This window comes from Ostrea edulis, chromosome 2, assembly GCF_947568905.1.
Source record: "Ostrea edulis chromosome 2, xbOstEdul1.1, whole genome shotgun sequence".
Taxonomy (NCBI): Eukaryota; Metazoa; Mollusca; class Bivalvia; order Ostreida; family Ostreidae; genus Ostrea; species Ostrea edulis.
Window position 1 is genome coordinate 59,447,204 of NC_079165.1, and position 59,669 is coordinate 59,506,872.

The 59,669-nt window shown below is 34.6% G+C and overlaps 2 protein-coding genes, 1 long non-coding RNA gene and 1 pseudogene across 3 annotated transcripts; 3 read left to right on the plus strand and 1 right to left on the minus strand.

Moving 5' to 3' along the window:
* Nucleotides 1-4,484: 4,484 nt before the first annotated feature.
* On the plus strand, nucleotides 4,485-7,393 carry LOC125679988 (uncharacterized; annotated as a pseudogene).
* Nucleotides 7,394-16,094: 8,701 nt separating this feature from the next.
* LOC125680961 (uncharacterized) lies at nucleotides 16,095-19,610 on the plus strand. The gene is made up of 7 exons (XM_056154596.1): nucleotides 16,095-16,445; nucleotides 16,537-16,807; nucleotides 16,897-17,457; nucleotides 17,550-17,641; nucleotides 18,344-18,584; nucleotides 18,702-18,755; nucleotides 18,837-19,610. The coding sequence occupies exons 1-7, from the start codon at nucleotides 16,203-16,205 to the stop codon at nucleotides 19,541-19,543; spliced, it is 2,169 nt and encodes a 722-aa protein (XP_056010571.1). The 5' UTR covers nucleotides 16,095-16,202; the 3' UTR covers nucleotides 19,544-19,610.
* An 8,627-nt stretch (nucleotides 19,611-28,237) lies between these two features.
* LOC125678219 (uncharacterized) lies at nucleotides 28,238-29,507 on the minus strand. The gene is made up of 3 exons (XR_007371446.2): nucleotides 29,379-29,507; nucleotides 29,104-29,163; nucleotides 28,238-28,452 (listed from the first exon to the last, which is right to left on the minus strand). It is a non-coding gene; the product is annotated as an uncharacterized LOC125678219 (long non-coding RNA).
* A 769-nt stretch (nucleotides 29,508-30,276) lies between these two features.
* On the plus strand, nucleotides 30,277-58,679 carry LOC125679989 (uncharacterized). The gene is made up of 6 exons (XM_048919438.2): nucleotides 30,277-30,396; nucleotides 30,693-30,835; nucleotides 32,945-33,628; nucleotides 36,062-37,069; nucleotides 54,960-54,976; nucleotides 55,611-58,679. Exons 2-6 carry the CDS (start codon nucleotides 30,703-30,705, stop codon nucleotides 58,677-58,679), a joined length of 4,911 nt encoding a protein of 1,636 aa, XP_048775395.2. The 5' UTR covers nucleotides 30,277-30,396; nucleotides 30,693-30,702.
* Nucleotides 58,680-59,669: the final 990 nt, after the last annotated feature.

Sequence of the window (59,669 nt, forward strand, 5' to 3'; positions counted from 1 at the left end):
CTCCGGGACCGGTGGGACCGAGAAATAAAAACATTATGCTAAAAGCCGGTCCCGGTCTCGACATTTTTCCTCAATAGCCGCTTTAATCTACCTTTTCATAAAAAATATAAGGAAGTGATACTCAATGGTATCCCTTTGTATACATATATTTCTGATTTATTGTGTGTATAGGTTTCTCTATACATGTATTTATGTCAGAATCGAACTCAACTACATGTACGTGGCATTTTCTCCCAAATGATCGCGTTACACTACCTTTTCATTAGAAGATAAGGATGTAGAAGGTAAATAATATATATGTACTTATCCTGGTGTATTTGTTTGTAATTTACAGTTAGTTTATTTGTTCATTTATTTTATTTCTTCTATTCCTGTCAAAATCAGTTTTTCAAAGATTCATGTTTGCTATTCCGAACCCGATCTATTTATATGGGTATAGTTGTATATAACCAATAAATAATAATTATAAAATATTTCTTCCTTTCGTATTTCATACTTAGTTTTCTTCTTTTCTTTTTTTCAGTTGTGGTTCTTTTAGATACAATTTTTTAAAAAAAAGTCCACCTAATATATTTATAGTATCTATAAAAGTGTGTCATACATAGAGCACATGCTCACCAAAAATTCTCAGATTATGTATACTTATACAGAAGATACCCTTTGAGTTTAGATGATCTTCAAATAACCTATGGTATGTTTTACTGTAATATCATGTTGTAACTATATTTATTGTGAATAGTTATATACGTATATGTGCAAACACATAATTATGTATTAATCATGCTGCACAAAAACTGTTGGTTTCCTATTTTCAAAATATCTTATATTTCAAAGTGCATAAATTTGACATAAACTGATAAATGTACAAACAATGAAATCTACATTTATAAATATGCAAGACATACATGCAAATTTATTTAAGAAATAAATTTCAGTTTTGAAAATACAAATGGGCCTACGGTACTGTTAGCGCTTCATGAAAAGTATGCCTGCGTGAAGCATTTTATACCCTCGTGTATTTTTACTAACCATTCAAGAGTTATGGCTAAAGTTAAAGATTTTCAAAAGTAGGTCAAATTTGAAAGGTGAAGAACTGCATGTAAAGAAAGGTCTTGTCACAAGGAGTACACATGTGAAATATGAAAACCCTATCAACATGCATTCAAAAGTTATGCCGAAGGTTCAAGTTTTTGCTGACAAACAGACGGATGGACCAAAAACTATATAAAGGCGCCCCGAATATCCGATTACGGGGGTATAACATTTGCTTTTCAAAAGCATCATTCTTGTATTCAGAATCTTTCTGGAAAGGGGCGGGGGAGGGGTTGTTGACTAGAGTGCACATTAATTTTGTTTCGCTATCAACAACAATTATTCATCATGTTTTAATAATCATAATAAAATCTAAGGACAATATTTGTTTTGTTTTTTTCCATTTCACTAATGAACATAATTTTTTAAAGTACTTCATACATCGTACATTCTGGACTCATATCTTGCACGTATTATTCTAATATTTACATAAAGGTTTTTCTTCCCTGATTAAAACAACTAATATAACATCATAATTTAACAAATTAATGCGATTCTCACGATACACTCGTAAATGAGAGAGAGAGAGAGAGAGAGAGAGAGAGAGAGAGAGAGAGAGAGAGAGAGAGAGAACAGTAACCCACGTATACATGTACATATACAGAGACCCGGTTCGGAATACACCAACATTGAATTTGAAAATTTTATCAATCGTGTGGTCAGGTGTTTGACCTAAATGAAATATAAAAAAGACTTAATTTTGTAAATACTACATCCAACAGTAAATTACAAACAAATACACCAGGATAAGTACATATATATTATTTCTCTTCTACATCCTTATCTTTTTATGAAAATGTACTGTAACGCGTTCATTTGGGAGAAAAAAATCACGTAGTTGAGTTCGATTTTGACATTAAAAAGGAAAATTGGAATAAAACACAAACATACAATAAATCAGAAACATACATGTGCATACAAAGGAATGTCATTGAATATAACACTCTTATCTTTTTCTCATAAAAAAGTAGATTAAAGCGGCTATTTAGAAAAATAAAAAACATCGAGACCGGGACCGGCTTTTAGCACTGTTTTTACTTCTCGGTCCCACCGGTCCCGGAGTTTTCACATATTATTTTACAAAAGAAGAAAATAACATGATCAATTTACTATCAGAATGCAGGCATGAGATGTCATACCCAAGTTATTGAGAAATGGGGATCAAATATCCTGATATATTCTATTTTTATTGAATAAAAGTATATGGGACCGGGACCGAAGACCGGGTTTTAGTCACGGGACCGAGACCGAAGACCGGGACCGAGACCGGGTTTTAGTCAGTACCATGAAATAGACATGGGCTACACAAATTTTCAGAAAACATTTCTTGATAGGTTTGTTTTGCACAGTAAATAAAGGGGATCAAAGGGGCCGGGGACCAAACGTCATGTGTATGAGCATACACTCGTAGAAACATAATCGAATACATCTTACTCGTATGTGATTGAGTGTATGCGTATCCCTCTATTTCAATTTAATCAATATCTTGCTCAAAAGAATGAAATTGGGCAACAGGTAATGCCTAGATATACATGTACCTTCTCCATACCAAGGTTGAGCTTTAGCAATAGATTGATTGATTGATTGAATATTGTTTAACGTCCAACTCGAGAATATTTCACTCATATGGAGACGTCACCACTGCCGGTAAAGGGCTGCAAAATTTAGGTCTATGCTCGGCGCCCATGGCCATTGAGCAGGGAGGGATTTTTATCGTGCCACACCTGCTGCGACACGGGACCTCGGTTTTTGCGGTCTCATCCGAAGGACCGCCCCATTTAGTCGCCTCTTACGACAAGCAAGGGGGTACTGAGGACCTATTCTGACCCGGATCCCCTTTAGCAATAGAATTTTGATAGCAACATGTATATATAATGCAGAGTATTTTGAAAACAGTGTTTATATCGAGGTATGATAAAAAATAGCAATTACTAATCACCATCATAAGATCATAATGAAAGAGGGAGAAAGCAACGACTAGGAAGACTAGGACTAAATCCTGTGTTCATATATACATACATGTAATGTAATACAATTATATGTAAGAGTCACAAGTTCAGAAACGTTTTGTAGATTTATATATTCCAGTACAACAATTTTAGCATAATCCTACAAATGACACTCTTTGAATAGTATTCATTGATATTCTGTATAGTATTACATTTAAGTTCAAAAGGTGTTTCCAAGTTGTAGAAAATGCCTTCTGTTGAAATATGGAGTACTCTTCAATATGAATATCATTGATGACATATTGCATCAGCCAAATAAAAAGGATGCTTTAACTGACAATTAAGAAATAAGATATGATTTTCTAGTGTTGGAATAAATTTGATCACGCACCAACTTCATGTCATATCCCAATAACACCTAAAAATTATATCTTCTTTCTTATATTTCTATTTTGATTTGTGTTCTTATCGAGCTTCCATACTTATGTAAAAGATGACCGATATAACGATCGGACAACACAACATATAGTTCGTTATATTTTTATCGAATCAATTAGGAACAATATCTAAGAGACTATAAATATTTAATTCAGAAGGTTAAAAAAGGACAAAGCAGGTGTAAAATAAAGGTAATTTAGAACGTCATGCCAATTCAGTTGTAGACAAGAAGAGCAGAATAAACTACATCAGTATTGTGATTTGGTCTGTCAGCGATGCAGAAACAGTGACGTTCGCCTACGTGAAGTTGAAAACGCAATTTTTGAACACAGATTTTGACAGAAATTCAGAGGATCTTAGAGATTTGACGGAGGGTAGATGGATCAAGTTCTTGGTCATGTTTTTGGAAGGGAACAACGGCATGATCTTCATCGTTAGGACTCCTGGTTGTAGGACAGAGTTAGACAAAGCGCAGATAGGTTGCTTTTGTTTACCTCCAGGTGTGTAAGAGAAAATAAACACGAACTGACAGAGATTTTGTTCACATAAGAGATTTTTGTTGTAGATTCGCAGCGGTGCCCTGACATGAACATAATTTTTCGAGCCTCGAAACCATCCTCTTTCATGGCTGTTGCCCGGAAACAACAGGTTATCAACATAAAATAAATAGGCCTATATTTGCTTCCAATATCAGTCATCGTATGGATTCGCCATATAGCAGAAGTTGCAGTTTTAGGCCTAGTTGCAGACGGTGTTAGAATTTAATGAAACTATTTCAACGTTATGTTTACTGTTTCTGTGAAATGCTTTCTTTGTTGTTTTATCAGGTGATAAAGGTAGCTAGTATCGCAGAAAAAATGCATAATCCGCGTAGTTATATTTTTATGTATCTTTTAAAATATAAACTAGAATTAAGTTCTGAAATATCATATGATTGACCCATTTGTTACGTTAAACGGAACAGCCAATGTACCCTTTGACCTTGATGACGCTTCATATTTGGTAATGATTATGCAGACAGGTGGGACTAGAAAACCGGATCGAACCAGTGTATTCAATGTATGATGAAAACAATGTCAATTTCAAAAGAAATATAAGAGAAAAAATTCTGTGAATGTAAATATTAATTGATGAAATTTTGTCTGTTTACAAAGTAAACCCTGTGTAATTTTTGTTTTTGTTTTGGTGTCATTGCAGTGGCGAATCCAGGGTTTCCGAAAAGGGGGACTTGAAAGTCAAGTATTATAGCCAAAATACTCAGCCATTTTGGGTGCCAATCTGGAATTTTACTCACACTATTTCTATTTTCTAAATTTGTGGCGAAAAGGGGGGCTTTAAATCCACCACTGCATTGCGTAAGCAAGAAAGTCAGGTGAAAGTACCTGACTATTGAAGTGGTGATTGTATTCATTTCATACGCAAGATAGACTGATCACGTGACCGACTTCATGTTGAATGTCATTTGCATTAGTATTGTTATATAAGGTAATACAAATGGGATTATTATATTTTCATGCTACACCTCAGTTGATAATGGTTTTCTCCGAGTGAAAATTTTCAATGTTACCCTCAACTACATGCAATATTTATATTTATTATACCTCCATCTATAATCCTTGAATTTGATTGACCGAAAGGAAAACATTCTCCATCAGCATACGTCAGTATCGAGATCACGTGAGATTGCAAGGCAAATCCCAGAATTCAATGCAAAGTTTCACCCAGATTCCATCGGTTGTGAAATTTTAACGCTCTATATATATTTGGAATTAACCTCGTTTTATGACCTTTAATAGTACATTTTTAGCGATTTCAGTTGGATAGTGAAATAGTGCGCAAGATTTGCGGGAAATTCGAAGAATTTATTATCTGTACCAATTTACTATTACGGTGTTGTATAATGGATGACGAGCGTCCCTCGGGTGCGGACGCCATTTTGGGTGATTTTTTTTAACCCAAGTGACTTCTGCAGAGCAAACAGACAAACCTGCTGAAAAAGATGTTCTTACAAGTGCACTTTAATCTCGTAAGCAAGATGCACTTATTGAACATTCGTCGCTAGATGCCCATAAGTGGGTAGAGGATTTTTCTGTGTCAGCAAACACAAAAAATATACAGTATGTGGAACAAGACAGTGCTCACAATACTGAATTTGTAACTGAATCAATGTTCAAAAAATTCATGCATGATCAAAACTCAGCCATGATGGCCATGAAGAAATCGCTGGACACATTAAATAACATGATTTATGTAGATGCAGAATCGACTGAAGAAAGTGATTCGGAATTAAGCCCAGCTAAAATTACGGGTAAAAGAAAGCCCGACACTGAATCAGAATGTGCGGCAAAAAAGGCCAAGATATGCTCCGAGTAGGAATTGACCGTGCGTGGAAAATTACCCACTGTCAGACATAAAGAATCAGGGCCTTCAGACTTATGCGGACATGACGTCGATGTAAACAAATATGGCAGCGCGGAACTAAGCGATGATCTTTTCGCAGTTTCCAACTACATCGCCCAAGAGAAAACATTAGCTGTGACAACTAAATTGACAGACTTAGTTAATAAGTTGTTAGTCAACAAACTTGAGGATTCTAAGAAAAATGACTTATTTGATAAGCATTAGCGACCAGAAAATTGTAAGTTGGAATTTTCTCGAGTGAATCATGATTTCGTTTGGAATTACTGTATGAACGAAACTACGAGATCGACGGATGTTAAAGTACTTAAAATTCAGAAAAATTTACTGAAAGGACTTGGTCCGGTGATCAAAGTGGTGGACACTTTGCTAAAACCTAACAATGAATTTGACAGAAACAAAGCGGCCAAAGATCTGCTTGATGGAGTGGCCATGCTGGCCTCAGCTAACACAGAGCTTTCTCTGCACAGAAAAGCATGTATTAAGAATAACATGAAACAAGAGTATAAGAAAGTATGCACAAGTCAGACGGAAATAATCGCATACTTGTTTGGTGATGATGTGGTGGATAAAATGAAAAACATTACTGAACATAACAAAAATAGCTAACAAGGTAGATTATGAAGTTCATAATCTAACAGAAGTTCAATCCTCGCCTTAAGTTCAGAGAAAGAGGTAAAGCCATTTTTTAGGGAGAGGACCCCAGCACTACCAATTGGAGATTTACAACGGAACCACCATCACGAGTCAAAGAAAAGCTACACAAAGAAAACTGTCACACCAGAAGTAGAGAGGGTAGGTGACACCAAACATGCTGAGCGGATTAGTTTCTGCCTGTATGGAAAACTATCACAAAGGATAGCTATATTCTTAGTGCTGTAAAAGGATATTCACTAGAAAGGATGGTAACTATCGAGTCATTTTGAATTTAAAAAAAATAAATGAGAACATTGAATATGTCCATTTCAAAATGGAAAGATTGTGTACAACTCTAAGATTGATTCAACCTGGATGTTATATGGGTTCTGTAGACCTTGGTGATGCATTTACACGGTGAATGTAGCTTGTTCTGACCGGAAATATTTAAGATTCATCTGGAAAGGAACCCTTTATCAATACACTTGTTTACCAAATCGCCTTTCTAGTGCTCCCAGGCTTTTTACAAAATTTCTGAAGCCTGTATATGCTTCACTTAGATCTAAAGGATATGTTTCGGTTGCATATATTGATGATTCCTATTTACAAGGGTAAACATACGAAGAATGCCCTTAGGATTTATTTTGAATTCTATATCCATGACAATCAGCCTTACTCCAGAGAAGATTAAGAAATTTAATAATCTTTATCATACTTTTTGTTCAAACAAAACACATTCAATCAGACAAGTAGCAGAATTAATTGAAGTTCTTATTTCTTCTTCAGTAGCTATTCCTTTCGGAATGTTGTACACCAAAATACTGGAAAGAGAAAAAGCGGAAGCCCTTAAATGTAATAAGGGAAATTTTGATTCTAAAATGACATTATCTGGGGAGGCACTTCAAAATTTAAAATGGTGGTCCATACAAATTAATAGTGGTGTCAAAGCTCCCATTCAACACAGAAGTATTAGTGCTATTCTTACTACTGCGATGCATCAGGAATATGGGGGGGGGGGATACAATGGTATTTCTACAGGAGGGAAGTGGTCCATTGAAGAAAAGGAGTACTTGCCTAATATAAACTATTTGGAATTACATGCAGTTTTACTAGGCCTACAAAGTTTTCATATTGAATTGTGTAACCAACATGTGAATTTTTTGTGATAATTTCACCACAGTAGCTTACATCAACAATATGGGTGGTACAAAATCAACTGCTTGCAACTATAAAACTCGGGAAATATTATCTTCGCTAGCCAAGGGTGACGATACACGGTGTATCGTCACCCTTGGCTAGCGTAGATGGGGAAATATGGACTTTTGTGCAAAGAAATAATATGAGGCTAACAGCTGTTCATTTACCAGGTGTTGAAAATGTAGCGGCAGAGAGAGAGAGAGAGAATAACAATTTGAGATGAAACAGAGTGGACGTTGAACAAAAAACTTTTCAAAACAATAACTTGTGTATATTTTAAACCACATATTGATTTATTTGCATCTCGACTTAAACAAACAATTAGAATATTTTGTAAGTTGGAGAAATGAACCCGGTGCATCTTTTGTTGATGCCTTCACAATTTCTTGGACTAATTTGTCTGTGTATGCATTTCCTCCATGTAGCATTATCGACCGAGTTTGCCCAAAGATCTTGATGGACAAAGCCGAGGGCCTGCTAGTTACACCTCTATGGAACACACAGAACTGGTATCCCATCATCTTGAGAATGTGTGTGAAACCACCACTTGTTCTGAAGCCATCCAAGACAATGCTGCAGCCGAGAAGCAATCCCACTCAAGTGCACCCTCTTGCCAGAAAACTTCAATTGATGGTGTGCCATGTTTCAGGGAAAATTTCCAGAAACTCGATTTATCAGAAAGATCAATTTCAGTACTTATGAAATCATGGAGAGACTCCACATGTAAACAATACAATTCGTATTTAAAAAAGTGATTTCAGTATTCCAGTCAAGTACAGTGTAATAGTTGTATACCAAACATTTCTAATTAGATTTTTTTATCCTCCCTGATGACAAAGGGTTGTGGTTACAGTACAATTAACACAGCTCGTTCAGCTTTGCCAGGATTCATAATTGTAGATAACATGCTTGTAGGTCAGCATCCATTAGTGAAAAGAATTTTGAGAGGTGTATTTAATATCAAACCTTGTTTACCTAAATATGGTATTACGTGGGATGTAAATATAGTGTTAAACTACCTTAAATTGTTAGATAATGAGAGCTTGTCTTTACAATATATGGCATGTAAGCTAACTGTGTTAATAGTGTTAGTATCAGGAAAATGTTGCCAGTCCGTAGCCTGTTTAGACTTAGATGATATGTACATGAATGAAGATTATATAGTATTTATGTTCAATGTGTTACTCAAGCAAACAATACCATCTTTTCAAGTTGAGCCTCTGTTATTATAAAGTTTTCAGAAAGTCTAGCTGTATGTGTATACTCTCTATTGAAACTTTACCTAAAGAGAACAGCTGATATCAGAGGGAATACAACAAAATTATTATTAATGATTAGAAAACCCCATAATGCGGTCACTAGTCAAACCATTGCCCGCTGGATCAAAAAAGTGTTTACAGAAGCTGGCATTGACACGAACATATTTAGTGCACACAGTACACGTTCTGCTGCAAAGTCTATGGGACTATCGCTCACAAGCATCATGAATGCTGCCGGATGGTCCAATTCCAGAACATTTCAGAAATTTTATAAAAGAACTGTGAATAGTGATAACTTTGGAGTGTCTGTCTTATCAATATATGCCACAATAAGTGACAATACTACTAGATAGCGATATACTATTATTTGTTGACACTGGTTGATGCAATAGATTTAGTAACCTTTATGATTTATTTTTTTATTTTCATAGTGAAATTAAGATATACATGTACATGTATTGGTTTGATTTCATTTATTTCTCATTGAAGTGCTTTGGCCACGCTTTAAATCTAACTGACGTATGCTGATGGAGAAATTTAAGATTAAGCGATACTTACCAAGTAGAAATTTGATTGTAATTCTCCGAGGTATAGAGATCAGGTGCCACACCGCACCCATCCATTATTGAATGTTTGGTATTGTGGCCACATCACCTTTAAAGATTGAATTCTGGGATTTGCTTTGCAATCTCTCACCTGATCTCTAATACTGACGTATACTTCCGAGAATTACAATCAAACATCTTCTTGGTAAGTATCGTTTAATTCTAAAAATTATACCTCAATATAAACCGAATAGCGAGTAAGTGATGTAGAAGTGCTGCACACGCTCAATTTTGTCTGGCTGACGGAGTCCTTATAAATAATGACCTCAGAAATAATGACCTGCTATTGATGAATAAGATTTTCTATGATTTTTAGACCTATTTTGTAAGATAAAATTTAATGTAATAAGAATATCCGTATTTCTTGTTACTAATTTTAAAACGTGCGTAGGTGTGAAATACATCATCAGTCTGGATGTGCACAATTTTATCATTGGTCGTCTGTTGATCTGTAGACAACTATGGTTGCTACCAAAGAAAGCGACTGTCGGTGGGAGATTTACTGAGCTGAATCAAAGAGAATTACCGAGCAATTTTAAAAACAGAGGCAGTGCAAATACCAAAAACGTAACCCAAGCTTCCATTAGGATTCTTCGAGAGTACTCTGCGTCCAAGGAAGTAGAGGAAGATGACGTTTTGCAGAAAACAATGGACGAACTGGCAGAGTTCCTCATAATTTTTTATGCAGAGTGTAGGAAGAAGAATGGGGATTTTTATTCGAGAGCATCCATGATCAGCATTCGGTTTGGATTAAAAAGGCACTTTCTTTCACTGACAAAATTAGATATTGTAGAAGACCCTGCATTCCCGTTGTCCAATGGAATGTCTAAAGCTGTTTTACTAACACAAATAAAACGGTCGGGTAAAGAAAGTATACAACACAAAGAGGTTATAAGAGTTGCTGACATTGACAAACTTTATTCATCGACCACTCATGATACCAAACATCCCCAAGGATTGCAGTACAAGGTCTTTTTGGACGTCATGTTTTACACGTGCAGAAGGGGACGAGAAAATCTGAGATGCACGAGGAAAGATGATTTTGTCTTAAAGAATGATGCCATGGGGAGACCTTTTTACATAAACACTGCTAAATATGAAACTAAAAGTCACAGGGGCGCTGATGTTATAGATGATGATTCTTCAGGGGGCAGGATTTATGAAATACTTGTATATCGTTAATTTTTTATATGAATATTAATTTATACCATTTGAATCATTTTTGAAAAGTGTTTTTTTAAAATCAGGCATGTAAATATAATAATTCCTCATTTTTTCCAGGAAGTACCAGATGCCCAGTTTCAAGTCTTGCAAAATACATCTCCAAATCAAATCCTAGGTGTGACTGGTTCTGACAGAGGCCCCGCAGAAAGTTTGAAGAACTTGATAGTGCTTGGTATGACAATGTACCTGTAGGACACAATTCCCTTGGTAACTTCATGAAAACAATATAATTGAAGGCCCAGTCATCAACTACATATGCTAACCACTGCATAAGGGCAACGTGCATCACTGCCCTGGGTCAGAAAGGAATTGAATTTATGTTTCCTCATGCTGCACAAACTCACCGCAGCTCCGTTTTTGCTGAGTTTAGATCAATAACATCAACACCACTGTAGAGATGAAATATGTCATTTATTCAAATGACGCAAATAAGGAAAAATATATACATAATATAATAAGGGGATCAGACCAAAAACTATTCACACAATACATAATGACATATCAATCTGCTGATCCCCTAAATTTACGGAAGAACAATCTATGCAAAAATTATAAAATTGATTAGGTCTACAGCAAAAAGATGGCACATCAAAAATACAAAGAACAATATATGCAAAAATTATGAAATTGATTAGGTCTACAGCAAAAAGATGGCACATCAAAAATACAAAGAACAATATATGCAAAAATTATAAAATTGATTAGGTCTACAGCAAAAAGATGGCACATCAAAAATACAAAGGCCATATCAATGCAAGTAAGGTAGGAAAAGATGGGGTGGTGGTGGGTGTGCCAAATTTTTTGATGCTATCAATAGCTTCGATGAAGCGAGAATGACCCAAGGCTGACTGGTCAGTTACCGACAGCATCAGAACACGTGACAACGATAATAAATTTTGATTGGCTGTTATCAGACAAGGGGGTAAGATTTGGCCATGGAAAATTTCGGAATTGCGTAACAAGTCTGCCGCAACTGCAGAACTGGGAAAATTACATAATATGGCACCTGACACCTGCAAGGCCTGGGAGAAGACCAGTAACATTACATATAAAGAAAAATCAAAGCCACAGAGTTACAAACAATACAAAAAGTATATTAACTTACTAACATTTACATGCAAAAAAACAGCATTCAACACATAAATGCAATTATTTACATAATTGTTGTTTCCGTCACATTATGTCTATAAGTGGTCACAAGAGTGAAAACTCCATCAAAAGTTATTCGAGAAATGTTAGTGAAAAAAAAATGAAATGTGTTGTGTTTTGCAAAATATAATGAATTCTACTTGTTCTAATGATCCAGTTGATCAACAAGAACCAACTGAATATGTTTCTGAATCACCTTTCCATGAATAAGAAGTTCAGCAACTTGATAATCCTCAGTTCCTAGCCGAGATACTTGAAGATTTTCCTGAGTCGGGGAAAGAAAATGCTGCTATACCTGCTTCAACATCATTTTTACCTGTTCGGGGAACATAGACTGTTCTTAAATTTAAAAGATGTTACATTTAATATGTCCTTGTTGTACACCGAATATTGAAGTTTTCTGTAATTTTTAAAATGTAGATTAAACAAGAAGTGCAAAACTTTTAAATCTTATTTCATATCGGTATGATAAAACAAACAATTACCCTTTATGAGATCAACAAGGTGAAATAAGGACACTCATCCTAGCCCACTCGCTGACCTCCGCCGCTACTTGGGTTGTTAGCATCAAATTGTGATGTTTTCTCTACTAGATCTTTTATTAAAACGTTTATCAATTGTCACAGGGATTGTTTTCTTGATTTGAATATAGTCCATGTTGGAGAGTTTCTTTCACTAACATTGTTACACAATTTAGACAGTTGAAAGGAAAAAATATCATGACAGAAAATTGTCCTACCACATGGGGCACAAAAATCAGAAAGAGACGAATATACACTGTAAGCTACAAGCGTATTGAATTAGAAAACAGTTGTTGTTGTTTATTAGTCCAAAGCAAACACAGCTTATAGACATAGTATACAATGTAAACAATCTAAAATCATATAAAGGTCAAGAAAGAATAAAAATTGTGCTTATACATTGGTATTTCTAATTTCAGAGGAATTCTTAATAAATTTACCCAAGTTACACAATTCCTTTACATTCTGTGTCGATAAAAGTTGAATTAATTTAAAGACAGAGGGTCTGATATAATAATACTTTTTGAAAAATTTGATTCTTAAATGACTGTAATAGGTACACTTAAAGAAAAAAATGAAACTCATCTTCTACATCTAAGGTACATAAAGGACATAAACGTCTTTCTAAAGGAACATCTTTTTATCTACCAATTTCAATAACTAACCAGTGAGACGATAATCTTAACTTACATATAAACTTTTTATACTGCATAGGAATTCTTTTAGTTAAGTAGGATTGCAAAGTAAAATGGTCAATCGAATGTTTATAAATTCTACATTTTGAGGAAGAGTTGATTTCAGAAAAGTATTGTTTGTTTACAATTATCAAAAATACGTTGTTTAGCAACTGCAAACATGTATTGTGGCTTCAAAGTACATTGATTTAACCATAGGTTCATCAATCCAACATTTGACAAAATACCTTTAACATTTACTACCCAATTTGTACAGTTTTGTTTACTACTCATTTCATCACACATATAGTCATAACATGATTTCAAGATACATTTTTGTTGATAAAAGCTTTAACTAATTTTTTAAAATTCGTAATTTTCTCACACATTGCAATGGTAATCTATCCAATTCACAATAAATCATTACATTAGGAGTAGCACTTTTCACACCCAGTATGCTTTTACAAAAATCCATGTGAACTTTTTCGATATCAGGAGCTGAATGAGCACCCCACACTTCACATCCATAATGTGCAATGCTTCCTACATATGTGTCAAATAAGAATATAAGTGTTGTGAAATTCAAACTCATTTTAGAACATTTTCTTTTTAGTGAAAATAAAGCTTTTTTACATTGTAATGATAACTATTTTTGTGTGACATAAAATTTTCCATTAAAATTCAACAATAATCCAAGATAACAAAATTTATTTACTATTTCAATTTGTTCATTATCATAGAGCCATTTATCGTCTGATCGTAAAATACCTCCGTTTCTAAAAACCAATACTTTTGGGTTTTTTTTTCAACATTAACCGTTAAAGAGCATTTTCAATGTAAATTTCCAATGAATTCAACATAAGTTGCAAGTCAGAGGCCGATTCAGCTAGTATAACCATATCATCTGCATACATTAATAGAAATAAAGATAATTCTTGTAGCTCGATGGGAGTATTGCCCTTAAGCAAAAATTCCTTCTCACAGTCGTTTATGTACAAAGAAAAAAATAAGGGGGAATTATCTCCCCTTGTAAAACGCCAATATTATTTACAAAGAAATCTGATAAATGTAATAAGGGGCTGTTCTATTAACAATTTTATAGATCAGCATAAGTTAATATGTTGGAGCTCCCATCACAGTTCCGTGTAAAAACAGGACACTAATGAGCTTATTCTGCAACCTACTCCTTTACATTCAACATTTTTCTAGGTACAATTATCTCCATCGTCGGTTACCCACGGGTGCTTCTCGTTGATTCTCTTCATCATCACGGGAGCATGTGTACCAAAAACCGTGTTTTGCGACGATGAATTATCCCATGCAATACGTGCGTATTTCAGAGTGGGTCTATTAAAAGCAAAACACACTTTGAGGAGTGAATATCTTGAAAAATCCAATCTTTTGCGTGTTTTGTTGTTTAATGTAGGAAATATGACATATCAAACGACCATCTGACTCAAAATAAAGTCCTAAGTAGTCCTACATGACTACCATGCTGTTTTTTTAAAAAAACACCATTGATTCTCTTAGTCTTTGTAATATTGTAACATTTACATAAACTACATGTATCTTATCAGAATTACAGTGAACTGTGAATTACAGTGAACTGTGAATTAACTGGACCAGACTCTATATTTTTTCAAGGTCTCATGATCATGAAGTAGTTGCATAATCATATCTCTGTCGACTAGAGCAAGCAAAGAAGAATCATCAGCAAATAGCAGAATATTGTTAGCAATATTGTTAATAATATCATTTTAAACAGAAAAAACAGAAAGTGACCTAAAACAACCCCGAGGAACCCAGCCTCCAAATGCATGTATTTGTATTATGATGAAAACCTTTCTTGAAACAAAAATAATTTAAAATCTTCTTTTTTTGTTGTTGTTGTTGATATTGTCGGCTTTGTACAATATTTGAGATACCGCTAAATTAAGTCTTTGAATGAGAAGGTGAAAATAACAAACATTGATCAATCCCATAAATCCTATATGGAATACAAGTTGGGCAAACATGGACCCCTTGATATGTTGTTTACTATATGCTAGCATATTGACATTAAAGTGGCCAACAAAAAAATGGATATTTTAATATCTAAAACTCTCTTAAATACGTGTCCAGGTGTCAAAGACCTAAATTATTGATATACATTTATTTTCATGCGAGGTGACACACTATAAACATTGCTTTAAAGTATCCGTCAATGAAATGTTGTAAAGTTTATTTGCTTCCACCCTTTCATTCTAGATCACTCATATGCATTAAATTCATCACTAATGTTAATCTCTCAGTTAAGCTAAGTTGCCTATGCGTATTCCATATGACTTTTTCTGAATTAAAAAATTAGTTAAATTTTCCTTTAGAATGGATCCCAAATATTTCCATGAATACTTTCAGTCCTTTGATGATTTTCCTTAGTGGCTACTAGTTTAGGGTTTATTGACTGCTAATTAGTGTCTGCGACCTTCATCCTGGTTTTCTGTTCAAGTCATACACAAAGGGGGGGGGGGGTCCATAACCTAACCTAGACGTTACACAAGCATCTTCAATTATGACCTTCTTTATCCTATTTGTGTCTTAGTTTAAAAAATCACTATCTAGAGCACAGAAGTACTGAGAATACTATCAAACCGTTTTTGATGTACGTAGAATAGACATGTGGTTTAACACACCACATTAAGAATATAAGTATACAACTCGACGCTGTTCTTTAAGTGATTTTTGTCATTTTTAAAACTATCTAATATGGTACAAAACTTTCCAGGAATAGTGGACAGTCAGTATACTGATTTTCGTCAACCCGGAACAATGATCTCTTTATCAATGTACGATAAGCGCTGTATCATATCAAGAAAGACAACGGGACGCAAGATAAATTAGAGTGTTTCCTGTCAAAATTAGAAAATAAATGTTCCGAAAATGTCTGTGCCTCACAATCAAGGTAACAACAGAACAATCCAACGAGTCCATATCTATTACCCATAAAAAGGGTGACCAGGATGATACCCGTTAGCAGATAATAAGATCTAGCAGCTGCAAAATGTCGGCTATACTGAAGTCTCTCTGTCTTTTTGCAGCGATCGCCAATTGTTTGAGCTTGGATCAAACTCGACAGCCGGGAGCAGTGGGTGCGTCTGTTGTCGAATCAGTCGTCAGCCTCATCAGAGAATCATGTCTTTTTGCAGAAGATAAACGCTTTTTACGCCGTTTGGCTTACGTACAGTCACGAGATGGAACGGACCCTAAAACCTACAGAAGAAACTATCATGGCGGAATATGGCAGGTAAGTACACGAAGCGACCGTGAAATCAAACGAAACAATTGTACTCTTTTTTTCAAAACTGGCTAGAAATTAATGATATAACTTTCTCTAGGTGGATGAAAACAAATTTCGGGAAACACAAAGTAGTTTAAGACTACAATCTCAAAAGAACATCATTAGAAACACGTTTGGGATCGACTGGGATTACGTCACATGGCAGGATCTCCGGAAGCCCTTGTATTCTGGCATCGCTGCCTCACTTTACACTATCTTGCATGGTGGAGTCGGTTGGAGGATTGAAGACCAAGCAAACACATTTGAAAACTTTTTTCAGAGTTCTGGAGGATACAATTTCACTACGCAGGCGCAACTTCTCGACCAAGGTAGGATGTTAACAATTTAGTAGATATTTTTCTTAACTGATATACCTTTTGAAATGAAAATTAAAATAACTGAGGTTTTTTTTTTGTAGGTTGCCATGGAAACGAAGCTCTTGAATTGGTGTTTGTGGTGGATAGTTCAAATTCTTTATCATCGGATGACTTTACAAGGGCAAAATTTTTTATGGAGAATGTTGTCGATGCTTTTAACATTGCCTCCGATAAAACACGCGTCTCGGTTATCACGTATTCCAATACCCCTACTGTCGAATTTCATCTGAATTCATACACAGTAAAATCAACTTTGAAGAACGCTATCCAAAACTTGCCTTTTCGTACTGGATCTACAAACACGGCATCTGCATTACAATCAGCAGTAAATAATGTATTTTCAAGCAGTCGGTCAAGTGCAGCAAAGGTTATCATCGTGATCACTGATGGACAGTCAAACGATAGACTGTATACACAACATGCAGCCGACAATGCCAGAAATGACGGAATTATTTTATTTTCTGTCGGAGTAGGACATGCCATTGATAATGGTGAACTTAACTATATGGCGTCCAAGCCTTCATGCACACACGTGTTCACCGTATCTGGGTATGACGAAATTAAAGCACTAAAAGAGGAACTCATACAAAGTTCCTGTAGAGGTAATTCACCTTTTGAATCAGATATGATATTTAGCCATTTACAACATATTTCTGTAGGAATGTGAATACAACACATGCCTCTCTAACTTCAGCCCCGGTTTACATCAACAGCACGTTTAGCTGCGTTATCGAAAAATGTCCGCCACTTGCAGTCTTGACTTCCACATCCGGTGTGACTATAGAGGTACGTACTTCTCAGGAAAAGAACTTGACCTTTAAAGCGACGTGAATGGAGATTTATAATTAGATATAAAATCAACACACCTCATTCATACATTCTATAATAATCAAACGATCATAATAACGATATACCCCATTTAGCCACCAGCAGACAATTCGCCATTGTTTGGTTTTGTTCCATACACATACCCAGTATAAGTCACCGAACACGTACGCAAAATCAAGCTTTCAATTTCTATTGGATGATATACGATTTAAAGAAATTGGGAGCTACATGTGGAAATCAATATCGCTTACGGTCTCCTTAATTTTGAAGTTCTGATTTGAAAAAATAAATTACCGGTATCAAAACTACGCACCACAAGGGAATATATTATCTTTCACAAGCAAGAGGTTAAGCACAGCATAACTGTTCACAAAATGAAGAACATGATTTAGCGTACGTGTCTGGTCATGTTGCTGTATCAAAATGCTAACAATATAATTTGGAACCAATCTCTAACAGATCGAGTTGAGTGTGGATACGGTAATATTTTCACTGGTGCTTCGCACTCCGAAAAATTATTAAAAATCAAGTCCCACTCGTGAAATAAATCTCATACCCAACTACATTATGTGCAATATCATTTACTTAAACGTGATTAAATTTTTCGCTGTACATAATACTATGCTTGGTTCTGAAAATCCAACTATATATCACTTTTAGACAAACAGTACGTGCGGCATGGAAAGCATCTACACGGCCTTCAGCAATGCTTACCCTGGCGAGGGTTTCTATGAGACGTTACACTCTGTTTCCCCGAACAATCCTACATCAGTGTACCACAACTCTTCCCGGGACCAGACGCTGTTTATCAATCTTGTTGACGCCCTGAAAAATCAAGCCAGCAGTAGCGCTGGGTGCGTCGTTACCATAACGCCTTACCATGGAGATCACACGGATCACAGTACGTGCAATAAATCCGTGTCTACACGCTAGATATGTTCACGATGTACTTACAGACAATGCATACATATCAATATCGCGCAATGCTTCTGTAGTAATCATTTCTTCTTTTTTATAGCCATGAAATGCTACCTCGATGGATTAAATATCAAGTGTCCAGATACATGTGAAGGTATTTTTGTTTCAAAATCATTATTCCGTTTCGAGATAACATGAGTACGTGAAATCGGGAACATATTATTGTTTATTTCAGAAAAATGGAACTTCCTAAACCCTTGTACCAAGGCAAACATTGAGAAAGAACTTACAATGTTTCCACACCCAACAGATAGTACAAAATACCTGATGTGTGACCTTTCCGGAAAACTTTATATCGTGCAATGTCCACAGTACGAATCTTATTATCAGTCTTGTAAACAATGTGTAGGTAATAACACTTCCTGCGTCAGTGGTGGTAGCAACCAAGTCGATTCATCCCCATGTACCCTGGCAAATCTACAAGCTGGTCATTTCTTCTTCGTCTATCCGTCCGACAACACAAAGTTTATTCACTGTGATGTCTGGGGAAAAGCTTGGGCCCTGGATTGTCCCACAGGAGAAATTTGGGATCAGAACATACTAACCTGTATTATTCCCAATTCCGGTAGTCAGACCGCGCCGTCATCGCCGTCGATTGTCCGTCCACCCGTTTCCTCTAACTATGGAGGTGACGAGGTAAATGGTTTCCTCTGTTGTCCGACATGTCCTCGCTTTTCCCCTCCTTGTTCGCATTCCAAGATAAATTCTGGAAAGCTGTTCCACGCCATTGCTGGGGATCGTCACCACTACATCCAGTGCGACCTCACCGGAAGAATGTATTGCCCGATGAGCTGCAGTCCTGAAGCAGATGGCTCACTCGACTTCTTCAACTACTTGTCGCAGACATGCGTAGATGGTTCTCTTTCGGGTATTGTCGGTTGAATAGAACTTTCATAATGCACCATGTTTACGTTTTTGAAGTTAATAAATAAAACGCTATGCAACTAAACAGTGGGTTTCTTGTTAACGAGATGTACATAACATATACCCCGTTTTGTCTGATCATATTGGTACACCATCGTTTACCTGATCAAGATATAGGGTACATGGCGGGTGTGACCGGTCGACAGGGGATGCTTACTCATAGACACCTGATCCCACCTCCGGTATATCCAGGGGTCCGTGTTTGCCCAACTCTATATTTTGTATTGCTATATGGCGGATTTAGAGAGGCGTGGGGGACGCACGCCCCCCTAAAATTTTCAAAGTTTAGGTTACAAATCAGTGCGTACTATAAGAAAAAAAGGGAAAATCAAATCATATCTATAATAATTGATTCTAAAAGTGAATATCAAAATACATAAAGTCCCTAACTCCGTATTTTACATAAGTAGGAGAAATAAGCATTATATGTTGCTCTAATATTGTACACACATAAATGAATAACAGTATATAGATTCCAAGTTGATTATAGTTTTAGCCGAGTTGCGTAGCAAATCTCGGCTTTTAAATTGCATGGCGAAGGATGGGCGTCGTCCACAATTACCTTGTCCGGTCTCTAACTTTCATACTTTTTGGTGCATCTTTGTGAGACTTACATAACATGATCACATTCAAAAGAGGAAGGTTCCTATTTATTTTGAGGTCAAGGTCACTTTGTCACAAAATGCCAGAGGTTTGAGCTTGTCCGGTCTCTAACTTTCATACTACTTAGTGCGTCTTTGTCAGATTTGCATATTTTGATCACATCCAAAAGAGGAAGGTTCCTATTTATTTTTAGGTCAAAAGGTCAAAGGTCAAGGTCTCTTTTTCACTATATACTGTAGATTTAAGCTTGCCTCTAACTTTTATACATGTACTTGCTGGTGCATGTTTATCAGACTTAAAATCCTGATGACATTCAAGATTCAGGTTGCTTTTGAAATCCAAAGGCCAAAGGTCAGTAACACACTAAATACATGTACCTATTGCGGCCATTCGAAGCTTCATACTTATAAACTATATTAACTACGTGCATGTTTTTACTTCATGAATGCAAGCGTGCATACTTTTCCAAACTGCAACTCGGCCATACGCATCTTTGATGCGTTTTAGCGATTTTATATTTTTTTCAATAGAAATACTAGTATGCGTTTCTTGAAAATTGTTTATATACTCCTTGGTTTAATTTTTTGCAGCCCCTCCCTCCCCAAAATCATGAATTAATTTTTTATTGGCTATTATAATTTTTTTTTTAAATCTACTTCTTATTTCAAAAACGAGAAATATCTTTTGAGGCAAGAGTCGTAATGTGTGATGAAAAGGTGCAAGGGCGAATCCAGAGTGGGGTGGGTGGTTCCGGACGCCCCCCCCCCCCCCCCCCCTTGCGGACCAAAAAAAAAAATTAAGTTATCCAATTCTAACGAGACTTTGCGTCAAAATGATATGAAAGGTGCATACTTGAATGTAATAGCATCATTCAAATTTATCAACACCAGTATATCATTTAATTCCACGATGAATAAGACGAAACGAATATATATTTTCGTCAGATACAAGTACCACTTAAAATATTTAAAACGTATAATATGTAAAATAAAAGTTTTGTTTAAGAAAAAGACAATTTAAAAGTTAAAAGGAAGGACCAGGAAATGCTCAGAATGCAGGATTTCGCACTATTTACCGCTGCTTGAGACCAATCGGCGCACGAGACTGACTTTGGACGGTAACCTACAGTAGACATCCGGATTACCACTGTGCTTGAACCTCCTTCATATCGTTAGCTTGGATTTTCAAATAACACAAAAGGAGTAGAGAACAAACAAATAAAAATAGAGACTTGGAGTCGCAATTAAATTACTTGTACGATAAAAAAACCCAAAAGGTTAAATGTTTATCTGAGAGTGCGAGAAATAATTGTGACCAATTTCCAACTTTAGATGAATGTCGAGAAACTGTTATGAGTATGAAACACGATAAATCGCCAGGTCTAGACGGTTTACCAACTGAATTTAATCAATGCTTTTGGGATCAGTTATCGGAACTTTTTTTTTTTTTTTTTTTGGAATGCTTAAAGAATTTTTTTTATCAAATGAAATGTCTTTTTCCCCAACGACTTGCTGTCATATCATTAATTCACAAAAAAGGAGAGAAATTCCTATTAAAAAATTACAGACCCATTAGCCTCACAAATACAGACTACAAGATAATGGCATTCATATTTGCTCGTCGTTTACAAATATCGATGAGCGAACGAATAAACGAGTTATTAACAGTGTCTACGACTTTTTGGGACAACCCTCGTATATAACTATTTTCTTTCTTTTATTGCATTTAGAATTTATAAATGTAAGATGTATTGTAGAGTTGTACAGGTTGATGAGACAAGTGATTTTGTTATTCGTTCCATCAAGGAATATTTGAGATCGCACTGTCAAGTTCTCAGGGTTTTTTTTAATATAAAACCAAAGAACAGATCAAAATTTTGTTTCCAATCTATAGTTAAGCTATGAAAGTCTTTATATAAAAACTTTTAACATATAAAATTTAAACATTGTTACTACTGCTATTATATGTATACATGCATCTGTGCATATGTATGTATGCATGTGTATATCTGTGTATTATATGTACTTGTGTCATATCTAAAGCCACTATTCAGAGGGTCCAGTCCTCTAGTAGAACTGCCCAATGAGTCGGATATGAACTATCGTGATATGTGTGGACTCATTGTGGCAGCGTGGCGTTTTTGAAAAAAAAAAAAAAAACTTATCTTCATTATACACATACTGTGCCAAATATGTTTCATACGCAGTATAATTCCTTTTCTTGAAATTATGCTGATGTAAATTAATCACTACAATTTTTTGACATATTATATACTGTATCTATATTGATTTTATGGTAAAATAATAACCATATCTTATGCACATTGCATCTTATACATGTATTTCATTTGTTTTGTATATTTGTATATGTTTTGTCTTGTTTCATAAATAAAAATCTTGAAACTTCAAAAAAAAAAATTGTTTTTAAAGTTGTGATTTTACTGGATGATATTAATCAATATGGGAATCTTTGATATCTTTTCACCTTGGTAACGCTACATCTTCCATCTTTTCACCCTGCGTTATTTTCATTTTCAAGCATTTTGTCAAAATAAAGACTATTATGAACCCCAATATTTAGGAAGAAATTGAGTGTATTTTTATATCCTTGTGATACATTATCATGGTTCTTTCTCAAATTATTTCAAAGCTTGAATTCAGCTCATGAAGCAAACATCCGTGCGAATTGCCTTAGGTACTCGATATTAAACACAAGTGTTTGAGAAAAGTAACTACATGTACTTTCATTCAAAGTGTGGGGCATATTCTGTTTCTTATTACATCTGTGCGTTCCGTGCGATATGTTTTAGACAAAGAAAACTCTCATTTATGTTGTTTTTGAGAAAAATAAATAGATCGATCGCTTCAACAATTTGGAACCCCTGCATTACTGAATCTTTTCACCATGGTCACGATGGTCCACGGTGTAATTTGCATAACTTACTGTAGAATCGTTTAAATTCGTGGGGGCCAATTTTCGTGGATTACTGAATTTTAACGGGTTCGTGGGGACGTAATTTGTGGGTTTATATATTTGTAAGAAAGATAACTCTGGAATGTAATTATGATTCTTTATTCGTTGAGGATGTAAATTCGTGGATGAGGGATACCCACGAATTCCACATAAATTGAGTCACCACGAATTTTAATGATTCCACAGTATTTGACTCCTGGACAATACAACTAAGTAGATAGTAATCCTACATTAAAAGTCTTAAATTCATGGGTACGGTACCTAGGGTTTTGGTATATAGGTAAGAAGATTCTTTGACTCTTTCAATGAAGTGTATATTTATTTCTTCGCGTTGACTAAATCAGTCCTTTGAACAGCATAACAAGGGATGGGTTCTAGCGCCCAGTGTGCGACTATATTAATCATATAGTCAAAGAGCATTAAATCTTTAAAGACATCTCCTTTAAATTTCTGAACATGAAAGGTGAAGATAACGAACAGTGATCAATCTCTTAACTCCTAAAAGTAATACAAAACAGATAGTTGGGCAAACACGGACCCCCTGGACACACCAGAGGTGGGATCGGCTGCCTAGGAAGAGTAAGCATCGCCTGTCAACCGGTCACACCCGCCATGAGCCCTATATTTTGATCAGGTAAACGGAGTTATCCGAAGTCAAAATCTGTGTGCCAAGTACGGCCTAACAATCGGTATGAAACACGTCAGACAGCATTTGACCCAATGATAGGTTGTATTGGCAAACTAGATCGTTATAACGACCACAAAATTTGCGAAATGCGACTTTAAACGAGACTGTACCATCAACTTGTTTTTCAATAGCTTGTTTCGATTTAACTACAGACTACAGTGTATATGTAGAACAAACTCTTGCGTATCAATATTTATAAATTAATAAATTTTGCTAATATTTTTTTGGCTAAAAAAAAAAAAAAGATTTAAGAAAAATAAATTTTGCTAATAAACTCCGAAACGCTTGTTCCAGAGTTACTGCTTGCACCTTTAATTAATATTGTTCCATGTGTGAGGTGAAGTTCGTATGCTATAATAGAATCTTACTTGATTAGTAAATGTCGTAATATTGATTAAAACCTACTTTCGTTATCGATAAACTACCATGAAATAGCAAATATGAGAATACAGTGGCGGACACACTTTGTCGGATCTAAGCTAGTTTTATTTTTAATTTTTAATGACAATCTTAAGATAATGCGATTTGAAGTAAATCCGTTGTTTATCAATGCTTCATTTTGATCTTACAGAAGAAATAAGTTTTGATAATTTTTGAATGAATGAAATATGCCTGGGGGGTTTTTCAATCCGTGATTTAAGTCTGGAATCAGCCTTATGGAAATTTCCAGAACGAAGCACCATGAACGAGGCATTGCAACACTATAGGCGCTTGGGTCTACAACCAATCACACATTCTTGAGCCTATCCGGCAAGCCAAGAAGTTGCGATTGGTTTAAGACATGATCTGCATAAAATTGTGTAGGTGTTCAGTGTTAGTTATGCTTAAAATAGTTTTGACTAGGCCCACACTTATAATTTCATGAAGATTTATTTTATATTACTTCAACGAAGGACTACCCTCCAAAAACCAACGATCTGATACATCGATATATTTTTTAATACGATATTTATCTGATATTTTAGATGTTCTTAATTTTTTCTTAATTCTTTAATTTTTCCCCGTGATTATAGAAGTCACTGTTACGACTTTATAAACATAAAAACGGTTTTATTTCGTTTGAACATTATTTGTGATGACACAGAAAGTAAGTAATAAGTCGAAAACTGTCCAATATGTCAGATTTCGAATGGCCCGGGGCTGTTCTGGGAAAGCGCGAAACTAGGTTGTACAATGTCCAAGAAAGCAGGCCACTGTTTACAATATAGCAGTTACTCTGTTTGTCATATAGTGCATTGTGTTTTCGATTATTGCGTTTAATGAGAAGAAACGACGTGTATTCATAATTTTGCCCTTTAAATTGTCGCACTGGACAAAAACTGCCATTATAAACACATTCGCAATACTCAGTTTCAAATTTTGAAATTATGAATGACCGTTCAGTTTGTTTTTGGTCAACTATTCGGCATGACGGATTGCGATTGCATTCGTAAATTCATTATCTTATTTCCAACACGGAGAGAGATCATTTATGTTGCATAAGGATCATTTAAGTTGAAGCTCCAAGTGACTCGTATACAAAACAAATATCAATAAACAACAAGAAATGTTTGTAAAACATCTATGCCCCCATGGTGCAGAATTAAAAAGGTTATACACATACATCATTTAAATGTTAGTAGTGCCAAACCATGTCAAAATATTGAGCAGACAATATATTCCTATGTTCAGAGTGGATTGACCATGTGACCTAAAAATCAATAGGGGTAATCTACTCTATATGCTGTACCAGTGTATCAATTTTGGTGTCAATCAAGCGAATGATTCTTAAAATATAGAAGACCTTTGACCAGGTGACTTCAAAATCAATAGGGGTCATCTACTCTATAAGATGTACCAGTATACCAAGTTTGATGTCTGTCAAGCAAAGGGTTCTCAAGACATTGAGCGTACATTATATTCCTATGCCCAGTTTAACCCTTGACCTTTGACAATGTGACCTCAAAATCAATAGGGGTTATCTTCTTCTGAAGATGTACCAAGGTACGAAGATTGATGTCCGTCAAATAAAGGGTTCTCAAGATATTGGGCAAACATTGTATTCCTATGTCCAGTTTGACCCTTGACCTTTGACTATGTGACCTCAAAATCAATAGAGGTTATTTTCTCCTGAAGATGTATGAATGTACAAGATATTGAGCGGAGAGTATATTCTTATGTCCAGTTTGACCTTTGATCAGGTGACCTCAAAATCAATAGGGGTAATCTTTCCTGGAGATGTACCAGTGTACCAAGTTTGATGTCTGTCAAACAAAGGGTTCTCAAGATATTGAGCAAACAGTATATCTCTATGTCCAGTTTGACCCTTGACCTTTGACTTCAAAATCAATAGGGTCATCTACGCCTTAGGGTGTACAAGTGTACTAAGTTTGATGTCTGTCAAGCAAAGGGTTCTCAAGATATTAAGCGGAGAGTGTCTTTCTATGTTCAGAGTAGATTGACCTTTAACCTTTTGGCCTGAAAATCGATAGGGGTTCTCTTCCACTCGTAACCAACCCACATATGAAATATCATTGAGATGAAGTGAACGGTTCTCAAGATATTGAGTGGACAACATCTGGTCTACCGACCGATCTACATACCGACCGACCAGAAAAAATCCACAATTAATGCAATCCTATTTGTAAATCTTATTTCTAAATGCAAATTTCGATTAATTTTTTTTATTACCTTTGTAAAAGATAAGCTTTTTTTAAATACATTTTTTGGAACTGACAAACATCTTGTACTCCACACGCCGATATATCTGTATTGTCGATGAAATTTGGATTAGTGTTTTGGGCGGGTAAGGATCTCCATTTATTGTGCTTAATTTCGCAGATGAGGTGTTCAAGCCAAAAAAATCCAATATTTCGTGCGTTAGATTGATTGATTTTATATTGTTTAACGTCCCACTCGAGAATGTTTCACTCATATGGAGACGCGCATTAGATCTTTTGGGTTTGCTGGAATAAAGGGGTTAAAACTTGCAAGTTTCTGTTCTCCACCAAATCCCTTCCACAACTTGATAGCCCATATTTCACTTTGCCTTGTTTTCAGAGGTATCACATTTTTCTATTTCTGTGCGATTTTCTCCGAATTATGGGGTGCAGAAAAACGACCGTTATTTCCCACATTCTGATACAAACTTTGCGTAGGAATGTTCAGCAATTCTCCACCCCAGTCTCCTAGTATAGCAAATCCAATCCCGTGAGGATCCGGGTTAGAATAGGTCCTCAGTGCCCCTTGCCTGTCGTAAGAGGCGACTAAATGGGGCGGTCCTTCGGATGAGACCGCATAAACTGAGGTCCCGTTTCACAGCAGGTGTGGCACGTTAAAGATCTCTCCCGCTCAAAGACCGTAAGCGCCGAGCATAGGCCTAAATTTTGCAGCCCTTCACCGGCAATGGTGACGTCTCCATACGAGTGAAAAATTCTTATGCGGGACGTTAAACAATATACATTCATTCATTCCTTTACATCCCACAAAACCCGACTTGCCTGGATGTCCATTTTGAAAGTATGCATGTTCAATTTTTATGGAAATTGTGTTCGATTTGTACAGTCGCTCCCTAATCAAAGCCGTCAACTCAGGAAAAACACTATTTTGACACATTAATAGGCGGGGCTTATTTTGAAACATTGATTCCATTGGTTGTGCTCTGTTCTAGGTTAATAAGATCATATGAAGAGAAAACTTTGTCACAAAAAATAGGCCTCGCTACGCTACGCTCCGCCCATTCTTTTTGAAGAAGACTTCTCTTCATGTGATCTTGCTATTACAAAGATTTCATGTCTCTATCGGTCCCGGTTCTAAAGTAATTTACGAATGTTTATGGTCAAAGGTCAAGGTCACTAGAGATACTAGTTTTTAGGTTATAACATCCCTTTATCATTTCCTTGTCTCCATCGGTCCCATTTCTAACGTAATACGAGTAAACTTATATGATCAAGGTCACTGACATATCAGTTTGTAAGCCACAATATCCTTTTATCATTTCTATAAATTTCAAATTTCAGCCAGTCACGGTTCTAAAGGAGTCAAACAAACAAACAAAACGAGTTTTTATCATCAATGTAAAAATCACAGGAGTCCTCCACATCCGCTTCGTACTTACATATATGTAGATATTTTATTGAAAATAAATATTGCATATCATCATATCTTTTGATTAAATAAGTTCGTGCTGATTTGATAAACTCTCTCAAGATGTACCGAATCATCCCGTTTATCACAGAGTTATGCTGTTAGTTTGTCGTTAACATCTATATTCAATTAAATATCCAGATATAAAACAGACATAGAAGTCTTTGTTGTTTATCTAAGATTTTTTGATTTGAACATATTTTATTGTATGAATATACAAAAGGATTGGTTACAAGTTCTAGCAATTTAGACAACCTCTCCCGTATACAAAATATATTATGCTATACATGTACAAATAAAGATTGTCGTACCACAAAAATATAATATTAGTTATAATGTACAATTATGATAATATACAATGTATCTTTTGGTTCATGTAAGTACATAATCAGGCATAAAATGCAAAACATATTTTAAAATTATGATATATAGGTCCGATTAAAATCTGTTAGAGTTCTTATTAAACTTCTGAACTGTTCTGAAAATATAAAAATTTACATCATTTGAAAAATATTCATTTCCCCATAATAAAAGGTGGGTATCGACAATAGCAATATCATTTAGCTGAAGCAGTTCATTGAAAAAACAATTTCTTGCTTGAGTGTATCTTTTGCATGCAAAAAAGAAATGATGGGCATCTTCAATATGACCACTAATACAATTTGGAGAGGCAATGATGTTTTTTCGATAAAGATCATTATTTAAAATGCAAGAATGTCTTAATTTGGTATGAATAATATTAACATATCGCTGGCCATATGAATAGTATAAAGGTGGTTTTGAGGGTGTTATTTTAATGTGTTTTTTTAATTTATCAATCGAAGTTATCTCCTTTATTTCTGTACTCGGCAAGTTCCATTTCCTAACTGTGTCGGGAATAAATGACTTTTTATATATCTAAGATGTATCTAAGATACATGTACATCGATATGTCGCAGTGAACTCGAAATAAGATAATTTATCTTATCTGCTTCATTCATACTTAGATAATTTATTGATAACAACGGCAAACTAGCAACTCAACTATAGTTATGCTAAAAGGGTGAATTCAGCTTTTCCATCGTCAACTTCCCATATTTATGTAGCAACGTTCCAGTATAACCTGTAATTCTGTGTTTATGTCTCTCACCTGATTTGACACGCAAGAGCTTGTTCTGCGTATGGTCAGTTTTTAAATTGAGGCAGTCTACTGAAAAATAAGTTGATGTTACTAGAATTTCAACAGTCCCGTTTAAACTCAGCAATTCGCAAATTATGTGATCATCTTAACGATCTAGTTTGCCAATATAACCTACCATTGTGTAAAATGCTGTCTGACATGTTTCATACCAATTGGGACATTTCTTTACATACTGACTTTGACTACGGATTACTTTGTTTATCCGAACGAGATATAGGGCTTACGGCGAGTGTGATCGGTCAACAGTGGATGTTTACTCCTCCTAAGCACTTGATCCCACTTCTGGTATGTCCAGCTGAGGTGCGTGTTTGCTCTACTCTTTGATGATTTTGCATCTTTACAGGAATTAGGAGTTCATTGTCTTTACCTTATATATGAAAAAACAGCATTTTAACAAGATTTCAATAGCTATTCATCTTTTGGACCAAGGTCTCTCAAGGTCATTTTTGAAAGGCCAAGGTTACTCAGAACATTTAACTCGTAAAAAATGTCCTTGTTTCAACAGTTTTTGAACAGGTACTTATCATACATTACACAAAAAGTAATAGGCAAATGACCTAAGAAAAGAAAAGTCGCTCAAGGTCATTTTGTGAAGGTAAACCTCACTCAACATATTCCTTATATATGAAAAAGAACTTTATTTCAACAGTTATTGATCATAGATGCAGTTCGGCGAGCACCCATCAGTGTTACTGATATTCTTGTTTGGATGACCGATAACAAGATATGAAAACGCCCATGTTCCATTTTTACAAACCAATTCCTCGGACCATGAAAATCTTCGTTCGGATAAATTACTTCTTATCTTCGTTTCGAAAGAAAAACATGTGAGTTAAGACGAAGAATTGATTTGTCCGAACGAAGAATATATTCACTCCAAGCGATTTACCAAGAATATCTCCACTCCAAGCGATTAGATAAAGTGGCCGTTATACGCTGCTGTATTAGATATGCCCAAAGTACTCGTAGAATCCCAGTATTTCCATATCGTGCCAGAAGAAACAAGACTCATAAGAACGGGGGCTATTGTTCGTTCATTCTTGAATTTAAAGGCCGTAGAATCGAGCGCGAAAATCATCTAAGGTAATACCGCAGCCATTTAAACTGTTTGTGTATAATTTTGGCATTGTTTACATTTTGAATAAAACCTTTACTGGATTATGTAGAGGTTGATCGATATATTGATCCGTACTAGACGAGTATGCACATAATTTATTGGAAATAGGGAACCTCAAGATAACGGTAAGTAATCAGTATTCTTCGCTGGATCTATCGATATTTCCTTTGGAGTAGTCTGTTATCGTGGATATATATATAGTATAGTCGATCATCATTGTGATTTACTTCATATTGATTGGATTTTGTTTAAATCGGAATATAATTTGGCCGCACATAAAGTTTGACTCGACGTTTTAAAATAGGTTGCATGAACAAAAACGTGTTACACGTGTTTAGATATTGATATTTTCACTTACTTTTATTCCAGTAAAATGTTCAATTGCTTTTGTTTATTTACAATAAACCCTTTCTAACTGCAGAATAGACACAATGGCGGAACTGGACATTGCTACTCGACAGCGCCAGGTCGAGATCCTGCAGAGCATGGTTTCGAAAGACGAAGATGAAATAATTTGGATGTTGTCATCAAACAAAGACATCATGAAGAAGGAAATAGGATTCGGTAAAATGCAATCGGTTTTAGTTTACTTGTTATAAAGTATATAATGATTACGATTTGCTGTTCGGTGTGTGTCTGTCTGAACACCCAATCGTGAAATAAACTCATTCCTGTTCTAGTGAAAGGTCATAAACGCCCCTCCGTGGTTGGAAAACAAAAATTATGGAAAAAATAGCAGGTCATTTTTGTTTTCATCTTTAGAGCCACTAGGCAGGTACTAGCAATTTTCATGCGATAGCTCTTCTTTTTTGTTTATTATGATTCTCAATATCAGAGTGTGATCTCAGATTTAAAGTTTGACATATAAATGAGCAAAAGCATTTTCAAAGGAGTAGCATGACTTCAGCTTGTTAAATCCTATACAAATCTCGTATGGCCAGATCATGACGTTTTCGACAGACTGGTCTTCATTTCTAAGTTCTCTATAATATCAAACAAAAGGCCCAACTAGAGCTGTTCTAAGAAGAATATTACTCCTTTGGGCATATTCAACGCTTTCTAGTGATAAAATTTACCTTGGTATAAGGCCAAGACGCACCATCTGCAACTTTTTATCAAGCGTCTTCTAGCCCAGACGAAAAAGAAATAGTTTCATGAAACTACATGAAAGAACTGCATACCTTTGTCCATAAGTAGGTAAGGTGTACAAAGCATTGTTCTTTTGCCGATTGCATTTTTAGAAATCGGAATTCTATATTTTGATAATCGAATAGATCTAAATCAATAAGTTATCACTTTCCTTGGGACTAAATGCGCGAGAGCCGAGTAGCGAGGCTACCGCTACGGAATCATATTCTTAAAGCAACTAAGTCCACTAGCGGTAGTTTTTCCTGGTACACCGGTAAGACTGACATTTGGTTGTCGTTATATCTTTATGAGCCTGGTTTTGATTGACGCATGTAGTCCATGATTTCTTTTGAAGTTGACAATTTTGACTATTTTCAAGGAAAACGCAAACATTGCCTCTGTAAATTAGCATTGCAGATAACAAATCCCTTTGTGTGTGGTGGTGGTGGTGGTGGGGGGGGGGCACAGAATATTACAGAAAAGGAATCATTGTTAGGAAAACATAATTTTCAGTTTGGCATCTACTTCAACATGGACATTACAGAATTTACTTGAGAAAAATCAAGAGGTTTTGGATTTCCTGACCAAAACTGACGATAAAACCTTTTATTTCACTAATGACCATAGCTACAGAACTGTAGCTCTCTGAGAAAATATTAGGATAGATCAGAGGGCTACAGACCCACCCCTTATAGAAACCTTACATGGCTATGTCAACGAACGAAATCATTAAATGCTGTGAATTTCCGGGTCGTATGGGGCTTTAATGAATATCTGAAGGTTTGTTTGGGCACAAGTATAGTAGAAAAATATGTTAGAAATTTTTTATATTAAATTTATGAGAAGGCGATGCAAGAATATAGCGATGTAACGCCTTAACCGTGCGCATTTTGTTGTGCGCCGTAAATCAAATTCAAGGTTTTTATAAGGGGTGGATCTCTAGCTCTATAATTTGTCCCAATATTTTCTCAGAGAGCTAGAGTTCTGCAGCAACAATCAACATGACTTTAGTCAAATTGCCTTAGTTCAGGGATCAGACTCGTCATATAGCTTTAAACAGTTTTTGTGCTAAATATGATCCTTTGAAGTCGCTATTAAATTGCAAAGTGTGACTTTCTTAAAAAATTCAAGATTTTTTATACCAATGACATTGGCCAGTGACTTCGTTTATCTGGCCATAGACAATCCTAGTGCCTCGTAAGTGCTTCAGTCTCACCTTTCTCGTCTCTTTCTCCGTTAAAGACTATACATCTGCGGGTGTGGGACATGCAGAAGGGCATGGTGACTCCTTTGGGGGCGATTTAATAAAATAGTAACTTAATGAATGCAAAGTTATTGTACAGGGTAAATTAAAACAAAACATATTATTTTGTACCTTCTGCTTGATTGTACATGCAAATTTGTGCAAATCATTACCATCGTGGTGATAAATGATACATGTACAAAAAGAGTTATAACATGTTCGTGTAAAATTGCCCTGTAAACGTTGTGCATGTAGTCTGTCACAATGAACAACAATGGCTGATGATTACTCCCTCTTTTCAGATTATGAGAGCTGTAACAGGATGTGTATTTGTGGTCAGATGTTCGAAAAATTGCGCCATAATAACCACGTGTTTCACATTGAAAAAATGTCCGTCTGGGTATTAGAAGGACGCTGTCCTCACGTGGAGCAGACGACTGACTCTTCGCCACAGCATGCAGCGACTACACTTCTTCTTTGTGCGTGCGCACTAGGGAAGTTGAGGGTTATCAAATTCTTAGTTCATGAACATGATTGTACTCTAAATGAACCTACAAAGGCGACCCTTTTTGCTCCTTTACATTTTGCAATTTACAACAGAGATATCGAGTTGTTTAATTTTTTAACATCGAAAAAAGTTAATATAAACGTTTGCTGCAGAGGAGAGGAAAGGTATTCTTCTTTGATGTTGGCAGTACTAGAAAACGCAGAAGAAATTGTTCAAATGTTGCTGAAAATGGAATCATTGCAGAAGAATTTCGTTAATTCTTATCAAAAGGGAGCTTTATGCTGTGCAGTTGAAATGAACAATAAGAGAATGGTTCAACTGCTAACTGACAATGGAGTAATGGCTACCCCGGGGACGCTTTACCGCGCCGATATCTATGGTGATGATTACATCACAGACCGTGTACTACTTACGCGTAATGCTGACTTCTACACGCCACAACAACAGCATACTCTTATCTACTCAGCTGTTGTCAAAGGTAAGAAAACCTCACTCAGATTAGACCTCTTTATAAATATGATTATTATGATACAACTATAGGTGGCAGTCACGTAATGCGTTTTATTCAATGAAAAGGCGACATTCTAGTACGACATGAAATAAATCTTTGTGATAGTTTCCTTGCTCCTCAGAGCGCCCTCTTCTCGGGATCCCATCAGCAATCGTTGTATCAATTAAAGTAACTCATCTGATTTCCTCGAAAATTCTCTAACCATGTGTCTTCTACGTTTTGTCTCCACCATATCATTCGAACTTGGAGTCATCTCAAACCTTGAATTATATAACCCGGTATTCACTTACATGTACTATTTTCATTGTCCTGATTACTAGAACATACGTGCATACAATATACACGTACTAACATATGTGATAATATGAGTTTCAACAGGCTTAAGGAGTCAGAAATTGATGGACAAAAGCTAAATATGATAAACAGACATCAATCGTACACCATGATTTGCAAACGATGTTGTACGAGGGATGTTCCAAAAATAATATCACAAGCATTGCTTCTCATACACTGCAAATATTTTGATCATTCTAACTTGCTCTGCCCTTCAAGCTACTTTCATCTGCATGAATACACATTTTGAGCTGGTCAATCCACTTTTAGAAGCACAATAAGGATACTACAAGTACTCAGATTCTAATAAATAGCAGATCCAATGGCATTTCTCGAATTATCTCTTTCCAGAGAGATTATATTTAAGATTGGAAAACTGAAAATAGTCACAGGGGGCCAACTCAACCTTCTCCGACTCCAAACATTCAGTAACAATCACATCCATACGTTGTGTAAACATTGTAGTTAGAAAGTATTTGGGGTTTTTTCACGTTGGGTTCACCTGGTATAGACGGCAATAGTTGCTCCTTCTGACTGTTATTGGGAGTGAGACTATAACATGTCTTTTATGGAATGTGAGGAGGCACAGAGCCCGTGGAACAATTTGGAAACATATATATTGTTTAAATACATTCCAATTACATGTTACCTTTTTAAGACATATTTTTATTATACCCACACTTTCTTTAACAAAAAAGGTTTTGTGTTGTTACCCAGGTCCGTCCGTCACACTTTCTTCTTCCTGAAAGTCCTCTTTTATTCAAACAGTAATCAATTAATATTTTTGGAATATGATAGGAGGTGGTGTCCTGTAAAAGTGCAATAAGGTTTCGGAATTTTCATTTTCACCCTAGGGGATTAATGGGGGTCAAAAACATTTTTCTACAAAATCCTGGTTCCTAAAACCCCGTTTACATTTTACGCAGTAGTCAAATCATCTTTTGGAAGATAATTTGTGGTGTTCTGTAGATGTGTAAAAAGGTTTAGGAATTTTCATTTTCATCCTAGAGCCCACAATGGGGTTAGAAAAACGACGTTTATTTTTTAAAGGAAATGAAAACCTTGTTCCCAATACTCCTCTTACAATTTACACAGTAGCCCAATCATCTTTTGGAAGATGATTGCTGGTGTCCTATAGATGTGCAATAAGTTTTCAGAATTTTCATTTCATTCGGAGGGTCAAAAAACGGGGGGGGGGGGGGGGGGGGTTTCGACCAAAAACCCTGGTTCCCAGAACTCCTCTGACATTTTACGTAGTAATCGTCTTTTGGAAGGTAATTGGTGGTGTCCTATCCTATAGATGTGCAATAAGGTTACAGTATTTTCATTTTCATCCTCGGACCAATTTGGGATGGATAAAGACGTTTTGCTGTAGAAAATCTTGGTGCACAGAACTCCTTTAACATTTTATACAGGAGCCAAATAGTCTTTTGGGAGATGATTAGTGATATCCTTTAGATGTGCAATAAGTTTTCGGAATTTTCTTCTTCACCTTGACCGCCGCGGTGGCCGAGAGGTTAGAGCGTTCGCCCCGCATGCGGAAGGCCGGAGTTCGAATCCCGGCCGCGACAGACCTAAGTCGTTAAAACATGTAGTGACAGTTCCATCGCCAAACGCTCGGCATCAAGTGTAAATGTCACGGGTCCTCGGAGATGACCTTAAAAACGGATGACCCGTGTCACAGTAGGTGTGGCACGCTAAAGAACCTTCACTGCTCAATGCCCGTAAGCGCCGAGCATAGGGCACTTGTCCAATAGAACACATAATGCATCTTGACATATACAGCAAGAGTATATAAGGTAAAGTTTATGTTATTGTGGCTTCTTTGCAAGTGACGGAGATGAGAGCAAACACTTGCGTGCGGGTATCACTGTCTTATATCTAGTTTTGTGGGTGTGTTTTTTTTTGGTACAACTCGTGTATAGAAAATACCTGATTTTGGAAATGAAATATATTGCAAAATGTGTGTGTATAAAAACTATTCTATTCTTCTTCAAAAAGGTTTTCTCGAATGTCTTTCCGTTACTTATAAATACATTTTTTTTCTAATTGTTGTTGTCTTCCTAGGTAAAGCGAATTCTTTGAAACTGCTTCTACAACATGGCTTCCGACTTAACCATCGTCCCGATTATCTCTGTCCCGAGGAAGAAGATCCATTATTCCACGCGACCTCGCAGAACAACCCAGACATGATCAGTGTTTTGTTAGACCATAATGCAGACATCAGCAGGAAAATATACGGCACCACCTCTTACGATCTGGCAAGAATTTTAGATTTCAAAGACGCCAGTGTGATCTTAGAAAATGAATTACGCAGAAAACGTCTTCCTGTTAAATCGGAACTACCAAAAACTGCTAGTCCTTATATGACAATTTTAACGCTTGCAGGAGTAAACAAAAAAGAATTTGTATCTAAACTAGTTTCAAAAGGTCTTGATATAAATGCCAATGGCGACGCAGGATTCACCCCACTACACGAGTCCATAAATCGTGAAGACGAAGCTATGGTGAAGCATTTACTGCAGTGTGGTGCAGATCCCAACCGCCAAAGTGCTGAACCTGGTTACATGACGCCTCTTCACGTGGCGATCATAAAGGGGAATCTAAACCTAGTGAAAATGCTGCTCAGTTTGAATGTCAAGATGGAGGTCGTCCGCCCTGTGCTTGTGCTGTGGGGGACGGATACTTATTACACGGACTGGATTGTGGACCCCAAACTGATGCCACGTCATCGCTCCTCTCTGTGTGACGCAGTCTGTAGAAATTTTGTCACCATTTCTCTCTTTCTGTTGGAGGCTGGGAATGATATAGCCGAAGAAGATCCCGAGAGCGTCAAATTTATGATCAAACACACCAAAAGTGACGTCATTCGCTTACGATTACTGGATCATATGCAAACCCCGCGTAGTTTGGGTGTGTTGTGTAGAAGTTACTTCAGGCGGATGCACAGAAACGATATACAAGAATTTGTGAAATCTCAAGAACTTCCACATTCGCTAAAACAATCCTTATTGTTACACGATTTGATTGAACCTTCGTTATTTGTTAGGAGGGATAATAAACTAGCCACGTATTAATTAACTATTGTACTATGTAGCTTGTTTTGATCTTTGAACAAGCATTTAAATATATAGAATAAAGTAAAAAAGAATTACATTTCTTTCAGTTTTCACACCGTACTTCTCTGATTTTAGCATGATAGTAGATGTGGTATTATAATGGAGGACGACAAATTCACGCAGCATGTTGCAGTAGAAATCTGTTTCAGTACAATCCAAAATTGTCCTACTACAAATCAGAACTCCAATTAGTATTTGTAAAATTTGGATTCTGATTGGAGCCAAATAAAATCTTGTAAAACTTGTCAGTACCAGAAGAAATCTTGTAAAATTTGGAATTCTGATTTGAACCAGATAAAATCTTGTAAAACTTGTACCAGATGAAATCTTATAAAAATTGGAATTCTGATTTGTACGAAATTACATCTTGTGATATTTAGAATTTTGATTTGTACCAGATAAAATCTGGTGAAATTTGAAATTATGGTTTGTACCAGATAAAACCTTGTAAAATTTGGAATTTCTACGTAAAGAAATTGGGATGTCCGGATTTGTACAAATGGAATCCTGGATTGTATACTAGATAAAAATTAACGGGGGTAATGAAAAACGTCAATCTAATTAAAATCAGATCTCTAAATCGTTACACTACATGGAGAACGGTTAGAGAATATCTGATTTTAATTAGAATTCGATACACGTTTGGCAATTTAAAAAAAAAAATGAATTTGATATTGAATGAATAATTCTTTTTTAAAATCTACATATGAGATTTTATTATAATTTTAAAAATTAAATAAAATTGATGTAAATAACACATAAACATTCGATTTCTCGTTCGACTGACTGCCTTTTAGTAATATAGGCATGTAAAAGAGGACATTTCCATTACAGGACATATGTTTAAACAACTCAAGACTTCAAAAGTTTTTTTTTTTATTAAAGTGCGCCAACGTAAGTGAAATTTTCTGCCAGATATCCATCAATACCCGAAGCGGTACTGAAAGAACTGTACCTGTCTATTTCAAGCAGTAACAAACGTTATTCCTTGTCTAGCATGCTGATTTAAGTCGTGTCTCAATTTCTTTCTAAGGATGGCAGAGAGGAAAAAATTCAGCGCGCCATGAACTTTTTCAACAACAAAAAAACTCCAGGGCCGTAAATTAACCTTCAATTTGGAGGAGGCAGGAAATTAGGCGGGGGTCTGGGGGCCGCCCAGGCCCCCAGACGCTGAGCACATTTTGTGCACACTGAACACGTTTCGTGCAAAATCCTTGATTCTAGGGCCTTCTAAGATGTTACTTGACTAACTCATTCTAAAAGAAAGATTTGGAATGCTTTTTAAGGGAGGTATCATGTTCTTAGTTATTGGAAACAACATAAATTCTAATGAACTTTAAATTTTAATTTTTTTTGGCTCAAAAGTTGGAGGAGGCAGCTGCCTCCTCCGCCTCCATGTAATTTACGGCCCTGAACTCGGGTAGGATAGAGTAATCTGGAAACCCTTCTGGTGATTTTTCTCCCATTATCGTAGACAGTCAACGTGCGTGATGCCCAATATTGATAATAGCATATATACTTGTTTAATTAAAAGAATACTAGATGGTGATTTAAGAAAACTATGCCAGATTGTTACTCTTTTTGTCACTGCCACCACAACCGTTACATTATATTTTACAGCTAATTCAATGGATAGTTTTTTAAGTAATTGCAGTAAGTCTTTTGAAAGCGATTTAAGGATTTCTTAGGTAGTTGTAGTCACCTCTGTTTGAACATTGAACCGTTGAGTAACCACACCTTTGCTATGAAATATAGGTATTTTTTCTCGTTTATCTAGGTCAGCCAATGAATAAATTACACACGGTAGCTGGAGATAAATTTTAAAAGCAAATTTTAAAAACAGATGACAAATATAGATAAGAAACAATTAAAAGAATAGAAATTTCGACAATGACAGAAAATTTCCGCGATTTAAAGGTCGACAAAACATTTGGAATGCTTAGATTATCGGGGGGGTGGGGGTGTTAATGCTTACTATTGAAGCAGATTAATTAAAACAAAGTCCCTTTTTACATCCAATTAGATTGGACCCATTAGACTTATTAGGATGCAAAATTCAATGAAATTCAATGTGCTTGTATATTTTTTTCCGCTGAGTATTTCTAAAAGTTATGTTCTATACGAATGTACAACACAATATATAAAATAGCTTTAGTTTTAACTACACCTGTACATGTATTTTTTAAAATTATCTAACATAGTGAATGTATAGATATACAAAAATAACTAACATAGCGAATGTATAGATATACATAAATAACATAGTGAATGTATAGATATACATAAATAACATAGTGAATGTATAGATATACATAACTAACATAGTGAATGTATAGATATACATAAATAACATAGTGAATGTATAGATATACATAAATAACATAGTGAATGTATAGATATACATAAATAACATAGTGAATGTATAGATATACATAAATAACATAGTGAATGTATAGACATACATAACTAACATAGTGAATGTATATACATAAATAACATAGTGAATGTATAGATATACATAAATAACATAGTGAATGTATAGATATACATAACTAACATAGTGAATGTATAGATATACATAAATAACATAGTGAATGTATAGATATACATAAATAACATAATGAATGTATAGATATAAATAACTAACATAGTGAATGTATAGACATACATAAATAACATAGTGAATGTATAGATATACATAAATAACATAGTGAATGTATAGATATACATAAATAACATAGTGAATGTATAGATATACATAAATAACATAATGAATGTATAGATATAAATAACTAACATAGTGAATGTATAGATATACATAAATAACATAGTGAATGTATAGATATACATAAATAACATAGTGAATGTATAGATATAAATAACTAACATAGTGAATGTATAGACATACATAACTAACATAGTGAATGTATATACATAAATAACATAGTGAATGTATAGATATACATAAATAACATAGTGAATGTATAGACATACATAACTAACATAGTGAATGTATATACATAAATAACATAGTGAATGTATAGATATACATAAATAACATAGTGAATGTATAGATATACATAAATAACATAGTGAATGTATAGATATACATAAATAACATAGTGAATGTATAGATATACATAAATAATGTAGTGAATGTATAGATATACATAAATAACATAATGAATGTATAGATATAAATAACTAACATAGTGAATGTATAGATATACATAAATAACATAGTGAATGTATAGATATAAATAACTAACATAGTGAATGTATAGATATACATAAATAACATAGTGAATGTATAGATATAAATAACTAACATAGTGAATGTATAGACATACATAACTAACATAGTGAATGTATATACATAAATAACATAGTGAATGTATAGATATACATAAATAACATAGTGAATGTATAGACATACATAACTAACATAGTGAATGTATATACATAAATAACATAGTGAATGTATAGATATAAATAACTAACATAGTGAATGTATAGATATACATAAATAACATAGTGAATGTATAGATATACATAACTAACATAGTGAATGTATAGATATACATAAATAACATAGCGAATGTATAGATATACATAAATAACATAATGAATGTATAGATATACATAACTAACATAGTGAATGTATAGATATACATAAATAACATAGTGAATGTATAGATATACATAACTAACATAGTGAATGTATAGATATACATAACTAACATAGTGAATGTATAGATATACATAACTAACATAGTGAATGTATAGATATACATAAATAATGTAGTGAATGTATAAATATACATAAATAACATAGTGAATGTATAGATATACATAAATAATGTAGTGAATGTATAGATATACATAAATAATGTAGTGAATGTATAGATATACATAAATAACATAGTGAATGTATAGATATACATAAATAATGTAGTGAATGTATAGATATACATAAATAATGTAGTGAATGTATAGATATACATAAATAACATAGTGAATGTATAGATATACATAACTAACACAGCGAATGTATAGATATACATAAATAACATAGTGAATGTATAGATATACATAAATAACATAGTGAATGTATAGATATACATAAATAACATAGTGAATGTATAGATATACATAAATAACATAGTGAATGTATAGATATACATAAATAACATAGTGAATGTATAGATATACATAAATAACATAGTGAATGTATAGATATACATAAATAACATAGTGAATGTATAGATATACATAAATAACATAGTGAATGTATAGATATACATAAATAACATAGTGAATGTATAGACATACATAAATAACATAGTGAATGTATAGATATAAATAACTAACATAGTGAATGTATAGATATACATAAATAACATAGTGAATGTATAGATATACATAACTAACATAGTGAATGTATAGACATACATAACTAACATAGTGAATGTATATACATAAATAACATAGTGAATGTATAGATATACATAAATAACATAGTGAATGTATAGATATACATAAATAACATAGTGAATGTATAGACATACATAAATAACATAGTGAATGTATAGACATACATAAATAACATAGTGAATGTATAGATATAAATAACTAACATAGTGAATGTATAGATATACATAAATAACATAGTGAATGTATAGATATACATAACTAACATAGTGAATGTATAGACATACATAACTAACATAGTGAATGTATATACATAAATAACATAGTGAATGTATAGATATACATAAATAACATAGTGAATGTATAGATATACATAAATAACATAGTGAATGTATAGATATACATAAATAACATAGTGAATGTATAGACATACATAAATAACATAGTGAATGTATAGACATACATAAATAACATAGTGAATGTATAGATATAAATAACTAACATAGCGAATGTATAGATATACATAAATAACATAGTGAATGTATAGATATACATAAATAACATAGTGAATGTATAGATATACATAAATAACATAGTGAATGTATAGATATACATAAATAACATAGTGAATGTATAGATATACATAAAAAACATAGTGAATGTATAGATATACATAAATAACATAGTGAATGTATAGATATACATAAATAACATAGTGAATGTATAGACATACATAAATAACATAGTGAATGTATAGACATACATAACTAACATAGTGAATGTATAAACATACATAACTAACACAGCGAATGTATAGACATACATAACTAACACAGCGAATGTATAGACATACATAACTAACACAGCGAATGTATAGACATACATAAATAACACAGCGAATGTATAGACATACATAAATAACACAGCGAATGTATAGATATACATAAATAACATAGCGAATGTATAGATATACATAAATAACATAGTGAATGTATAGATATACATAAATAACATAGTGAATGTATAGATATACATAAATAACATAGTGAATGTATAGATATACATAACTAACATAGTGAATGTATAGATATACATAAATAACATAGTGAATGTATAGATATACATAACTAACACAGCGAATGTATAGATATACATAAATAACATAGTGAATGTATAGACATACATAAATAACATAGTGAATGTATAGACATACATAAATAACATAGTGAATGTATAGATATACATAAATAACATAGTGAATGTATAGATATACATAAATAACATAGTGAATGTATAGATATACATAAATAACATAGTGAATGTATAGATATACATAAATAACATAGTGAATGTATAGACATACATAAATAACATAGTGAATGTATAGACATACATAAATAACATAGTGAATGTATAGATATACATAAATAACATAGTGAATGTATAGATATACATAAATAACATAGTGAATGTATAGATATACATAAATAACATAGTGAATGTATAGATATACATAAATAACATAGTGAATGTATAGATATACATAACTAACATAGTGAATGTATAGATATAAATAACTAACATAGTGAATGTATAGATATACATAACTAACATAATGAATGTATAGATATACATAAATAACATAGTGAATGTATAGATATACATAAATAACATAGTGAATGTATAGATATACATAACTAACATAGTGAATGTATAGATATACATAACTAACATAGTGAATGTATAGATATACATAACTAACATAGTGAATGTATAGATATACATAAATAACATAGTGAATGTATAGATATACATAAATAACATAGTGAATGTATAGATATACATAACTAACATAGTGAATGTATAGATATACATAAATAACATAGTGAATGTATAGATATACATAAATAACATAATGAATGTATAGATATAAATAAATAACATAGTGAATGTATAGACATACATAACTAACATAGTGAATGTATAGATATACATAAATAACATAGTGAATGTATAGATATACATAAATAACATAGTGAATGTATAGATATACATAAATAACATAATGAATGTATAGATATACATAACTAACATAGTGAATGTATAGATATACATAACTAACATAGTGAATGTATACATATACATAAATAACATAGTGAATGTATAGATATACATAAATAACATAATGAATGTATAGATATACATAACTAACATAGTGAATGTATAGATATACATAACTAACATAGTGAATGTATAGACATACATAAATAACATAGTGAATGTATAGATATACATAAATAACATAGTGAATGTATAGACATACATAACTAACATAGTGAATGTATAGACATACATAACTAACATAGCGAATGTATAGATATACATAAGTGCTGATAACGCTCGGCGTGATCAAGAGATAGACTCTACTCTTCACTAGAAAAGCTAGCTCACTAATTAAACGACGCAGTATAAGTTCCCTCTTATACTGTCCGCTACACTATTGATAAACATGTATACGATTTAGGAATTTGACAATCTTATCCATTATGCATATGAATTTTATTCGATCAATAATGAAAAGAAGATTCGGTGTCACTTCCTACCGATGAGGCGCACATCTACCGACTATCCATACGTCATAGAGTGTATCAACAAGAAAAATGTTTTTAGATCACCCATAAGTCACTGAAATGACCTTATTGTCTGCATCCGGCGTCGTTTGTCATCCTTTAAGTTAGCAATTAAACATTTTTAACTTCTTGATAACTACCATTCCAATTCTTTTCAAATTTGGTAAGAAACATCTTTGCGACAAGGGGGCATAAAATGTAAATTTCAGGACTCCTGCATCCCCGGGGACCTTAGGGGTGAGACAAAAACTGCCACAATATTCAAAACTCTTATTTTCATTAACAGCACATTTTTAAGAATTATTAAATGTATAGTTACATGTATATAGTGCAGGAAAACCTCTACCAAAATGACTCCGTGGTAGAGGTTCTGACTCCAGGGCAGGGCCAATCTAGGCATATAGTGTTTATGTGTAAAACATTTAGATAAAATCTTAATGCTATTAATAAAAAATGGAAACTAAACGAAAATTTTGAAAGAGCAGGTAGCCCTTTACCAAAGTTGTAAATTTCATGATTCCAAGGGTAGAAGATTTGGTATCAAGGTGGGGTCAAAATGATCATAGTGATTAAATGTGTACAACAATTGAACCATTTTAACTTCTTCTTGATAACTATCCGTCCAGTTCTTTTTAATTTTTGTTTGAAGCAGTTTTAGGATAAGGGAGACGTTGATTGTGAATTTCAATACTCCTGCATCCTTGGGGCCTTAGGGGCGGGACAAAAACTGCCAAAAGTGACAAATTTTCAAAAATCCTTTTTACAACTGCACATCTGCAAGAAAAACTAAAAGTATAGCCATGTAGAGCTTGAAGGCATCTACCAAAATTGTGAATTTCATTATCCCCAGGGTTCTGACTCCAGGGCTGTGCCGGTGTTATAGAGTGAGCCTTCCCCCCCATAATGAGACTTTCCCCCGGAAGCCTGGCTCTAGAGTGAGCCTTCCCCCGAAAGCCTGGCTCTAGAGTGAGCCATCCCCCTGGGGATAGGCTCATTCTAGAGCCAGACTTCCGAGTGGAAGTCTCACTATGGGGGAAGTCTGGCTCTATAACACCGGCATTGGTATGTAGTGTGTATGTGTAAAACATTCAGATAACATCTTCTTTAATGGCATTGAAAATAAATCAAAACTAAATAGATATTTAGAAGGAACAAATAGCCTTTTACCAAATTTGTAAATTTCATATTGTTATCCCAGGGTCTTGGTACCAGGCTGGAACCAAAATAGCCATCGTTAAATTCTTCTTAACTCCCAATTCTTTTCAAAGGTATGAAATATCTTTGGAACAAGGGGGCATAACTTGTAAATTTCAGGATTCCTGTACCACCAGGGCCTTAGCGGCAGGACAAAACTGCCAAACATTTACTAATTTTCTAAAATCTTCTCTACAACTATACGAAAAACTAATGTATTATAGGATTTATTCTTTTTGAAGAATTTATCGATGTTTAAACTCTGGATATTTTATGTCCAGAGTTTACACATCGATAATTCTTTAAAAAGAATGTTTGATTCTTATAATTCCAATTCGTTCCCTGTATTATCAATTTCAATCATTTGAATAGTTTCCCCGCACTATATTATTTGTTTTCATGCGCGTATGTATACATAGCATTTTTGGATTTATTGATCAATCTCTACCCAGAGTTGTCGTCCCTTGCTCAAGTCTCAAAATAAGCAATGTTATTCCACATGTAAATCCACTTTTTTTTTTACGGCTAATAAAACTAAGAACTATTTTATAAAATATCGGGAAAATATAGAACAAGCAACTATTTGTAGATTTTTTTCCATTACTATATATTCTTCATACTACCTATAGGCCTGGTGCAATAGAACTACCCATTATCCACGTTTCAACCCAAATCAATGCTTCTTGTGTCACAAAAAGACTTGACATCTGCTCAGTATTTATTTATTTACGTATATTTTTGTAACTGAAGTCAAACCATACTTTATTTGAGTATACCTGCCATTTTACAAAAATCTTGTAAAACCCTTGAGACGTTGACAGAGGTGCAAGTGAGTGTAAGGAACGATAACTCTGGGTAGAGATTGTTTATTTATGTGTAAATTCTCGTTTAGATTTATTTTTGTCCAATCAAAACAATTGTAGTAAATAACATTGGAATTATTGTCATGTAAAGTAGGAAGGCCTCTGATCTAGGGGTACATGTAGGTATTTTGGTACCAGGTTAGAGCTAAAATTATCATAGTGATGAAAGGTGAAAATAACGAACAGTGATCAATCTCATAACTCTTATAAGCAATAAAAAATAAATAGTTGGGCAATCACGACCAGAGGTGGGATCAGGTACCTAGGAGGAGTAAGCATCCCCTGTCGACCGGTCACATCCGCCGTGAGCCCTATATCTTGATCAGGTAAATGGAGTTATCCGTAGTAAAAATCATTGTGCAACACGTCAGACAGCAATGATAGGTTGTATTGGCAAACTAGATCGTTATAACGATCATAGAATTTGCGAAATGCTGACTTTAAAGGAGACTGTTGAAACCCCTGTACCATCAACATGTTTGTCCGTAGCTTATCTCGATTTAAAAACTGACCATACGCAGAACAAGCTTTTGCGTATCGAATCAGTTGAGAGATATAAACACAATATGCAGGTGATAATGAAATATTGCTATATGAATATGGGAAGTTGACAATGGAGAAAATGAAATCATCCAGTTTGTCATAAAGTTGAGTTGTTAGTTTGCCGTTGATATCTACTTTCAATAAAATAGCTAAGTATGAAGCAAAAGTGGACTACTCTGTGATGTCTTTTATTTCGAGTTCACAAGGATACATAGAATCGACATATGAATGAAAGTTATTATTGTTAATAGATAAAACGTCCTCGATATATCTAAATGTGGAATTGAAGTTCACAGCAAGATATATTTTATTCTCACGTAGATTTTTTAAAATAAATTTTGCTTCATATGAATATAAAAACAGGTCAGCTAACAAAGGAGCACAATTCGTGCTCATGGGAATTCCAACAGACTGTTGGAAGACCTGATAACCAAAGACAACGAAGAGATTGTCAATGAGAAATTGTGGAGTATTTTTTTTTTATTTCGACTTCAAAGTACTTGTGCCTGGAATCAGAGTGGTGTTTAACAAAGTAATTTTTTTTTTTTGATGACTGATCACTATAGATATGAATATTTGCATTTTTCATTTTTGTTGAAGAAAGAACTGTCTATGATGTCAAAGAGTCTAGTCTTTAATTTATCGTGAGGAATGGTCGTGTAAAGTGTTGAAAATTCTTAGGTTTTGATGTTTTAATGTCTACATTTCGAAGTCTTATTCTTTAATTTTGATGATACTCGTATATACACGTAAAAACTAAATGCATGTAGAGAAAATGCAGAAAGGGGTGTATTTCATTTCTTTTAATTTCAGTCAGGTATAAAATATCACAGAATGCCATGAACATACAAGTAAAAGGATTGAAAACCTGTCACATAATCCCAGCACTAAGACAATGCACTTTGGCAAACTGCATATTTTATATCTCCAAGAGTTATCTGTCTTTTTCTGTTCCAAACGTTTCCCTTGCACATACAGAGCGCTAATATCGCGGAAGACTGGGATGTTCTAGAATTTATAGTGCAAGCAGTTGCACAATCCGAGTAGAAAAATCAGTAGAGTATCAATTATTCTGCCACGATTATTTCAAAGATCAAAGGAATGATGCGGTCATTATTCTGCGATATATACATGTACCTTCATACATAATAACTGATTATAAGAAAATTGATACATGTCTCGCTTGCACTTCGTGTTTTACTAATACAACAATAAATCCATAACCGATCACTCGATTTTATAATCATAAAAATTAATCAATAGATGTTGCAAAATGAATTTATAAATGACTAAAGAACAATATAAATGAATCGTCTGCATTCTGAAACAAACTTATAGACGCAAAAACAAGTTAACCCTCTTCCACTTATGTGTAGTTTTCTTGAACTGTGTATTCAAAGCAGTTGATGTGATCCGTCAACATCAAACTAAATACATAAAAACTTTTTTCAAAGTAGATCTAGTATACCCTACCATCTCGCCTTTTTCGTCAGCAAAAAAAAACATGTCGGTCTAGTCCATTTCAGAAACTGCCATGACATCATAGTGACCTAATTAGTGGCTGCAAATGATCGTATGTATATTTCTGGGCCGTAGTAAAATAGAAATAAAGTTCTTGTTTTTGTGGATGATGCAGGATAATCTCCTCGGTCTCGAAATGTTGTTTGAAATATAGAAGCATTGGCTAACTCCTTGGCTTTTATGTTTCAAAACAAAATGTCTCGACCTCGGGGGCTGTCCTGCAACATACATGAAAATGGCCAGCCTGCTAGAGCATGTCTATAAGTCGATCCCCGTACATCCAAACAGTGCTGGCATTGGATGATCTTTATTTTGAGAAGACCTTGTCTATGGTTCTGAGTCACTCCTGACAGTTGTTTGATTGGATTGTAGAAGATAAGGTGGGTATCCAGGGGGTGGTCTATTTATATATATGATGATTTTTTCATTGTTTCTCCTCCACCGACTGGGTTATGTCAGATTTGGCTTAGGTAAGTTTATGGCAGGTCAGAGAGGTCTCCCATTTAATGAAGAGAAGACAGATCATTTGCCCTGTCTTTACCTGTATGGGTTTAGAGATAGGTACAATTATTAATTACACACACCATTGTTTTTCACATACTGTACATTTTATATGCAATATACCCAGCAGTACAACTGCGCAAACTACTTCTATTTCATATTAGAGACGTTTCATTAAGTTTTCATACATGATCCATAAAAAGGAGTGTATAGTTTACATTGGAATATATAGCAAAATTATTGTAATTTTTTTTTCTCATGAGCAATGTTATAATTCATTTAGGTACCTCCGTCAAAACTTCAAACAGTGTCAATTCTTCGGGACTACTTTCCCATCCGAATAATGATATTGGAATTGTAGCGTAACGGAATATACTGAGCTGCCCGGGGCTTGGCATCCACCATCATGTGACTTCCCATTATCATGAATTCAAAGTAGAATATCGGTCGACAATGTGGTTTTTTGTGTTGATAATTCCCTATGTCGCCTCCCTTTCATGCATTATTTATATAATATGTTGAAATGTTAGCCAGGGATTTAACAAATAGTGCACCGTCTGAGGGGAGTAGCAATTTAATTAATATGCTGTCAATCATCTTTTAAAAATATTTTGATGGGGGTTATTTTAAACTTGATATCGATTAGTTTGTTATTTTATTGGTGCATAATTATCAAAAACGGAAGATAACTCATCATTTTTGTGTTAATCAAGACAAGTTTTCTTTACAACGGTTATAATACTTAGTGGTAAACTTTAAAGAAATAAATATCATTTTAAAGAATACATGAGAATATGAACTGCGGTTTACAACTTACTTTATATCACAGATACTCCTCTAATGGTCATCAGACACGTTGCTTTATGAGCATTGTTTACCAAAGCAACAGGCCATTGTCTTTATCATACGAGTACCACTCAGAACTTAGTCACAATGTTTTGTGAAACTATGCAGCATTCCTAAAGTTGTAAATGTGTGATAGGCAACATGAAAGTTATAACAATGTCATAAATCGGCTGCTCACTTTAAATATTACCTCCATGCGAGTATTCGCGACATAGATATCCCCAACTGACGTCATTTGCACGGCAACATTTTCCCAATCCTGTTTCGAAACTGCAAATTTTGCGAAGCTGCAATCAATATCATATATGTTGCATTGATAAATTTTAATTATAATATTAAACTATGTTTTTATAGCAGAATTTTACACTACAATGAATATAAACTACAAGATTACTTACTTTTCCCTTTGATAAAATGTTGTAACTGACCAAAATAAGAATTCGTGCACGTTCATTGACTGATGTTACGGGCAGATATTGAAAACAAATTATCCCCAAAGAAAGCGTAAAGCATTTTGTACTTTCCTGTTTATGATAAGCTTCGATTTGAATATCATATCTTTAACGATGCATTATACTGTGGTACTAATTTCAATAAAGAAATTGTCAATTCATGTAATCGCAATAGTAAGACATCTAAACAACTAAATGTTTTAGGCACAGAAAAGAAACCCTTGGTCTTTGAATTTGTACCACTAAGTTTTTGTATTATTACTGTTTATGATTAATTTTTCTGTAGTTTGTCACTTTCAAATTGAATATTGGCCAAAGCAAACTCCAATTACATTACTGTTTACTGCCTATGTTGATAAATAGACTTCATATTCGTGTAATTGAAATGATGTTTGCAACATAAATAATGTGTTGAGTCCCCGAAAGTACACCAGGCCAGTAAATTCTCAATTTGAATTTCATTCTTTATTTCCTTAAGCTATACAGCTCATCGGTTATAAATACAAAATATTTACAAATATATACAAATAATACAGTAGAGGGTGAGTAGACATATACAGATACAATTTTGAGGATATAAAACCAATGCATTTCAACATACATATAACAATACACGAATTATATGTCGTAGCAAGTACAGAATTCATAAGTTACATGAAGATCGAAACTTTGTAGCCTGTTGTAGGAACTTTCCTAAATTATTGAGTTCTTTTGTATTATTTACACTAAGAAGTTTTACTAATTTGAAGACACTGGGTTTCTTGTAATAAAAGTTTTTGATATATTTAATTCTTAAACCGTTATAAAAAAGACATTTCAAAATAAAATTTGAATTTTTCAGTACTTTTGCGCTACTCGTATCATAAAAAATGACTATAATGATGATGTATAAGCATACAAAAACATTGCGTTTACCTGAAATAAAAATTCAATTTGGAAAATTAAAGTTTTCTTTCCCCATTGTACCTAGTACAGAGAATTCAACTTTGTGATTTAGATTTTATAAATGTGATTGATACAGAACAGGACACGGGGATCACTAGGCCTCATTTACGACGAACATAGAATGTGCACAGAGTATAAATTGTTTGCTCTGATGAGCAACACTTATATGAATTCAAACATTCAAACAATTTCTAAATCTTGGTAAACGTTCTTTTAATTTTTGCTAAATGAATTATCAAGCACGAGATATTTGTGTTTCCATTGGTTCAAATAGGAGTTGTGTGCAAACCTCTCTAAACTAAGGGTCGTTAATATCGCAAATATATCATCGTCACTTAATCTTTGAGAATGTTAGCAATATTGTGTCAACAAAACGAGTCATTTTCCTCAAGCATTCATTGCTAAAATCAGGTGTTTTACTTTTAAAGATAAAGGTGGGAGCATTCGGTGACTCGCTCGGAAACTTGATGTGTATTGCTGGTCTGGCAGTGACTTGGGTGGAGATACGTAATCTTGGGATGAAACCTCGGACATTGTAAAGAAGTCTGCCAAAATATTGAACCTTGTCTCTACAACACCCCTTTTCAAGGTAAAATTTATGTTCTGAGAATTATTGAATTCAGTTTTGATCTTCATTGCAAGAGTACGATGGACTTTGAACAGTTTGTCAAAAAATCTTTAAATGAATGCTAAGATCGAGGTATCATACGAAATGCGGATGTTACGGAATTCATTTCTTATCGCCTAGAGCAAAGATTACAAACAGTGTGCACTATCAGAATATTTTTCTTGTGTGTACTTACATCAATTGTACTAGAATTAGCATATCTACGTAATATTGCACAGGTTTGCTCGAGTGTGCACATGGTGAATTTTCATTGAAAAACATTAAATTTTTCCCATCTCTTTAACACTATATTATGTACTTGTCTCGAAAGATGATATTTAGTCTGTGATAATAAATATGTTGACATTATTAATTTGAATATGAGGGATGTAACAAATGATATTTAGAGCAGTATTGCATGCAGTGCGTTATATTCACGGACCAGTTTTCGGTAACGGTGTATATCAATGTTGATTTATGATGCCCCGATATGTATTGTTGACATTATAAGAATCTGACACACACACAGATCAATCACTTATCGCTCACCTTTTCATCATACTCCGAGTGATTACAATATACCTGTCGCATAAGACGGGCAGCCATGCACAGGTTTTGCCTGTGTGTATTCATGTGTTCAAATCCTTTTTGCAGCATTTTTAACTGATTTATGCATTTCATAAAGACCTATACATTATTTAATAAATTTTGGTGAATTAAAGAATATTGTGGATTGGTTGAGTTGTAAACAAAATTATGAGATTTGGTGCATTGTGACTTTTTAGAGCGTACCTCCTCTCAGGATTATTAAGGTGAGTGTTCCATGCGAAGCGACAGGTCTTTAAAGTGATATTCTGGTATTTACAAGCGTTTCGTCCGAATACACTTACGAGTGATAATTTGGGTGACTTTCTGTCTTTGTATATTATTGCCACTCATCTCAGAAAGTATGAGACGAGACTGCTTTCTGTTCACGGTATAGATACGCAATTTTGTTAATGTAGCCGAACTGCATAAAAACAACCGAATTTGTTGTTGTCTGAACAGAACTTGTTAGGATTGACGTTATATTCGCTAGTTACAGTAATCAAGATAAACTTTTTCGTTTCAAATTATCAATTTGGTCTCATGTTTCACACGCGCAATGATCTGTGTGGATAAAAATCATATATATGTGGGGAAATATGAGAATGGTAAACTTATAGACAGAAACAGATAGAAATAAGAATATCTTCACCTATACATAGTGATGAAAGGGCACACTTTTCATTTGAAACTACGCCAATGAACCATGCAATGTTTTTACATAGAAAATCAAAATGCAAGAAAAATTTAATGTTCGTGTTTCAAAATAAAACAGTAGTATTCAATACATAAATCATAATTATGTTTATAGATGTAGAGACATAAAAAGAATTGAGATATAAAAGGGTCCAGCAGAATGCACTGGATCCAAGCAACTTTTCAGTTTGAAAACCTCAATATTTTAAATATCCTTCTATATTCAAAGAGAAATGAACAAAGTCTTCCTACGTGTTTCTACTTAAGGACGCCGTTCATCAATTTATTTATTATGTGGAAAGTCATAAATTACTATGTTCTGAGTCATGCTAGATTTTCGCGTATTTGATGTAGCTTAATTTTATTCAAAATTTTCCACATCTTCATATTGTCAAAATATAATTTTCATAACAGTATTGATTATTTTGCCCCCCCCCCCTCCCTCCCTCGCGTTAAATTCATGAACATGAAAGTGAGATATATTTATCCCCTTTCGATAAGGTTTTATTACTGTAACAAGCTACCTATCCTGTACACAAATTTCTTCAAATTTAGCTTTACATGGACACATTAAAAAAACAGTTATATGTACGCAGAATGTATTGATACTTTTCTTTCTTTAACCTTGTAAAATGAATGTCGTTTGGAGAGCAGACTAAAGGCGGGGGCATTATGTGTGTCGCACAGAAGAATATCAATTATGAACTTAAAAGTACTATTTCTTATACTTTTCATCCTACTGAATTGCATCATCGAAAACTCACACTACATGAAATTATTCTCCAAAAAGAATGCATTTGCATGTATGTTCTGTTTATGGTAAGACCGGAGAAGATACAGCCTCTTGTTATATTAATTAAAATCAAAATTCTCCGATATCAGTAGGAATATTTTTATTTAAAGCAGGCGTAAATAATATTCTTAAAATACCAGTATAATCAAACATGGCGACCTGATATGACCGATGTGCTTGTCTTCTCAATCAAATTTCATTGCGTAGGATCTGAATTTCAAAGCAAATATGAATTTAGTGTAAAACTTCATTACGCCCCTGCTCAAAAGAATGTTTAAACGAGATTCCGAATATGGACACCTACAGATATAAGACTTAACAAAATCCCTAAACGTTATGAATTTAAATAATTTATCAGATTTAGTAAAGTACATTTGAACAAAGGTTTATTCTAATCTCGTTGACACCGACAAACCAGGGTTTTTTCCACCATACAAGAGACTTGCAGTGGGTGGTGAATGGTGTACATGTATTTGAGCCCTAGTGCAATATTTTGCCAATGTGCACCATTCTTTCCATATACAAAGTGAAGACGTTATTGAATTTTTAAAAAGCGTGAATTTTTCTTGATATAGCGATTCCCCTGTTGCTTGGCACTATAGGAATTTCATTTTCATTTCGATAGATACCAACAAAACATTCTACGTTCGCGCCATATCAATCAGTTGAAATCAGCGATTGTAAATAATGATAAGTTTATTTATCAAAGCAAAACCCTGTAGACAAATGCAATCATGATGTGGAGAAGATAATATTTGAAGAATTTGATGCTTTTTGAAAAGAAAAATGTTCCAGATCGTAGAACAAGCAATATAAAAATCCACATTGTGCTAATTAGATGACTCCGTATTAATCCTTTTGCAATATCAAACGTCACGGTCTCGCTTCCGTGGTCTAGCTGAAACTAATACAAAGAAAGAACCAAGTCCTAATCAAGCACTTCGATACGAACTTCAGTTGGAAATAAATAAATTTTAAAAATCAAAATAAAATGCAATAAGTGTGATGGATCGTTTCAAGACTTAAATTTGGGTAATGGCAGTGATTGATAAACTGCGGAGAAAGGTATTATCAGGTTTAATAAAGTTTACAATGCGATATCACTCCATGCAAGTAGTAGTGCTCAGCTGAATGAAACGGTCCTTTCTCGTGTAAGTGACATAATATTCCTACCCCTACTTGCTGCACCGTGTTTAAATAGGGATATTTTAATATCATGTCATCGATTTTATTTTGCAGATCAGGACGAATCTCTGGCAAGTTTTAAAGATGTTTGTGGGGCCACCCGAAATACTCTAGGGTATGCGTGCAGCGAAATCTCACACTTGTGCATTACTAAACTCGGGTAAGTTCTTATCTAATATGATATTCACGAATATTTATTTATCGAATTTTAGTCCAGTCGTAAACGGGTTTTTTCCCCTGACTGGACTAGACTAGAATAAGAATTTTGTCAAGGAAACATTTCAGTCCAAAACTAAACTTAATGCTCAAAATCCTGTGAATTATTAAAATACCCCTATTTAAACACGGTGCGACAAGTAGGGGTAGGAATATTATGTCACTTACACGAGAAAGGTATATTTACAGTATTGTGGCATCATATTGCTGCTTCTTTCTTGTTTTGTTGCGATGCAGCCAGCGTGTAAATTTCTCCCCCGATTACAATGTACCGTGTACCGATACTATTTTATTTTTCTTACGGAATTTGCCCGACCATAGGAATGCTAATGGAATGATAATTCGCTTTGTGTACACAGACTTTCTATCCAAGATTGATTTACTGGTAACAGTTAATATTCTTTTCCACTGTGTAAATATCAGAATTGTCAAGGATTTCAATATATATATATATGATTAAAATGAATTTTTTTTTTCATGATTTTTCAGAAAATCATGAGAGGACGCGGGGTGGTGTGCATGCTATTGGCAATATTGAAAATCAGCGATGCGCTTGAGACTAGCGAAGTAAACGAGCATTCTCAACGACAGCCTGCAGAAGGGTGTACCATCAGTTTACAAGACGAAGCATTTGCAAAGTTTCTAGACGACCCAAAGATTGTTCTCGCCGAGTTTAACTTCCAGCTTTTCAATTATTCTGTCAACCCCTTAAAGACTGACATGTCCTCGAACTACAAACCATGGCGCTGGCATCGAACGCGCACCCAACATGGACGCACTTTGCTAATGTTGTCCTTTCACTACGATGTCTTGTCCATGTCCATTTTGACCATTGGTGTAGAACACCACAATGTCGTGTTGATGGACCACCCATACGGATGTTTTGGAAATCGTTCAGCCTATGAAAGAGTTGATATGATAAGCGATCTAATACTGAACAACTTTCGATTAGACGAAAAGTCGAGTTCGCAAATACAATTTGAAACACGTACAGAGAGAACAGTTTATGTCTGTAACGAGGTTGTAATGGATAAAAATGGTTATGCGGACTTCATCAATCGTTGTTGTAGTCAAAATCCGGACGGCAGTACTAAATGTAGCCGCCAGGTCCAGCAGGGGTGGATTTTGCTGCTGTACATGTGCATTACTTTTGTGAAGCTGATGGTGTTTTTCTTTGCTCCGTTGATTATGCCCACCCAGATGTACAATGCTTCCTATGTGGCCTCCGAATACGCGGTCAAACTTTCAAAAGAGCTTAAACTCAAACTGTTTGTAACGGAGAGTACTCAGACCTCAGTGAGGTACAAAAAGAGATTGACTCTGGAAGACATCGCAGATTGGAGACGGTTTCGCGAGAATCTAGAAACATGTCCGATGGATGAAGTCGTTCCCATTACAGTTCCAGAGCTTAGAGTGAAAGTGAAGGGAAAACGTATAATTCCGGACAACGATCCGCCAACAGGAGTGTTTAGAACACTGTACGACAATCTTATCCGATGTAAAATCAAAAGGTTGGATCCCTTCACTGAATGTTGTGACATGAGCGTGTACGCATCGCTGGAGCCGATGATCAAAAATAAGTGCACTTGGCACATGTGTGTGCAATCTTTAGTCAAAGTATTGCTTTTGTTACTTATTCCTCTTCCGTTTTATGTGCGTGTCTTTATTTATTACTACTTTGAAGAGGACGAAGTACTGCTAAGAAAAAATGTAATAAAGCACCTGGATCTGAAAGAAGAATTTGATTTCTACAGAGGAAATATCATCCAGTATTTTTCTCCGACCCATGGAGTTTTCATTGCCACTTACGTGTTCTATTTTCTCTCTGGGGCAATCCTGGGTTTTTCCGACGAATCCGTTAGGGAGAAACTAAAATCCATATCAAGAGACTCGTTGCAAGATATGGCAAACGTATCAAGAACAAGTGTTCTGCAAGTTCTGTTACGTATTGGCCTGTGGCCTTTCAAAAGATGCGGACTTGTAGCTATAATCATTGCACCATTGTATTCGTTTGTTGCCGCACCTTTTTGTGGAGTTATTTTTGCTCTTTATTGCATTCCTACCATATATTTATCATATAGGCTTTTATTTCATGCAAGGAAAAAGTTCAGTGATGATGACGACGAATCTGATCCAGACAAACCTATGAGCAAGAAGAAAGAGAAACTTATGAAGGTCCGGAGAAAATTATCTAAAATCGACAAAAGTGTCCATAGCCGTCAAGTAAAGTTGGAGGACACTAACAATTACGTCATGACGTGGGGCCAAGGGAAGTTAAATGCTGTCCGGCGTTTCCTTATCCAGTGCATCGTAGGGATGTTCTGTCTATCTGTTCTTTACGCCATTATCCTGATTATTGTAGAGGCTGTGGGCTTGATTGTGGAAGTTATGGCTTTCACAATGATGGGGATCATCATCAATGCAGGAAGCACTCTTCGCTATGTTTCCATGGCGCTCCTTGTGATAGTTTACATGCACGATTGTTACAGTAATGTGTACGAGAGCTATTTAACATTTGACAAAAGTGTTGTGGAAGACATCATGGATAGGGTAGAAGATCTAAAGACAGTTGCTAGCCTGCCATCTAACATGCAAGAAAATGTTGCCTTTCAGGTTAAACCTGTTGAAGCAGTAGATGAAATCCCAACTACTTTAACATTCGAAAAGAAGGAACCTTCGTGGAAAATTGGTCATCTGTTGTTGTTTTTGGATTCATTTGATACACCTAGAATTCCTCTAAGATTATTCCAGAAAGTGTGTGAAGTCCGAGTGCATGGTGCTCCAGGTCCAGTGTATGTAAATCTGCTGCGCGCCACTGGAAAATTTCTCATAATTGTCATATTTTTGTTTTTTGTAATGATCGTTGTAATGGCGTTTGGAAATGTCCATCAAGTTTCATCTACTAATCAAACATTAGCAACTCTCGCGGGAGGTTTTGTGCCAATGCTTTTGAAAAATGTTCTCCCCAGAAAATCTGTAAAACTGAATTTAAAGACTTTGAGTTTCAAAGGACAAATTGATGAAATAATATGCGACTTTAAACAAAACTGGCCAATATATGACTTCATTTTCAACAGAGACGATGAAGTTGAACCAGAAATACCACCTGATGATGTAGTGGAAGCAAACAAGGAAAGAAAACAGAGTTTAGGCAACGTCCTTGACGAAGCAGAAGGAGATAGGCAAACCCTTCCAGAAGACAAGGTCAAAGAAAAGACAGTCAATGACAAATTAGAAAAGTACATGAAAGAGGGTCTGGAGAAAAAGCTGTACACCGAAAAACGCCAAAAGGAACAAAACGGCCTTGTAAAAGACGAAACCAATGGAGGAAAGAACAGTCTCGCTGTGGATGACTTTTCGCGTCGGTTGTCTCTCGTGGATGATAACTTAGTGGACATTTTTATAGATTTGAGTGTAGCCGATACGTCCATACCTTGGCAGATCTACGGCTCTGTAGAAAGTCTACAGTCAGCGTCTATGTTACCACCTGCCGATTTTGAGATGGAGGTGAAGGCTCCCTCAGCCATTCCCGAAATCAAAGTGGAGGCGTACTCTTAATATCGTTAATCATTTTAGTTCAAGTATGCAAACTTATTAAATTATTTTCATTTCTACGCAACTAAAATCCGTGTGGCTTACTTTCTATGTAGTATCCACACTCTTAAAAACTGCTTTATCATGCAAATAAAACAATTTTAAAAGCTCTACACATGTAATTCTTATTAAAAGATTGTATTATTTGATATGCATTATCTATACATGTAGTTGAACTTTTCAAAATTGCAGGCAAATAATTGTCAAAGGATACAAAATTCCGATACATTCAAGCAACATTTTAAAAAAATCCTATCAGACTTGCATGTCAACAATTTCCAAGATTGCAGATGAAATGTAAAAGAAACAGAACAAAAAAAGTTGTACTTAAAATGCTGTGTAAATGATTGTGGCTACATTTTGGTTTTCAAATTTTGTCAGGAATGGTACCTTGTATACAGATCTTAGTTCCAATAAGTTTTCAGTGTTGACGGACTTCAATTTAATACAATAAATAAGATATTCGCATAATAGCAAATAAATTTCTACATGTTTCTTTTTTATTCTTGGATTTTTTTTCTTTCTTCTCTACATCTCTTTTTCGTTGAACATTGCATATCATCCTCTTTCATCTTCAGGTAGAACCCCGATTATCGCTCCGTTACACACCATGTTGAATGTTGGAGAGAAAACCCGTGGGTTCCGACGTTAAGTTGTTGTAATGATATATTGGTCAAATCCATTCAAAAGCTTTGAATTAATCAAGTTGATCATGACCATTTGTTCTAAGACATGCACAATAATGAATTTCTCTGTCCTAGCATAAGCAGCATCGTAATGTGCGTGTATACTAACTCTCCCAAATTAAATCTGCCACTACTTCAGTTGTATTCTGCCGTCAACATCTGGTCAAGACGGAGATTGTGGCGTCACATCATTGCATTTTCACATCATTGCATTTTGTAATACAGTAGACGTAATGTGACACAATGCATTGTGTAGGGGACAACAAGA

Bases quoted from the DNA above. Each gene is read 5' to 3' on its own strand.
- LOC125680961 (XM_056154596.1), top strand. From the start codon at position 16,203: ATGTCGGCTATACTGAAGTCTCTCTGTCTTTTTGCAGCGATCGCCAAT. The intron at 17,642-18,343 runs GTACGTACTTCT...TATCACTTTTAG, and splicing joins CATCCGGTGTGACTATAGAG to ACAAACAGTACGTGCGGCAT. The intron at 18,585-18,701 runs GTACGTGCAATA...TCTTTTTTATAG, and splicing joins TGGAGATCACACGGATCACA to CCATGAAATGCTACCTCGAT.
- LOC125679989 (XM_048919438.2), top strand. From the start codon at position 30,703: ATGGCGGAACTGGACATTGCTACTCGACAGCGCCAGGTCGAGATCCTG. The intron at 30,836-32,944 runs GTAAAATGCAAT...CCCTCTTTTCAG, and splicing joins GAAGAAGGAAATAGGATTCG to ATTATGAGAGCTGTAACAGG. The intron at 33,629-36,061 runs GTAAGAAAACCT...TTGTCTTCCTAG, and splicing joins CTACTCAGCTGTTGTCAAAG to GTAAAGCGAATTCTTTGAAA.